The following is a 72,089-nucleotide window of genomic DNA, read 5'->3' as shown; positions in this document are numbered from 1 at the left end:
AATAACAATTCTTTGTGTGAAGTTGCCCACTTTGAATAAAGAATTCTCGCAATTTGTTGCTATATATCTATCAAAATCCAAATCAAGCTTACATATAACTCTGTATATATTCAAGTCGCCATACAAGTCCCCCTCAGGACACTTCTTACTCTCTTTGGAGTTCCACATCAGTTCCACATTATCAGTAGCGACTCATTTTATTTCCCAAAATATACAATGCTGAGCTCTTGAACAAAACGTTCAACAGAACTTTCACTTGCCTTACTGTCATTTGGCTGCAGGCCTCCTAAACACAAGAATGGCTTATTTAAACAAGTTCTTACTCAACTGAATAAAATATAGTACATTTTTGTTATCAACCAAACATCTGGTGTGAATAGTAATAAAAGAGGCTGATTCCATTATTTGATGTTTGAGGGCTGCCATCTTTTAAGCTTCACCCTGTCCTCTTCTCCTTCTGCTGAATATCTTGGCAAATTGATAATAAACTTTGGGTGCTTCCTCCTTTAGTGCCTTGGCAGTTTAAAGTCACACTGGCCTATGCCAGTGTGGGAACTCTCACTTCATTCTCACTTGCTAAACACCACAAAAACTCCAAGCCAGTCTCTTTCCCCTGCTCTTTCAAGCCATGCTCACACTAGCTTTGAAGGCCAGCCCTGCTCTTCAATGAACACCTCATTACATGGGTAATAAACCTTTTCAGATCCTTTTGGTATGTGTGTGAGTGGCATTTTTAACCTTGACATCAGATCAATTTTTGGGTAGAAGCAGGGGATATCTTGTTTCTTCAGAGAGACTACAACAATCTTTTAATCTCATTTTTAGGAAGACAGTGTGATTTGGTGAAGCAACATAGACTTTGGAGTTAGACAAACATGGGTTTTATTTCTGAATCTGCCACTTCTTAGCTAAGTAACCTTTGAGCAAGCTGCTTAACATGTCTCCGACTCAGCTTACAAGCATGAATAAGTATTTCCAAGATCAAAGAATGTAAAGCAGATGTGAAATGAACACTCGTGTAAATAAGGAAGGACTCAAGCAAGATATTCCTATTTATATGTTTGTCACATTCATTTGATGTTTATATCCTGATTCTGCATGCAAAGGTGGCCAAATTCCCAATGCCATGTTAAGTAAGAGATTCCATAGAACTAATAATCTTATCTTCATATGGTTACCAACCTGAAAAAGTTTTCCTTTCTGGCCTTCAAATTACCTATCCTATTCTCTTTCCTTGTTGCCAGGTCTACTTAATCACTTCTATGTTTTCCTTTTAGTCCCCAAATTCAATAAATACCTTTTTTAAAAAAAAGATCTTTTTTAGGGTGCCTGGGTGGCTCAGTTGGTTAAGCGACTGCCTTCGGCTCAGGTCATGATCCTGGAGTCCCGGGATCGAGTCCCACATCGGGCTCCCTGCTCAGCGGGGAGTCTGCTTCTCCCTCTGACCCTCTTCCCTCTCGTGCTTTCTATCTCTCGTTCTCTCTCTCTCTCAAATAAATAAATAAAATCTTTAAAAAAAATAAAAATAAAAATAAAAATAAAAAAAGATCTTTTTTAAAAAGATTTTATTTATTTTTTTGAGCAAAAAAGAGCAAGAGAGAGGAGCAGGCTTCCTGCTAAGCAAGGAGCCCAATGCAGGGCTTGATCCCAGAACACCAGGACCATGACCTAAGCTGAAGTCAGACACTTAACTGACTGAGCCACCCAGGTGCCCCTAAAAAAAAATCTCTTTTTTTTTGTTTTTACATTGTGCTTTTATAAAAGTGCTTAACTCACTTTACTTATATGGTTGGACTACAGCACAACTTACAGAGACTATTATGATTTATACAAGTTAGTCAAGAAGCCATTCTCTAACGGTGGTAAAAGAAAACTCTTTTACTGATGTGATATAGAAAAATGACAAACCATGGGCACATCCCTTTGATAGCATTCAAAAGAAAGAACTTATTGGTTAAGAGATAAGACTATATTTTAATCCCTATACCTCTCCTTATTAGCTAAGACTTAAGGCAATTTACTTAACTCTTTTAAATCTAGGTTTCCTCATCTATAAAATAAGAAATATAATTGTGCCTACATAGGGCTGATTTGAGAATTAAGTGGAATAAAGCACCTAAAGTGTTCAGAACAAAGACTAGCAGATAAGAAAATGTATACAAGTTGTCATTCCTACACAGTGTGAAAATGAAAACTCTCCCGTAAGAGGAATGCTTATGAGCTCTCCCAGGTTTCCTGCTATGATACTGTATTTAAATAAGGTAGGAGGTTGATTCTATATACACACATCTGATTACATCAGAAATACAGGATTGAAGTTATTTTCCTTCTTTAGTTTGGATGGTATACAGCTTTTCCAGGCATACACTGAATACAGGCATTATCCGATATACTAGGAAAATAAGATACTATGGAATACTCAGAGCAGTGGCATTTAAGGATGACTACTATGATTATAACACATAAAATGGGTGTAGTGGTTTTAAGAATGTACATACAAGGGCACCTGGGTGGCTCAGTCATTTAAATGTCTGACTCTTGATTTCGGCTCAGCTTATGATCTCAGAGTGGTAAAATCAAGCCCCCACACTGGGCTCCATGCTGGGTGTGGAGCCTGCTTAAGGTTCTCTCTCTACCTCTGCCCATCCCCACTTGCACTCTCTCTCTCTCTCTCTCTCTAAAAATAATAATAATAAAAATATCCACACAAATACTTTAAAGTGTTTCCCTTCAAAAGGTGACTTTCTTCTTCTTGAGTGTGGGCTGAATTTAGTGACTCACTTCTAATGAATAGAATGCAGGAGAAAAATGCTATGTAACTTCTGAGACTAGCTTATGCAGACAACACAGCTTCAATTTTGGGTTCACTCACTTTTTATTCGACTAGTTACTCTGGGGAAGCCAACTGCCATGTCAGGACAGGCAGATTTCAGAGACACCCCTGTACAAGGAACTGAAAGTCTCTGAAAAATAGCAAGAAAAACACTGAAACCTGAAAACTGCCATGTGAGTGAGGTTGAAAAGTGAACCTCCACCAGTTGAGCCTTCAGATGAGACAACAGCCCTGGCTGACAGCTTTACCACAACCTCATGAGACACCATGTGTCAGAGGCCCTCAACTCCATCAATCCCTGGTTCCTGACCTGTGAAACTGAAAAATAATAAATCTTTGTTGTTTTAATCTGCTTAGATTTAAAGGTAAATTATTATATAGCATTAGATAACTAATACAGATGAACCAGAGGTTGCTGGATTAATTTAAGTGTGAAAAACTAGAAATTAGACCAAACTGAGGCAGTACAAAAATACTTTTTATGAAGATTAGAAATAATCAGCATATATATATGTGCATACATTATATTAGAATGAAATGTATATTATATTCGTTATCAGAAAAAGTTATTAGTAAATAAATTAATTTTAGTGTTTGACTAGATGAATAGAGGTATGGAATTTGGAGCCTAGAAGAAATCACAATTACACAAATTGCTGACCCAACTTGAATTTAAAGAATCATAGCGGCTCTCAGTTTCACATTGAGCTAAATCAGCAGCTCCAATGACATAGGCAGCAACTTCAATAATTTGTACTGAAAAGAATATAATATATGGCAAATTACAACCATGAATTTGTGAACAAATATACCCCATACAATAATAAAATGTTGCTATAGACTCAGGGGACATTTCAAGGACTCACTAATATAAACTTTATCTGCCTATTTTTTTTTAAAGATGTTATTTATTTATTTATTTATTTATTTATTTATTTGGGAGAGAGAGAGAGAGAAACAGCATGAGAGGGGGGAGGGTCAGAAGGAGAATCAGGCTCCCCACTGAGCCAGGAGCCCAATGTGGGACTCAATCCCAGGACTCCAGGATCATGACCTGAGCCGAAGGCAGTCACTTAACCAACTGAGCCACCCAGGCACCCGATCTGCCTATTTTTAAAGGAAAATAATCCTGGATATTTGACAACAAAGGATATTCCATGTGTGAAAGTTATTGAAAATTTGGAGAATAATGGCCATAGTGCAAAAATGTGAGTTCTATTAGAACATGTATGGTAACTTGGCATCATAAAACTATAAAATGAATGATAAAACTTTAAAAGGAGTAACTTCTAATGAGGAAGAGCATCATCAGTTCATAAATTTTATGGTTCCTTCAATTAGGTTGTGGTTGATAGAGCAGGCTAAAGTTTAAAACTAAGGGCTCATGACATCTGTAAACATGAGAAATTGCAACTAATGTTGATTAGACAATCTCCCTTAACATACGCACACATAAAATATACACATTCAAAAACAGCCTCACCATATTTTTGTGAACTGGTTAGTCCTTAACCTAGGAAATTTAATATTTGTTCCTGGACAGAGGTTATTGTAAAAGTTTTCCATATCCTTATAGTTTCATTTTTCTAAGTAGGGATTTAAAGAATCCATGCTCCTGGGGACTTCCAGCATTTACGGGCATAATTCTGTTGCAGATTTTGCCAAATTAACCCTACATTCCACAAAAAAAGAATAAATTAAATGCATTGAAGAAAATACCTATTTATTGACACATGATTGTCCATAATATTTTAATTCACTTTATAAAGCTATTTTCCCATTGTACAATTTTCCATTTGAATATAATTTTCTATAATTTAACTTTTTAATAATTCTACCAGTTAATATGTAATCAAGATGGTTATTTCTTTTTGGTGAAGTTGGAAATAAATGTTACCATTTTTTTCAAGTACTTTTTGGAGCCATTAGAATCAAAAATAAAAATTATTTATGAGACAAATATGGAGAGCTCTATAATATAAAGGAAAGCCTACTTAAGATTCCAGAAAATTTAAAATCACACCATGTATGTTCTTTCTAACTTTTTTAAACTTCTATTCCTCATGAAGAAATACAATAAAATCTATGCAACGAAAAACATTTTTTTACTTGTCTTCTTGGGCCTCAGGGTACATCATTGACTTTGCTGAAAAATTTGAATCACATGTTAATGGAAGAAAAATGTCAAAAGATAATAAGGAATGGTGGCAGCTACTGAACAAAATAAATCAGGTTGAGTCCTTGGAGTATGTAGCACAAAGATAAAGGATCTATGGAAGTTTGAAGAATTTAGGATCTTTTCTTCAGACCTGGGTTTGAGTTCCAGGCTGAGAAGCTAAATACCTATATAATCTTGAATATGACTGTGAAACATTCTGAACCACAATTTCTTCATCTGTTAAGTGGAGATATTAAAAGTACTCACTCCAGTAATTGTTGAGAATATTAAGGAAGATAATATATTTGAGGCACTTAGCACAGAATATAACGATCAGCATATTGCTGGCCACTGTGTGTGTGTGTGCGTGTGTATAAAATTTGTTGGCTATTTAATTATTATCACCATTATTAGTAGCATAATTAATATTCTCACAATCACCAACATTACAAACAGATATTATTGTTTATATTGAATTTATAAGGAAGCTGAGGTGCTGAGAGTTAAGTAAGTTGTTTGTATTTCCACAGCTAGGTAGTGGTAGAACCATGATGTGATTTTAAATTTTCCTGACACAAAACTCATGTTGTTTTAATATACCATAACACGTCACTCTCTCCTTTTAGCGACAGAATAGAATCCATAATTCCTCCATAGTATATAGCCTAGCCAGGTTGACAGTGAGGTTGTCAGAATAGATATAAATTACTCACATAGTTAATCTTTTAAGTAGATAGACTTTAAACTACCCTGAAGAGTGACCAGAAAATTAAGGTAGGATTATATATAATATATATTTCTTTTAAAGTCAAGATGAATAACAAGTGAGATATGCCAATTGTTGCACTGACAAAATAGACAGTATTATGGCAGCTTAAAAAAATCCAGAATATATATTCATAATAGTCTTTTTCACCATCTGCTTCACAAGTGTCAAACTTGGCTTAAGTGTCTCACACGCATAGCTGGTGACAGGCGGCTGTGATCCATCTGCATATATGCCTCATGCCAGTGGCTTGACTGGGACTAATTTGAGGAGCCTGTGCTCTAAAAATATTCATTTTATGGCCAATAAGTATTTATTCACCTGTGTGTGTGTGTGTGTGTGTGTGTGTGTTCAGAATGTCTCATATAAGACAGTGCCATCAGGAGAATAAAAAGAACTAGAATTTGAGCCTTCCTTCTTGCTTCTTGTAGGATACAGCTCTAAATATTATAAGCACAATTTGCTCAGTTCTAAAACAGTAATAATAAACTCCCCATTGGATTGTTGGATAAATGAAATAACACAAATAATTCACTAAGCACTATGTTTTACACATAGTAAATACTCATTAACTACCACTACTATTATTCCTACTACGATTTTTATTATTACAACTGGCACATAATGCAAGGAAAATTCCTTGTGATAGAAAAATACAACAAAATCAATTAGAGGCAAACTAAAAGGTTTATCATAAAAATAATGAAACCAGAAGAAAATAAGAGTATTGTAACTGAAAGTGTATAGCCTTTTAGGTATACACCATAGGAGAAAGCACCAAAAAGTCAATAAAAACCAAGGTGTAAAAGACAAAACTTCTGCCCACCAAGAACTAACAAAAACTAAATTAAAAAATAAATTTTAGTTGATAAAAATTATTTGAAACAATAAAAGAAATTCTTAACACCCTTAATATGTCTTTTCAGCTTTTCAATATCTTTTTAACTAAGTAAAACACTGAAAATTCCATTTGCTAAACAGCAACGTCACATGAAAAGACAATATTCAGAAATATTAAAAATCATTGTTAAACACATGAAAATGTATATCCTCATTAACAAGGATAGTCAAATTAATCCAACAATAATTTATTTTCATTTTAGCAATTAGCTATTGTCAAATGATATTAGTATGGTTCAATATACAGTAGATCAGTTTGTTAACATCTGCGGGTTCTGACTATAAATCTGGTAATATGTATCAAGAAATTTTTAAAAAGTTAGCCTGGGTGGTTCAATTGGTTAAGCATCTGACTCTTGATTTTGGCTCAAGTCATTATCTCAGGGTGTGAGATCAAGCCCCACAATGGTCTCCGTGCTGGGTGTGGAACTTGCTTAATACTCTTTCTCCCTCTCCCACTCTTAAAAAAAAGAAAAAAAAAAAGGTTAGCTTGGTAATTTAACTCCTAGTAATCTATCGTAATTTTATAGCAATTCAGAAAATGTCTGTTTCCAAAATGTTGATCTCAGTATATTTTTACACCACAAATTAGAAACAAGTCAATATCTCTGACTATGACATTTACTTAATAAATCATTTCATATAAATTTACATTGTTCCATATTTACATTGCAAAATAGAATTGTTAATAGTCATGAAAAATTATAAGTGAAAAAATATTGGAATATGAAAGTGCTGGGAAGAATTGTAAGACTAAAAGACCAACTTCCTTCTGCTCAACTCTTACTCACATCCTGTGATTCAGTAGCTCTCTGCAGAAGGGGAAATGACAATGACACAGGCTTCGGCCCTAGGGAGCCACACTCAGATGTTCTCCTCAGGATAAATGGAGAGCAGAGCTCAAGCCTACCTGGGCCCGTCACCAAAACCTCCAGCTCTGGGGCCTGCCAGCCCAGCCTCCACTAGACCCCTCCTGGCTCTCAGCAGCCTGGACTTTGTCAGCTTAGGTGGCATGGCCTCACCTTCTCTAGGACCTGACCCTTGCTGCCAACAACAGGTGCTGGGCACACCTGTGAGGCCAGGCTTGCCCACCACTGCTGTCATTAACAGTGACTGTGGAATTACAGATGATTTTTACTTTCTTACTTCACATTATTTATTTTAGACTCCTTATGAGGATCACAAAAACTGCTTTATAATTAGGTGAAATGGTAGGTGAGGTCTATAAAAGCTATGCAATCAGAATTGGAATGTCATGGGAATTCTGTACATTAAAGATATTTTTGAAAATTGATGTTGATGATTCTTATTTTCCAAGTTCTGATGTCTAAATGAGAAAGACTGTCGGAGCCTAGAGGAATGAGTAGTCAAAAGGCGACAAAACAAGGACAGGTATATATGTCTTCATTTGTCTCCAGTGAGAGTCAATTCATCTCCAGCTTGAACAAGGAGGAAACACTGATGTTCTTACAAAGGGGGAAAATGAAAGGAAATCTTTGACTATTTTTTTCTGAAAACCAACATAATGAATTGTTTGATTCTCATATGTTGCATAACAATTATATGCAGTGACAAATTGTTTCTTGAGATTGGTTCCAGGTGCTGCACCTGATGCATAATAAAGGAACTCAGAGAAAAATGAACAGTTTTCATTTTTTATAAGGATAACGTGAACCAAATGATTAGAACATCTTAAATCCACGGCACTATTTTCCTCTCTCTCCTTTTCTCTGTCTCTCTCTCCTCTCCTGTTCTCTCCAATTAAGGCAATTTAGTCATGACACATTTTCCTTTTTCCAAAAGAAATGTGTATTAAATAACAAAAAAAAACTATTTTAAAGATGTCAGTTTTTAAAAGGCAACAGTAAATGACACTTACTCTTTCAGAAAGAAAATAATTGCTTTAGTTGGAGAAAAGGGGAAAATTCTACATTGAAAGAAGAAAAAGAAAGCTGTGATCCGAAGGGACTTGTATATCAACAGCGATCAAACACCTGCTGTGAAAAATATGATTAGATAGGTAGATATGGATATAGATTAGATACACACACACACACACACACACACTATATAAATATACACACACACATACACACACAAAAATACATATATGTGTGTATGTATATACATATTTCCTTGATATGTGATACATATATAAATATATACATACATGTTTACATACATATATAAAAATATATATTATATTAAATTTTATATTATATCTTCCTTGATAAGTGTTAATAAATAGTAATCAGATGGAAAACTAAAATGCATCATTTTATAATCCCTGGGGAGGACAACAGTATGATATTAAAGACATCTTATCATATGTGTTTGGAGAATTAACAAAACGATAATCATTTCTCATTTCATTGCATCATTCACCCTTCACCGAGATGACAATAAGAAACTATAACATGACTGTTTGCAAACGAAGCAAAAGCTCATTTGGTAAGGTTTAAAGAGTAAGGCAACAACACTAAACCATTACTTTTATACTGGAACTCCGTGTGTGAAACATTCTTGTTTATGCTGTGAAATGCAAGGAAAAGAGGAGAGGAAGAGAAAGAGAGAGAAAGGCAATTTTTTTGTCTCTATTGCCCTTTATTCATTCATTTTTATATTCATCAAGTATTCCTGGGGCTCCTACTACACGCTGGGCACCCTCCCAGGCACTGTGGTCCTTGCATATGAACTAAAGCACGTGGGAGTAATTACACTCCTCCCCCCTGCTTGCTCTTCTTTCGCTGATGGGCACAACTCTTACAAAGTTAACTGCGACAGACTGATAGGGAACGTCACTGCTTTTAAAAATTCTATTTATATCTAAGTTATCCTCAAAGAGGAAGTGTGTTTTTAAAAACTTTGTTCTACTCCATACCACTTAGCCACTGAATGTCCGGTTACTCTATTATTTGGATTCTGTCTAGCACGATGAAAACTTTTTTTGGAGAAAGGAAAGATGAAGTTGTCTTAGCCTGAATAGATGCCCAAAGCACTTTTCCTGGATATAAAAGATTCAGTAATAAAACATTCAAGGAAGTTGGAGTAGTTCTTTCTTTATGTTGCTAAATTTTATCTTTTTCTTTTTTTAAATAAAAACTTTTGGCAGATGAAGGAGGTGCCTGCCAAGTGATTAAAGACAAATGAATAAAAAACTTAAGGATTCTTAAAGAAAAAAAAAATTACTCTGAAATATAAGTGCACCAGACATTTTATCTAAAGTGGAAAGATCTTATCCACTAAGAAACATTGCTATTTGCCTTTGAAAATACTTTTGTTGTTTTATCAAAGCCTACCGATATTTTAGTAAAATATTTGAACCAGGTCTCAAGATAACCAAGCCTCCTTTGTTCATTTTTATATTCATTTACAAATATTATTTTTTAAGTTCTTCTTGTATCTTCATTAATCTTCTAGGCACTGGGAACAGAATAGTAAAAAAATAAATAAGTAAAACTTAAAAGTCCCTACCTTCTATGTGGGAAGGACAAATAATAAACAGTATAATAAACAGTATTTCAAACAGTGGTAAGTGATCATGAAATAGAGTGCTGGCATTTGCTCTTTGATAAAAGATGTTCCGGGAAGATGGCACTGCTAAGGGGACAGGTGAGCGGAGATCTAAAAGAAGTGAGAGAATATGATGTGGGGCTATCTGATAAAGACCATCACGGGTTGAAGAACAGGAGCCTCAAAGCCCTGAACGAGGAGAGTCTTCAGTGTGTTCCTGATATAGCAGGGACCAGTGTGGCTGGAGTAGAAAGAACAAAAAAGAAACTATGCATGATGAAGTCAGACAGAGAGGTATTGAAGGTGGAGTTCAGATCATATAGAGCATTTGATCATTATAGAAACTTAGACTTTTACAGTGAGTGAAATGAGGAATAAATTAGACCGTTTTGGATAGAAGAGTGGCATAACCAGCCTCCTGTGTTAAGAGATTCACTTGGGCTGCTGGGCTGGAAATACACTGTGCCTGTGGAGAGAAGATACTCGTTTGAGAGCCATTAGCTCAGACATGGCATTTAAAGCAATGAGGTAGATTTCATCTTAGCATTTCTAGTTACAAAGCAGGAAGTCCCAAGTGACTATCGCTCTCAGGCTATCAACAAAAACATACTAGAGTTACATACTTGTTGTTTGTTTGTTTGTTTTTACCAATTAACAGCTGAAAATGCATAGAAATCCTAACATTTTGTTTCATTTAGTAAGTCAGAAAGGTGAGAATACATCAATATCTAACAAAACTAAATATCAGTAATATAAACTGTCTACAGACAAATCAATGTACAGATTCAGAAAGCTCAGCTAACCCCAAACAAGAAATGAGAAAAAAAAAGCATACCAGTGTTTTATGTAAGTATGGAATCACTAAGTTGTAACCCTTGAAACTAATACTACACTATATGTTACCTAATGAATTTAAATAAAAACTAAAAAAAAAAAGACATTCCTAGAGACACCATAATCAAACTGCTAAAAGCCAATGATAAAAATAAAAATTCTAAAGTAACAAGAAAAAAATGCACATCGCATAAGGGAACACCAATGCAAACAGGTGTGGAGTTTTTGTCAGAAATCATGGAAGCTAAATGTCACAGAATGCAGAAAAAAATATATGAAAAATTTCATATCTATTAATGATTAAAATTCTAAGCAAGGAAGGAATAGAAGGGAACTTCCACATGCTGAAAAGGAGCATTTACAAAATACATAATGATGAGTATTGAACACTCTCCTTTCTCCAAAAATTTGGAATAAGACAAGATATCTGATGTTACCCGTGCTATTAAAATCATACTAGAGGTCCCAGTCACTGTAACAATGCAAGGAAAAGAAAGAAAAGCCATAACAAAATAGGAAGTTAGGCTTTATTTGCAGATGACATAATCATTTAGATAGAAAATCTTAAGGAATCCATATATTAAAAAAAAAACCCTCCAGAACTAATATGTGAATTTAGTAATGTCATAGGATAAAACTTTAATATATAAAAATTAGTTGTTTTCGTAATATTGACTGCTTTTTTATACAAGAATCAAACAATTATAAAATAAAATTGTAAGCTATTTATTTCACATTGGCTTCATGAGTATAAAATACTTAGGAATAAATTTAACAATTATGAAAAACCTTTTCATTGAACAGAACAGAACTCTGCTGAGAGAAATTGAAGAAGACCCAAATGAAAAGGTATGCCATCATCAATTGTGAAACTTAATATTATTAGGATATCAATTCTCTGCAAATTAATCTATTGATAAAATTCAACACTAATAAAAATTTGAACATTTTTTGTGACATTAACAAACTGATTCTCAAATTTATGTGGAAATTCAATTCAGAATACCAAAGCAATTTTTTTATTTTATTTTTTTTTAAGATTTTATTTATTTATTTGACAGAAAGAGACACAGTGAGAGAGGGAACACAAGCAGGGGGAGTGGGAGAGGGAGAAGCAGGCTCTCCGCTGAGCAGGGAGCCTGATGCGGGGGTCTATCCCAGGACCCCAGGATCATGACCTAAGCTGAAGGCAGACGCTTAACGACTGAGCCACCCAGGTGCCCCACAAAGCAATTTTAAAAGACAAAAGAGAATTGTAGGAATTAAGTTACCCAATTTCAAGACTAGCTTTAAAAAACTGTAGTAATCAATAGAGTATGGAATTAGTGAAATAATAGACATATAGATTGTGGAATAGAAAAAATAATCCAGAAATCAATCCATATATGTATTGCCAATGGATTTTCAATGAAAGTACCAAGGTAATTCAGAAAATAAGACTTTAAGATTTGCATATGTTTTACCTTATTCATATAGATGGTACTGAAACTGGATATTTGTATGGAAAGAAATGAACATCAAAATATTTGCCTTGTGCTATACATAAAACTAATGTAATTATTAACTTAAAATTACCTTAATTATCAGCTGGCTTTAAAATAAGATTATCTTGGGTTATCTGGATTGGTCCAGTGTAATTTCAAGGGTCCTCAAATGTGGAAGACAGAAGCATAAGAGTAACATCAGAGTGATGAATGTAAGCAAGACTTGACTAGTCATTCTTGGCTTTGAACATGGAAAGAAGCCATGAACAAAGGAATGTGGGCAGCCTCCAGAAGCTGGAAAATGTAAGAAAATGAATTCTCTAAAGCCTTCACAAAGGAATAAAAAAAAAACAAAAACCTTCATAGCACTTTGATTTTAGCCAAGTGAGACTCATTTTGGAATCTGACCTCCAAAACTGTATGATAATAAAAAAATGGATCATAAGATTAAATGCAAATGCTAATACCATACAACTTCTAGAAGAAAATGTAAGAGAAAATCTTTTCAACCCTGGGGTAGGGTAGCATTTCTATACAGAAATTTCTTCTCAGTAATCCTGACAAAGTATGTATATTTTTCCAAGTCCAGAAATTAGAGAAAAAAATCAATTGAAAGATTGAAAAAATGTATTATAATTCTGAAAGTATGAAAGCTTGCCAATCAACATAAAGACAAAATGTGAAGGAATCCACTAATATCAAATTGTGGAGAAAAAACAGAAAGCACTAACATATGGCCATAAAATTCAAGGCCAACACCTATATGAACTGAATCAAGAACATGTAGGAGAGAAGCAGTCACTCTGCTCATAGCAGATGCCATGTTTTATATGTGTGTGTTTGGTTCTGTCTATTGCTAACAGGTAAACATTCTTGCACATAAAATAACTTTTAATAAGTTTAAGGGCATAGCATACCTTTTGTAAACCCTGAGTAGTGTTCTAAGAAGTAATGTATTTGGGGAGAATAATGTCTTTAAATTGGCAATTTCTGCAAGTAATTTTGTATGACACTATTAAACTTGCTAGGAGATCCAAATGTTGCATTATTTAAATGCTATATGGTAATATCCACAGGTGGTTTTCAGTGTTTGGATAGTCACTATAGACTTTACTTCTTTCTCACTCCTTTAAATGAAAGTATTGCAAAGTGAAAAAGATATAAATACTATTGTGGAATACTCCAATATGAAATTGGAAACTATTCTAAACTCTAAATCATCAAAAGTAATATAACTTCAATGGCAAAGCCAAATCAAGACAAGCAAACAACAGTTTAATTATTTAAAAAGGAAATAAGTTTGTGTTTTGGGAGACAGTTTTCCATCGGGTTCTCATGTGTAGGCATTAACAACAACTAATTTGTTCCCAGTGGCATTTTCAAGTATTTTTGTACAAGCAAGCAGGCAGGGAAGATAGAAATATCTTCCTCCCCAAAAATTTGTTTTGCTTAGTTTCCCAGGATAATAAAGATAAGGATCTCCCCGCCCCTACCTTGAATAAACTTTGTAACATTCCAAAATAATAAAAATCGGAGGGGGAGAGACGATGGACTCTGAAAAACAAACTGGGGGTTCTAGAGGGGAGGGGGTTGGAGGGATGGATTAGCCTGGTGATGGGTATTAAAGAGGGCACGTTCTGCGTGGAGCACTGGGTGTTATGCACAAACAATGAATCATGGAGCACTACATCAAAAACTAATGATGTAATGTATGGTGATTAACACAATAAAAAACTTAAAGGGAAAAAACTAGTTATCTCCATCAAGAGTTGCATATATCCTTATATTATCAGGGTAATAGAGATGATGTCTCTCTGGAAAGGAAGATGGACAGATCTGCTTACAACCTCCCATATAAGATCAGGCTCCCTAATATCAGTGTTCCTCTCCTGTTACACACTCTATTGTATGCATACTCAGCAGCTAGCTTTTATCACATCACCCTGGAGGAATCAGGCTAAGGAGACTAACCCAACAATGGTACTTTGGCTACTACTATTACTGTGAGTAATAAACTGGATTCTTATGCTTTCTGTCAATATATACTAAACTGTGGCAAGCTAACTGATTAGATTGCAGGCAATGAAACCCTCAGATATTTTACATGTTCTCAAAATATAAAAAAACATGTAACACTCAATTTGAAGATTCTTTGTATTTTTTTTTTTTTGTATTTTAGAATAAAGAAAAGAATTTGAAAGGAGAGTGAGAAAGAATAACCAATGCACTAGGAGTTCTACCAAGAGAGTGGTGTCCCAGAAAGACAAGTTCAACGAGTACACTCTGTAAAATGTTGCTGGCAATCATGTAAAATATGGATGGAGATCTGATCACCAGACGTAGTAGTACAAAGGTGATTAGTGACTTTGGCAAGAACTCTCTCAGTGGAGAGATAGAAATGGAGGACTAACCAGTGTGGGTTCAAGAGGGAGGAGTAGAACATAGATGAGTAACCAAAATGGATATTCTCATTTTAGAGTTGAAAAAACTGAGGGTCAGGAAATTTGAAAGACTTTATCCCAAAAAACTTCAGTAACTAATGATGTTAAGAGAATCTGGTTCTGTCAGATTCTCTTTCCATTATAGCATGCAGCCTACTATATGGAATGTTAGAGCTGTCAGGGTCTTAATTCTCCTGACAGATGAGAATTTAGAAGTCATTTGTGAATTAATAGCACTATTCTGAGTTATGATTGTGATGGACTCTGCATTGGCTAGCTATACTTTTAGGTTAATGAAGATATATTAGATTTAAAATGATGGCTAGGTGATTTACATTTCAATTGACTCTGGGAATTTAGGGTTTATTGCCTGGGGAAAACCTTAATTCTCATATATTATGATTGACTACTCCATTGTTAAGGGGATATAATTTGATTTTAGCTAGGTCTTACAATGCAATTTAGCTTTTTTTCTCCTTAAGTGTCCTTCTTTTTATTTTATTATTTTTATTTTTAATGTAGAGTAGATCTATTTTGGTCCTTGCATAAATTATGTGCCAGAATGGCCATCTCAAACCTCACAGCTGCTCTCCAATTCCAGAGAGTTTTGGTTAATGCAACATCTGCCTTGTCTGTCTTGTGTTTGCCCATGTATTAATACTCAGCTTTGTGCAGCTCACAGAATCTCTCAAGCATATAATAAATAAGTTCCAATGAATTAGAACCTTCTGCTTCAGCTGATATTAGTTTTTGTTGTTGTTTTGTTTTTCTCTTGGCTAGTTTAAAATTTCTTCTATTCTCTCAAAACAGCTCAAATAGTCAAGGATTAAAATTAGTTTTTAAAAGGTTAGTGTTTTGTTTTTTTTTTCCTCCAGGAAACTTCAGCATCCCCTTTCATGTAATAATAACTGTTTAACAAGTTTAAAAGCTTGTTAACTGTTTAACAATAACAAGTTTAAAAACAAAAGATTAGAATATGAGTATGTTGTCACCCCACTAAAAATAATTTTCATTTCATAGTGACCTGGAATACACTATATTGAAGTTATTCTGAAAATCAGAATTAAAATTTTAAATTTTATATTTTGATAAGTATATAGTTTCTCACTACACACTATAAAACAATTAAAAACGAAAAATATAGGGGCTCAATTGTTAAGCGTCTGCCTTCGGCTCAGGTCATGATCCCAAGGTCCTGGGATCGAGCCCCGCATCGGGCTCCCTGCTCCACAGGAAGCCTCTTCTCCCTCTCCCACTCCCTCTCCTTGTGTTCCCTCTCTCACTGTGTCTCTCTCTGTCAAATAAATAAATAAAATCTTTAAAATATATATATATATAAAATATGGTTTTCTCTCAATGGAATTTCTATCCAAAGAGGAAAAAGTAAAAAGAGGAGGAATACATTATTTTCATCTTCTGTAAGACAGATTCTATGTGACCATTATGTTTTTTAAAATTCCAGGGAAAATAAATTAAATATTACAATCAGGATAATTTAGACACTCCAATTTCTGTTTATTTTGGTTTCGTTTCTTTTTTTTTAAGATTTTTTTACTTTATTTATTTATTTGACAGAGAGATAGTGGAGAGCAGGAACACAAGCAGGGGGAGTTGGAGAGGGAGATGCAGGCTTCCCACCAAGCAGGGAGCCCAACGCGGGGCTCGATCCTGGGATCATAATCTGAGCCAAATGCAGACTGAGCCACCCAGGCGTCCCTGGTTTCATTTCTTAATTGTATATACTCCTTCCTGTATATATAATTGTATATACTCCTTTCTGTTCTAAGAGTTCAGGCAAGTACATGGGCCTCCTCAGCAGCAATGATTTCTGCTGCAAGCTAAAAGCCAATAGATAGCCATCCAATCTGGCTTTTGCATTTCAATTCCTCTGTATCTTTGTAGGAGGATGTTGGAATGAAGGGGTGAGAAGATAAGGCATTCAGGAAAAGAGAGAATCCGAAAATTTTCTAGAGCTAGAATTTTATAGATTTCTTGCATTTTTAGTTCCGCAGTTTTGTACCAGTTCTTCTTGGTGAGGAGAAGCTTGCATGAAGCTCACAGGTTGGCTGAATCCTAGGTATGCGGGTCTAGCAAAGATCATGAGATATTAGGTAGTGACAAAACTTCCAATCTCAGCTGATTGGTCTTGAGCAGTAAGAATACCAGCATAGAGATCTTCACCTAAATTTGGAAGTTAGAAGGAAATCCCAATAATAACAGATTGAATTTCACCAGCTAGGATATATGACGATTTGGAGTCTGATATAATCAGACTTAAGAAAGATAAATATTATATTTTTTACATAAAGTATATCTAACATGTCATGTAAAATGTTGATAATTGCTATTAAATTAAAAATCAAATTACATATACTTAAAACTTTTAGGTAATAAATTATTTTATCTCACTTGCTTTTCATATAAACTTCACAATCACATCATATGAATATAGATAATATCATTCTTCATTTTAAAGATTCATAGATTTATACTCAAAATGTTAAGTGGCTTATCTAAGAAGTGAAGGAGTAAAATTTAAATGCTATCCAGTTCCAAAGTGTTCCCACAATATTTGAAAGAGATACTTTTTTTTCAAAGATTTTATTTATTTATTTGCCAGAGAGAGAGAGAGAGCACAAGCAGGAGGGGCAACAGGCAGAGGGAGAAGCAGGCTCCCCACTGAGCAAAGGCACCGACATGGGGACTCAATCCCAGAAGCCTGGGAACATGACCTGAGCCTAAGGCAGATGCGTAACAGAGAGCCACCCAGGTGTCCCTCAAAGAGATACTTTTATTTTAGGGAGTAACCAGAGTTTGTCATGGTCTCATGTGGTAATTCAACTGGAATAATACTGTTGGCTTTCCTTTTCTTTTTTATTTTAATTTTTTTAATTTTTTATTGTTATGTTAATCACCACACATTATATCATTAGTTTTTGATGTAGTGTTCCATGATTCATTCTTGGTGCATAATACCCAGTGCTCCACAAAGAACGTGCCCTCTTTAATACCCATCACCAGGCTAACAGATCCTCCCGCCCCCCCTCCCCTCTAGAACCCTCAGGTTGTTTTTCAGAGTCCATCATTTCTCATGGATTGTCTCCCCCTCCGATTTATCCCCCTTCATTCTTCCCCTCCTGCTATCTTCTTCTTCTTCTTTTTTTCTTAACATATATTGCATTATTTGTTTCACAGGTACAGATCTGTGATTCAACAGTCTTGCACAATTCACAGCGCTCACCATAGCACATACCCTCCCCAATGTCTATCACCCAGCCACCCCATCCCTCCCACCCCCCAACTCCAGCAACCCTCAGTTTGTTTCCTGAGATTAAGAATTCCTCATATCACTGAGGTCATATGATACATGTCTTTCTCTGATTGACTTATTTCACTCAGCATAACACCCTCCAGTTCCATCCACATCGTTGCAAATGGCAAGATCTCATTCCTTTTGATGGCTGCATAATATTCCATTGTGTATATATACCACCTCTTCTTTATCCATTCATCTGTCGATGGACATCTTGGTTCTTTCCACAGTTTAGCTATTGTGGACATTGCTGCTATAAACATCGGGGTGCACATACCCCTTCGGATCCCTACATTTGTATCTTTGGGGTAAATACCCAGTAGTGCAATTGCTGGATCCTATAGTAGCCCTATTTTCAACTGTTTGAGGAACCTCCATAATGTTTTCCAGAGTGGTTGCACCAGCTTGCATTCCCATCAACAGTGTTGGAGGTTTCCCCATTCTCCACATCCCCACCAACATATGTCATTTCCTGACATATTAATGTTAGCCATTCTGACTGGTGTGAGGTGGTATCTCATTGAGGTTTTGATTTGGATTTCCCTGATGCCGAGCGATGTTGAGCACTTTTTCATGTGTCTGTTGGCCATTTGGATGTCTTCTTTGGAAAAATGTCTCTTCATGTCTGCTGCCCATTTCCTGATTGGATCATTTGTTCGTTGCGTGTTGAGTTTGATAACTTCTTTATAGATTTTGGATACTAGCCCTTTATCTGGTATGTCATTTGCAAATATCTTCTCCCATGCTGTCGGTTGTCTTTTGGTTTGGTGGACTGTTTCTTTTGCTGTGCAAAAGCTTTTTATCTTGATGAAATCCCAATAGTTCATTTTTGCCCTTGCTTCCCTTGCCTTTGGCGATGTTTCTAGGAAGAAGTTGCTGCGGCTGAGGCCGAAGAGGTTGCTACCTGTGTTCTCCTTTAGGATTTTGATGGACTCCTGTCTCAAGTTTAGGTCTTTCAACCATTTGGAGTCTATTTTTGTATGTAGTGTGAGGAACTGGTCCAGTTTCATTCTTCTGCATGCGGCTGTCCAATTTTCCCAACACCATTTGTTGAAAAGACTGTCTTTTTTCCATTGGACATTCTTTCCTGCTTTGTCAAAGATGAGTTGACCATAGATTTGAGGGTCCATTTCTGCGCTCCCTATTCTGTTCCATTGATCGATGTGTCTGTTTTTGTGCCAGTACCATACCGTCTTGATAATGACAGCTTTGTAATAGAGCTGGAAGTCCGGAATTGTGATGCCGCCAGCTTTGCTTTTCTTTTTCAATATTCCTCTGGCTATTCGGGGTCTCTTCTGGTTCTATACAAATTTTAGGATTATTTGTTCCATTTCTTTGAAAAAAGTGGATGGCATTTTGATGCGGATTGCATTGAATGTGTAGATTGCTCTAGGTAGCATTGACATCTTCACAATGTTTGTTCTTCCAATCCATGAGCATGGAACATTTTCCATTTATTTGTGTCTTCCTCAATTTCTTTCATAAGAATTTTAAGTTTTCTGAGTACAGATCCTTTGCCTCTTTGGTTAAATTTATTCCTAGGTATCTTATGGTTTTGGGCGCAATTGTAAATGGGATCAACCCCTTAAATTCTCTCTCTTCTGTCTTGTTGTTGGTGTATAGGAATGCCACTGATTTCTGTGCATTGATTTTATATCCTGCCACTTTACTGAATTCGGGTATGAGTTCCAGCAGTTTTGGGGTGGAGTCTTTTGTGTTTTCCACATAAAGTATCATATCATCTGCAAAGAGTGAGAGTTTGACTTCCTCTTTGCTGATTCGGATGTCTTTGATTTCTTTTTGTTGTCTGATTGCTGTGGCTAGGACTTCTAATACTATGTTGATAGCAGTGGTGATAGTGGACATCCCTGCCGCATTCCTGACATTAGGGGGAAAGCTCTCAGTTTTTCCCCATTGAGAATTGATATTCGCTGTAGGTTTTTCATAGATGGCTTTTATGATATTGAGGTATGTACCCTCTACCCCTATACTCTGAAGAGGTTTGATCAAGAAAGGATGCTGTAGGGAGCCTGGGGGGCTCAGTTGGTTAAGCGACGGCCTTCGGCTCAGGTCATGATCCTGGAGTCCCTGGATCAAGTCCTGCATCGGGCTCCCTGCTCGGCAGGGAGTCCACTTCTCCCCTGACCCTCCTCCCCCATGTGCTTTCTCTCTCTCATTTTCTCTCTCTCAAATAAACAAAATCTTTAAAAAAAAAAAAAGAAAGAAAGAAAGAAAGGATGCTGTACTTTGTCAAATGCTTTTTCTGCATCTATTGAGAAGATCATATGATTCTTGTTCTTTCTTTTGTTAATATATTGTATCACATTGATTGATTTGCGGATGTTGAACCAACCTTGCAGCCCAGGGATAAATCCCACTTGGTCATGGTGAATAATCCTTTTAATGTACAGTTGGATCCTACTGGCTAGTATTTTGGTGAGAATTTTTGCATCCATGTTCATCAAGGATATCGGTTTGCAATTCTCCTTTGTGATGGGGTCTTTGTCTGGTTTGGGGATCAAGGTAATGGTGGCCTCATAAAATGAGTTTGGAAGTTTTCCTTCCATTTCTATTTTTTGGAACAGTTTCAGGAGAATAGGTATTAATTCTTCTTTAAATGTCTGATAGAATTCCCCTGGGAAGCCATCTGGCCCTGGGCTTTTGTTGGTTGGGAGATTTTTTATGACTGCTTCAATTTCCTTAGTGGTTATAGGTCTGTTCAGGTTTTCTATTTCTTCCTGGTTCAATTTGGGCAGTTGATACATCTCTAGGAATGCATCCATTACTTCCAGGTTATCTAAATTGCTGGCATAGAGTTGCTCATAATATGTTCCTATAATTGTTTGTATTTCTTTGGTGTTGGTTGTGATCTCTGCTCTTTCATTCATGATTTTGTTGATTTGGGTCATTTCTCTTTTCTTTTTGATGAGTCTGGCCAGGGGTTTATCAATCTTGTTAATTCTTTCAAAGAACCAGCTCGTAGTTTTGTTGATCTGTTCTACTGTTCTTTGGGTTTCTATTTCATTGATTTCTGCTCTGATCTTTATTATTTCTCTTCTCCTGCTGGGTTTAGGCGTTATTTGCTGTTTTATCTCTAGCTCCTTTAGGTGTAGGGTTAGGTTGTGTATTTGAGACCTTTCTTGTTTCTTGAGAAAGGCTTGTATAGCTATATACTTTCCTCCTAGGGCTGGCTTTGCTCTATCCCAAAGATTTTGAACAGTTCTGTTTTCATTTTCATTGGTTTCCATGAATTTTTTTAATTCTTCTTTAATTTCCTGGTTGACCCATTCATTCTTTAGTAGGATGCTCTTTAGCCTCCATGTATTTGAGTTCTTTCTGAGTTTCCTCCTGTGATTGAGATCTAGTTTCAAAGCATTGCCTGAAAATATGCAGGGAATAATCCCAATCTTTTGGTATTGGTTGAGACCTGATTTGTGACCTAGGATGTGATCTATTCTGGAGAATGTTCACTAGAGAAGAATGTGTATTCCATTGCTTTGGGATGGAATGTTCTGAATACGTCCATGAAGTCCATTTGGTCCAGGGTGTCATTTAAAGTCTTTATTTCCTTGTTGATCTTTTGCTTAGATGATCTGTTCATTTCAGTCAGGGAGGTGTTAAAGTCCCCCACTATTATTGTACTGTTGTCAATGTGTTTCTTTGCTTTTGTTATTAATTGCCTTATATAATTGGCTGCTCTCATGTTAGGGGCATAGATATTTACAATTGTTAGATCTTCTTGTTGGATAGACCTTTTAAGTAGGATATAGTCTCCTTCCTCATCTTTTATTACAGTCTTGTTTTAAAATCTAATTTGTGTGATAAAAAGATTGCCACCCCATTCTCCTTTTGGTATCCATTAGCATGGTAAATGGTTTTCCTGCCCCCTCACTTTCAATCTGGGGATATCTTTGGGTCTAAAATGAGTCTCTTGCAGACAGCATATCCATGGGCCTCGTTTTTTAATCCAATCTGATAGCCTATATCTTTTGATTGGGGCATTTAGCCAATTTATATTCAGGGTAACTATTGAAAGATATGAATTTAGTGCCATTGTATTGCCTGTAGGTGACTGTTACTGTATATTGTCTGTGTTCCTTTCTGGGCTATGCTGCTTTTAGGCTCTCTCTTTGCTTAGAGGACCCCTTTCAATATTTCTTGTAGCACTGGTTTCGTGTTTGCAAATTCCTTTCGTTTTTGTTTGTCCTGGAAGCTTTTTATCTCTCCTTCTATTTTCAATGACAGCCTAGATGGATATAGTGTTCTTGGCTGCATATTTTTTTCTTTTAGTGCTCTGAAGATCTCATGCCAGTCCTTTCTGGCCTGCCAGGTCTCTGTGGATAGGTTTGTTGCCAATCTAATGTTTCTACCATTATAGGTTACATATCTCTTCTCCCGAGCTGCTTTCAGGATTTTCTCTTTGTCTCTGAGACTCATAAGTTTTACTATTAGATGTCGGGGTGTTGACCTATTTTTATTGATTTTGAGAGGGGTTCTCTGTGCCTCCTGGATTTTGATGCCTGTTTCCTTCCCCACATTAGGGAAGTTCTCTGTTATAATTTGCTCCAATATACCTTCTGCCCCTCTCTCTCTTTCTTCTTCTTCTGGGATCCCAATTATTCTAATGTTGTTTCGTCTTATCGTGTCGCTTATCTCTCGAATTCTGCCCTCGTGATCCAGTTGTTGTTTATGTCTTTTTTCTCAGCTTCTTTATTTTCCATCATTTGGTCTTCTATACCTCTGTTTCTCTCTTCTGCCTCATTTATCCTAGCAGGTCGAGCCCCCATTTTTTATTGTACCTCATTAATAGTCTTTTCGATTTCGACTTGTTTAGATTTTAGTTCTTTTATTTCTCCAGAAAGGGTTTATCTAATAACTTCCATGCTTTTTTCAAGCCCAGCTAGTATCTTTAAAATCATGATTCTGAACTCTAGGTCTGACATCATACTAATGTCCGTATTGAGTAGGTCCCTGGCAGACGGTACTACCTCTTGTTCTTTTCACTGAGGTGATTTTTTTCATCTTGTCATTTTGTCCAGAGGAGAATAGATGAATGAGAGAACAAAATGCTAACAGGGTAATGATGTCTCCAGAAAATATATTCTAAACAAATCAGAAGAGACCTGAAACTGGGGGAAAAGAAAGGGAAAGAAAGAAAAAAGAAAGAGGAAAAAAAATATAAAAACAAACAAATACAGAACAAAACAAAACAAAAAAAACAGAATATGATCAGGCTGGTGCATAGATCAGTGCCACACACTAGATTTTGGGTGTATTTTGGGCTGTTAAAAGAAAGTGCCTCCTACAATTTTAAAGAAAGGAAGACTTATATATGTACAAAATGAGGGTTGATATGATGAAGGGATGGAATATGACTGTAAAGATGAAAATTATAAAAAATTTTAAAAAAGGAATTGATCAGAAGGTGTTTGAAAAAATAAAGAAAAGGATTTTAAAAAAGGAAAGAAAGAAAGAAAAAAAGGGGGAGAGAATGTGATCAGGTAGGAGACTGGAAAAAAGCCATACTCTAGAGATTTAGGGTATATTTTGATATGTTAGAAGAAACTGTATCTCAAAATTTTAAAGAGAGAACAGCTTATATACATATGCCAAAAATAAAGGTAACTACTATGATACAATATGACTCTAAAAATAAAAAATATTTTTTTTAAAAAAGGGATTGATAAGATGTTCATTGGAAAAGGAAAAAAGAAAAATTCAAAAAAAGAAAAAAACAGTTAAAAAATTAACTTTGAAAGACTAATGAATCATGGTAAAAAAGCCATGAATTCTATGTGCAGTATTCCCCTAGCCCTGGAGTTCTCCCTTTCTCCTTGATCGGTAAACTTGGTCTTGGCTGGCTGTTCGTGCTGATCTTCTGGGGGAGGGGCCTGTTGCCGTGGTTCCCAAATGTCTTTGCAGGAGGCCGAATTGCCCCGCCCTTGCTGGTTCCAGGTTAAGTAATCAGCTCGGGTTTGCTCTCGTGAGCTTTTGTTCCCTGCAAGCTTTCCATACAGCATTGGAGGATGAAAGTGAAAATGGCGGCCTCCTAATCTCCGACCAGGAGGAGCCGAGAACTTGGGCCCCGCTCCTCAGTGTACCCCCAGAGAAAAGCAGTCAGTCACTCCCATCTCCCCGGTCTCCAGCCGCATTCCGTGCTCACCAGCCTGTGACCAAGTGTTTCTATCTCTGGCACCCGATCCCGTGTGGAGTCTCCAAACCCAGCAGATCCCTGCAGTGCGCTCCCATGCCGCTCCTCCCAGGGGAGTGAGGGGAGTCTCCCCAGATCTGCCACTTGATGGGTCCCTGCTGGAAGAGCAGTGGCCCAACTGTCACCAATCACAGTTTATGGCAACCCTGAGCTGAGAGCTCATGCCTCCACTCCATCTCTGCAGCCGGCTTCCCTGCTCCAATACCCGGGAGCTCTGCCACGCTCAGGCACCCCCGGTCTTTCTGCGACCCCCAGCGTCCTATGCCCCAATTAACCACTGGAGCGACGTCCCTCAGAGGAGCCGACTTCTAAAAGTTCCGATTTTGTGCTCCGCGGCTCTATCACTTGCCAGAAGCGGCCGATGGAGGCCCCCTCCCCCGCCATCTATCCTCCCGAATATCACCTCGGATTCACTTCTCCGCACGTCCGACCTTCTAGAAAGTGGTCGCTTCTCTGTTCAGAGAGTAGTTGCTATTCTTTTCTTCGAGCTCCTGTTGAGTTCGGAGGTGTTCAAAATGGTTTGATCCCTATCCAGCTGAATTCCTGGGACCAGACGAAATCCAGGTCTCCTACTCCTCTGCCATCTTGCTCCGCCCCCAATGTTGGCTTTTCTTTGAAGATTTCACCTATCTTCCCCACAGGAGGAGATGGAGGCTTCCCTGTAGGTATCCGTTTTGAGTCAGCCAGCCTATCTATAGAACACATACTTTTTTTTACTCCATGGCTTAAGTTAAAGGAACCAACTGTTCAGAGACCTTGTGGTTTCCTAGTTCTGACTGTGACCAATGGGAAACTTAATTATTGGGTCCAGAGCTAGAAGTTCATGAACAGTGAACCAAGGTTGAATTTTTCAGTAATATTAATAACATTTTTTATCTCTTTCTTTCATGTGCTCATCTCAATTTGTTCCAAATTCATGAAGGTAGAAAAAGATACTCTTTTTTGGTCCCCATCATATTCTACCAACTGTGCTTGAATAGCAACTTTCAAGTTCCTGTACTTAAATTTATTGAGTAGTTCTTCATGTGAACTCTTTTGGCTACAAATGATAGAAATCTTGGTCAATCTAAATTTGGTCACGAGAAAAAGGTTAATCAATCAAATTGCAAGAGAGTCTGGGAGGCAAGCAGGTATTGGGAACACTGAAATCATGGATTTGAATCTTGTGATCACTTATCTCAGCTTATTTTTATGTTGCCTTCACTGTAAACTCTCTCCACATGGTGGGAAACAGGGCCATGATGTTTCTGATGCTTAACTCTGTACTTTGGTCTTTATGGATACTGTAGCTGCAGACAGAGTAGCTGATAATAATAAAGTAACAATAACAACTAGTATTTACACTTTCAGTGTGCTAAGCATTTTAGATACAGTAATTCTTTTTATCCTCACAAATGGCTTACAAGATGTTCTCAACAGCATTACACAGTTCAGAGTAACACAGTCAGTATTGGAAAGCAATTCTGAATGTGCTCAGGGTCGGCTTGCCAACCTACCCTGCTTATATTGCTTCTCCCAATTATCTACTTCCTCTCTTCATTTGATTAAAAATGCAAAACTGACAAAATTTGGGTATTTTTTAATTTTTTCTAAGAATGCTGATTTGTAATATGGCCATCACTGCATGAACAAATAACTATACAATTAAATGTCATCCTTAATTACATCTCTAATTAAAAGATTGACTTTAAAACATACTATTTGGAAAAGAATGTTTTGATCATTTTTTATTTTAAGAAAACTCCATGCTGAGTTTTTCATTTCTCAAAATTCACTTGTTGCAATGTAGGCACAGTTGTTTACTGGATAATTCACTGGCATAAGTTATGAAAGTTTTCTCTCTGAAGCTGGAATCCACATAAAGCAAAATATACAATTATGAATATATTTAATGGAAATGCCACAATGTATCACTTCTGTAATACTTGATATTCTACCATGAAATTGAGGTTGGTATTGCCTTAACATTAGAACTTTGGCATTTCTGATTATAAAAAATGTTAGCAATACTTCTTAATTCTTAGTGAAAGGATATAGTTGAAAGAGAAAGAAGAAAATTTTGTTTTGTATTAGAAGGATCCAAAAAAGAACACATTTATAAAAATAAAGTCAATACTCTCGTGCATATTATTATCTTTGGTAAAGTGAATATATTTTAATAACACAAATCAGGAAATATGAATTGATAGGTATAAATATTCTTAGGGATGACAGAACTTTTGAAATGAGGACTGCCTAAAAACTTAGAATATTTGGTTGCTATGTATGTGGTTATCTATCAAATTTAAATGGAAATATGACTTACATTTTGGTCTTTCCTCTGAATTGGGAGAGAGAGCATTAAAATCTTCCAGACTAATAAGAAGTAAAATGCCTTTTTTAAAATAGGGTTTTCTTCAATCTTAATAGTATCAGGTAAATGTGATTATGAAAAACATTAATCTTAAACACACCTTTTTGTTGGTTTCAGTAACTTTCCAGCTTGTGCCACTGCCTGTTCAAATTAGCATTTCTCTTTTTTCCATCTTTTTTTCATTCCCTTATTCTGTGCCTCCCACACGGGTTCACTGTCATAGAATTATCTTTTCTGTTACAAATAAAAATAAAACAAGCAAGAAAAATGTATAGAAAGGTGATTCCACTTATATAGCCTACTGAATTAAAATTGTCATGCCCAAGTGTGCCTTGAATATTTCCACAACAAAAATCCTTCCATGCCATCATTCCTGAACATCCACATAGAGACTTTAATTCTTGCATGAAGATGAATTTGCAATATCAAGGCTTTAACTTCACATACTGTTCCCCCCCCTAAAAAAAGCGATAAGTTTGTAATTTTTTTGTCCTCACTTTGGCTTTGTATACTTTATTTTATTTTTTCCTTTAAATTATTTTATTGTTAGGTTAATCACCATACATTACATCATTAGTTTTTCATGTAGTGTTCCATGATTCATTGTTTGTGCATAACACCCAGTGCTCCACACAGAACTTGCCCTCTTTAATACCCATCACCAGGCTAACCCATCCCCCCACCCGCCGGCTTTGTATATTTTAGATATGTGATGATGATATATTAAATGTTCTGTGATTTAATCCAGGACATACAATTACAAGGTTGAGTACAGGCAACATCAGTACAAAAGTCTTGTAATTCCCTTTTTACTGCTTCAAACTCTCTATGATGTTAATGTGTCAATTAATTATCCTTTAAGGAATTTCTCCAATTCATTTCCTTCAAGGAAGCTACTCAATGTTGTACTGATTTCAAAAGTAACATTTTCACATGCTTTAAAATGTACTAATTCTGTAAAAACAAAACAAAACAAAAAAACAGGCTTCTACTTTCTCAGTTATGCCAGGGCCATGGTTTGAGGGTTCGATATTTTTCAAGTAGCAATGAAGAGTAGCAGGACTGTCTTAAGCCAATTTGTTTTTTAATATATATCTTTACTATTTAAGGAAGTTTGGGTTTGGGTTTTCTACCCTAGCAGCCAAAGGCATGCCCTCTGATTCTCAAAGTTCACTGGTTATCCTGGTATTTAACTATAAATAGTAATATGCACATTATTTAGGGAAGGCTTTCTGGATCTAAAATGCTGCTCTCCTACTGACATTGTTATGGTCTCACTCTGTTTCGCCAGCTGGTTCATTTCTGAAAACTTTCTTTTCAGATTGTAGAAGAAATTTTCCTCCTTCAGTTAAATAATAATAACTTCATCACAATTCTGGACTTTAAGCTCTATTACAAAGCTGTAATCATCAAGACAGTATGGTACTGGCACAAAAACAGACACATAGATCAATGGAACAGAATAGAGAGCCCGGAAATGGACCCTCAACTCTATGGTCAACTAATCTTTGACAAAGCAGGAAAGAATGTCCAGTGGAAAAAAAGACAGTCTCTTCAACAAATGGTGTTGGGAAAATTGGACAGCCACATGCAGAAGAATGAAACTGGACCATTTCCTCACACCACACACAAAAATAGACTCCAAATGGTTGAAAGACCTAAATCTGAGACAGGAGTCCATCAAAATCCTAAAGGAGAGCACAGGTAGCAACCTCTTCGACCTCAGCTGCAGCAACTTCTTCCTAGAAACATCACCAAAAGCAAGGGAAGCAAGGGCAAAAATGAACTATTGGGACGTCATCAAGATAAAAAGCTTTTGCACAGCAAAGGAAACAGTCCACAAAACCAAAAGACAACCAACAGAATGGGAGAAAATATTTGCAAATGACATATCAGATAAAGGGCTAATATCCAAAATCTATAAAGAACTTATCAGATTCAACAGCCAAAGAACAAATGATCCAGTCAAGAAATGGGCAGCAGACATGAAGAGACATTTTCCCAAAGGAGACATCCAAATGGCCAACAGACACATGAAAAAGTGCTCAACATCGCTCGGCATCAGGGAAAGCCAAAACAAAACCTCACTGAGATACCACCTCACACCAGTCATAATGGCTAAAATTAACAAGTCAGGAAACAACAGATGTTGACGGGGATGCAGAGAAAAGGGGTACCCTCCTACACTGTTGATGGGAATGCAAGCTGGTGCAACCGCTCTGGAAAACAGTATGGAGGTTCCTCAAAAAGTTCAAAACAGAGCTACCATATGACCCAGCAATTGCACTACTGGATATTTACCCCAAAGATACAAATGTAGGGATCCAAAGGGGTATGTGCACTCTGATGTTTATAGCAGCAATGTCCACAATAGCCAAACTGTGGAAAGAGCCAAGATATCCATCGACAGATGAATGGATAAAGAAGAGGTGGTGTATATATACTATGGAATATTATACAGCCATCAAAAGGAATGAAATCTTGCCATTTGCAATGATGTGGTTGGAACTAGAGGGTATTATGCTGAGCGAAATAAGTCAATCAGAGAAAGACATGTATCATATGATCTCACTGATAGGAGGAATTCTTAATCTCAGGAAACAAACTGAGGTTTGCTGGAGTGGTGGGTGTGGGAGGGATGGGGTGGCTGGGTGATAGACATTGGGGAGGGTATGTGCTATGGTGAGCGCTGTGAATTGTGCAAGACTGTTGAATCACAGATCTGTACCTCTGAAACAAATCATACATTATATGTTTAAAAAAAAAAAAAGAAGAGGATAGTAGGAAGGGAAAAATGAAGTGGGAAAATCAGAGGAGGAGATGAACCATGAGAGACTACAGACTCTGAGAAACAAACTGAGGGTTCTAGAGGGGAGGGGGTGGGGGGATGGGTTAGCCTGGTGATGGGTATTAAAGAGGGCACGTTCTGCGTGGAGCACTGGGAGTTACACGCAAACAATGAATCGTGGAACACTACATCAAAAACTAATGATGTAATGTATGGTGATTAACATAACATAATAAAAAAATATAAATAAATAAATAAATAATAATAATTGCAGATGTAATTGAAATCAGGGTAGGTAATGAAAAGCAGGGTAGATAATGTAATGCCAAGGTTAATGAAAGGTGTTTGCATATGGTAAGAGAGTAGAACATACTTTTCAGACATCAGTTTGAATTCGGTGGGCCAAAGTCAGCCCTTTTAAAATGAAAGAATAGGGAGCCTGGGTGGCTCAGTTGGTTAAGCAACTGCCTTCGGCTCAGGTCATGATCCTGGAGTTCCGGGATCGAGTCCCGCATCGGGCTCCCTGCTCAGCAGGGAGTCTGCTCCTCCCTCTGACTCCCCCCTCTCGTGCTCTCTCTATCTATCTCATTCTCTCTCTCAAAATAAATAAATAAAATCTTTAAAAAAATAAAATAAAATAAATTAAAATGAAAGAATAGAATAGAAGAGTAGAGTAGAGTAGAATAGAATAGGAATAGATCAGAACACATCCCATAAATGTAGTAAGGGTAAGGACTGTTTTGTATTTGTGTGTGTGTGTGTGTGTGTGTGTGTGTGTGTGTGTGTGAGTGATGAGGTTGGTGGGGAGTAGGGAGGGAGAGAGAATAGTCTAGGTAACAATATAAAATATGTCTCTTACTGTGGGTACTTTCAAATTTTGAAACATACTGAAGCAGGTAGCATCTGCTCCATTTAGAAACATTCAAGTTTAAAACAAATAAATACTGCTTTAGCCACAGAAAATACACATACAGGTGGAACTCAGTCTAGATACAGCCAGTATGTGAATCCAAGTTGAATTTTTCATGTACAATACGAATTTATTAATTAAAGATGATCAAGAATGGGTATTTTGGAATTGAATTATTTACATTGAATTTACCAGTGCTTATTAAATCTCCAGTACATCCTAAACTTATTGAGGCTTTTATAGGTATTACTAGGTCATCTCTATTTACTTGTTTCCATTTCTCATTTCTCCCTTAATAGTTCAGATGCATTTATGTAGTTGTATATTCAAAATCTTGTCACTAAGTAACAAATTGATAATGCCATATAAAAAATGCTATCTTGTGATATGTGAAACATCAGAATTTTTTAAACTACTTTAAAAGCAAGGTAACCATAAAATAATGCATTAAGTTATGTTAAGATATGTTCAATGCAAGATTATGTCCCAAAACTTTCTGATCTCCTGAATTCTTTCCTCTCAGGGAATACATTGTTTTCTTACCCACAGGTAAAATAAATATCTTCTTTTTCCTTTGAAGAAAAACAACATGCATTCAAAATATTTATCTGAAATATCTTTCGTCCATGTAAAAAACTCTAAATTTCCAAATTAAACTTCCATAAGTGTTATAACTGATGACTGTTACTCGAGATAACACTTTAAATCAAATATTCAGAAAATCTGAAAAAATAAAGATCAATTCACTATTGAAAATTCTAAAATACAATCTCTAAATCTTCTCCCTTACTAAAGGAGAAGATAATTTGTAATCTAGAAAGGAAATAACCTATTTTAACTTTTGTTTATTATAAAACTTAAAGTATTATTAAAAAAAACAATGAACTTGAGAAATAGAACTGCATATCAAAGTATTTCCTCCTCATGATAATTAAAATTTTGCCTTCTCACTTAGTAGGGCCAATCCCTCATTTTAATAATTCACAAAATATACTGTTCCATTCTTATAATGTACACAAACACTTTAATAAATTCTAAATTCAGGAGAATAAGAATAAGATCGGAGGATTAATTTAGAAGCCAAGAGCATGAAGACCAGTTCCACATTTTACAAGCAATCATCTGAACTACTTTGGCCACTCACCATGGTATAAAAGCCCACGTTTCCCATGCTACTTGGTCCACAAAGTCTTCCTTTGCAACTCTGAAGCAATCAAAGGCCAATATTTTTATGAAACGGATCCTGCCACCATCATTTTGGGCTTCATTTGGGACCCATCCACAGCAGTCTGGGCCATCTTCTGGATATTTGGGGGAAAGTTTTGGTGGATGTTTTCTTGGACTGGTGGCTTTCTTTTCCTTCAACTCTTCTGTTTTTCTCAATTTCATTCTTTGATGCTAGGGGTTCCTTGAATGATGAAGTTATTTTGCTAATCTCTCATTGACAATTATTCTGTTCCATCTGACTGAGGCATGCTTTCATGGGATTTTGTTTCTTTAGAGCATGTGAGAAGACTCCTTTCCCATACTGCTTCTTCTGGCTCTAACTTCTGCTATAGCCCACTCCTTCCACCCATCATTTTTTTCTTTTCACTCTCCTTTGTGTCCTTCTCTTCCTCCTCCACAGCTTCCTCTTCCTCCACATCAGGCTCATCTTTCAATCTCATTAGAGTCAGAGTGAGTTCTGGGTGTTTGGGGCAGGGGGATAATTTCCCTACAGTTCCAGTTTTTAATTTGGATTTGTTTCCTTTTTTCATGGCACCAAAGAGAATCAATGTAAGCTTTTTAGCTTTTCTTTTTTTTCCCTACATTTCTAATGTGATTTCCAGTCTTCTTTAGTTCTGGTATCTCTGTGGGATTTACAGGTTTTATCAACACTTAAGTCTGTCCTTGTTTCCTCAGTTCCAAGTTCTCAAGTGGTTTCTTCCATGACACACCATCTAATGCACTCTTTGATTTTGTTTCTGACATGAAAGCATCTGAAACATCTGGAGATGGTGACTCTGATAGAGCTTTGCTTGAGGCTTTTAGCCTCTCAGAGATTTCAGAGAGTTCCCTTTCACTATCATTTAATTGGGCAACAAATGATTAAAAGGTCTCTGGCTTCTTGTCAATTTTTCAGCCTTCTTCATTTGCTTCAGAGGCTTCTTCTCAACCAGATCAGTCAGATCGAAGAATCTGTCATTATCATTACCATAAAAATCTTTGTCTTCCCAGTCTTTGGCTTTCTTTCTCCAAGAATCTGCCTCCTGACTCAGCAATCTCTAAGTATATAGGATCCGACAAGCTTCCAGTGAACACTATCATTACCTCCTTTCTCTTTTTTGAGCCAATGACTTCAGCCATCAGTTGTTTTTTGGTGGAATCAAATTTTACCCTGCAGAGAGAGAACACCCTTTGTTGCTGCTTGACCAGTTTCTTCAATTGCCTCACTACTCACTTGGATCCTGTTTCTGTCTTCCTCTGGTCCCTGCAGAATAAAGAGCTGGTGCCACTTCCAAAGCTAAGAACATGCTCCCTGTGGACCAGATAATAGGTGTGCTGTGTCATTTGGATTTGTTTGAGAAAAACACCATCCCTAGGTGCTTCCTAGAACATAGAGATAGAAGACAGGTCCCTGGCGATAGTATTGCATTTCAATGAAGTGTGCTCCGGAAAACATGTTACAGCTAGGCAGTAGACTGAAAAGGCAGCAACTCATCCCTTTGGGTGCCATGGATGGTGCTGCTCTTCAATGTCCATAAGCTGCAGGGGCCAGTGACCAGGCCTCCAGGGAAAGAGCTACTGTGGATTGGGGGACATGGCTGCTCTTCCTGTGGGACCCTGGGAATGGGGTCCAGCAGTGCCATGGGCTTTTCCTTCTTCACTTCCTTAGGGTTTGAGGGACTAGTAGCCAGGCTTTCCCCATGTCGTAAGTCAGCAGGGCTGACTTCATGAAGTCACTGTAGAGTGCTTTCACACTGGGGACTCTGACGAGGAGGAGGGAATTACAATTGATTTTTGATTCACTGGTTCTCTTAAACACAATGGAAACAATAACAGAGAAATCTACATTCATGTTTCAAGAAAAGATTTGAATAAGGCATGTATGTTGGGCTTTACTATGGAGTATGAAGCTATGAGGCAGAACTATGATTATATATTCCATATTCATATTTTTATACAGGTGAGGTCAATCACATTTCATACAAAATGTGACCTTAAAAAGGGAAACGACAGTTTTAACTTGATACATGAAAGCAAAAGGTGCAACCCATCCATTTACATTGTTGGTGGAAGGAGATGAGTTCTGTCCCCAGCCCACATATCAGAAACTAAAAACAGGAAGCCATATCTTAAGTAAAAATGTTTTGAGTTTACATGATTTATTATTTTCTGGGTGGGGGAAAGCTAACTCTGGGGTCTTAAGTGACAGCATTAAGCATAAACTCACTCTGGTGGCTATTCCAAAACATAATTTTAAATTGTTAGCCAGATCCTGACAATTCATGAGAAATCACAAACAGAAATGCTAAGCAGATTTATTTACCCTGGGCTTGGTCAAAATCTTGTTCACACTTCCCCTTGCTCACTAACACTCTTTTACACTTACCTCAAAGTGAGGTAAACTTGTCACATTCAAAGGTCAGAGCACCTTAGCCTCCAGAACAGCCGATGGGTGAAGGACGGACCCTCATATGAGGTCCCTGGATGATTGACAGCAGGTTGCTATGGGGTTGCTGTATGCCGGTGAGTGTGTACATGGCCACGTGTGTGCTGGGATGGCTTTAGGGAGTTGGGGGATCTCTTCCCATCCTCCCCTACCCAATTCTGAGGTCGCAGGACTCAGCTAGAAGGCCAGTAATCCTATCTCTGCTCAACAATATCCTATTAGTTTCAGGTATATATTATAGCAATTTGATCTTTATAAACATAATAAAATGATCCCCATAAGTTTAGTTATCATCTATCAATACAAAGTCATTACAATATTATTGACTGTATTTTCTATGCTGTGCATCATATCCCCATGACTTATTTCATAGCTAAAAGTTTGTACCTCTTATCCTCTTTACTTATTTTGCCTACTCTCCACTCCTCCCCACTCTGGTAATCACCACTTTGTCTCCTTTATCTATGAATCTGTTTCTGTTTTGTTTTGTTTGTTCATTTGTTTTGTTTTTTTTTTTAGATTCTGTATATAAGGGAAATCATATGGTATGTATTTCATTTAGCACAATACCTTCTAGGTCCATTGTAGTTGTTGCAAATGGCAAGATTTTATTCTTTCTTATGGCTGAGTCCATTGTGTGTGTGTGTGTGTGTGTGTGTATATATAATATCACATCTTTTTTTAAAAAGAATTTACTTATTTGAGAGAGTGAAAGAGAGAGAGAGCAAGTGTGTGTGTGTGTGTGTGTGTGTGTGTGTGTGTGTACAAGCAGGGGGGAGGAGCAGACAGAGAAGAAGAAGCAAACTCCCTGCTGAGCAGGAAGACGGATGCAGGACTCGATCCCAGGACCCTGGGATCATGACCTGAGCCGAAGTCAGTCACTTAACCGACTGAGCCACCCAGGCACCCCATATCACATTTTTTTTAATCTTTATCTATTGATGGACATAGATTGTTTCCATATCTTGGCTATTGTAAATAATGCTAGCATGAACGTAAAGTTGGAAACATGTATTTTCAAATTGGTGTTTTTACTTACTTTGGGTCAATACCCAGAATTGAAATTTCTGAATCTTATGGCAGTTCTATTTTAAGGAACCTCCATACTATTTCCATAGTGGCTGCACAAATTTTCGTTCCCACCAACAGTGTATGTGGGTTCACTTTACTCCACATCCCACCAACACTTGTTATTTCTTGTCTTTTTGATAATAGCCAATCTAAAAGGTTTGAGATGATATCTCATTGTGGGTTTTGATTTGCATTTTCCTGATGATTAGTGATGTTGAGCTATTGTTGATAATAGTGCTATAAACATTGGGGTGCATGTGCCCCTTTGAATCACCATTTTTGTATCAGCATATTTGGATAAATACCTAGTAGTGCAACTGCTGGGTTATAAAGTAGTTCTATTTTTAACTTCTTGGGGAACCTCCATACTATTTTCCAGAGTAGCTACACCAGTTTGCATCCCCCACAAACATGCAAAAGTGTTCCCCTTTCTCCACATCCTCACCAACATCTGTTGTTTCCTGAGTTGTTAATTTTAACCATTCTGATTTGTATTTCCTTGATGATGAGAGATGTTGAGCAACTTTTCATGTGTCTGTTAGTAATCTGGATGTCTTCTTTGGAAAAATGTCTATTTATGTCTTCTGCCCATTTCTTAACTGGAGTATTTGCTTTTTGGGTGTTGAGTTAAATAAGTTATAGATTTTGGATACTAGCTCTTTATCTGATATGTCATTTGCAAATATCTTCTCCCATTCCATTGGTTGCCTTTTAGTTTTGTTGATTATTTCCTTTGCTGTGCGGAAGTTTTTATCTTGATGAGTACCCAATAATTCATTTTTGCTTTTGTTTCCCTTGCCTCCAGAGATATGTCTGATAAGAAGTTGCTGCGGCCGAGGTCAAAGAGGTTGCTGCCTGTTTCTCCTCTAGGATTTTGATGGTTTTCTGTCTTACATTTAGGTCTTTCATCTATTTTGAATTTCTTCTTGTATATGGTGTGAAAAAGTGGTTCAGTTTCATTCTTCTGCATGTTGACGTCCAGTTTTCCCAACACCATTTGTTGAAGAAACTATCTCTTTTCCTTTGGATATTCTTTCCTGTTTGTCAAAGATTAGTTGACCATACAGTTGTGAGTCCATTTCTGGGTTCTCTATTCTGTTCCACTGATCTATGTGTTTGTTTTTGTGCCACTAACATACTGTCTTAATCACTACAGCTTTGTAATACAGCTTGAAGTCTGGAATTGTGATGCTTCCTGCTTTTTTCTTTTTCAAGATTGCTTTAGCTATCTTTTCTGGTTCCATATAAATTTGAGGATTGTTTGTTCTACCTTTGTGAAAGATGGTGGTGTTATATTGATAGGGATGGCATTGAATGTGTAGATTGCTTTGGGTAGTATAGATATTTTAACAATATTTGTTCTTCCAATCCATGAATATGCAATGTTTTTCTATTTCTTTGTGTCTTCTTCAATTTCTTTCACAAGTGTTCTATTGTTTTCAGAATACAGATCTTTTACCTCTTTGGTTAGGTTTTTTTCCTAGGTATCTTATGGTTTTTGGTGCAATTATAAATGGGGTCGATTTCTTGATTTCTCTTTCTACTGCTTCATTATTGGCATATAGAAATGAAACAGGTTTCTGTACATTCATTTTGTATCCTATAACTTTATTGCATTCATGTATCAGTTCCAGCAATTTTATGGTGGAGTATTTTGGGTTCTCTGCATAGAATATCATGTCATCTGCAAATAGTGAAAGTTTGACTTCTTCCTTGTCATTTTGGATGCCTTTTATTTCTTTTTGTTTGATTGCTAAATTAGTCTTCTGGTACTATGTTGAACAACAATGGTGAGAGTAGACATCCCTGTCATGTTCCTGACCTGAGGGTAAAAGCTCTCAGTTTATCCCCATTGAGGATGATATTATCTGTGGGTCTTTCATATATGGCATTTCTGATGTTAGGGTATGTTCCTTCTACCCCTACTTTCTTGAGGATTTTTATCAAGAAAGGATGCTGTATTTTGTCAAATGCTTTTTCTGCATCTATTGAGAGGATCATATGGTTCTTATCCTTTCTTTTATTAACATGATGTATCACATTGATTGATTTGCAGATACTGAAGCACACTTGCCGCTCAGGAATAAATCCCATTTGGTCGTGGTGAATACTTCTCTTAAGGTACTGTTGGATCGATTAGCTAGTATCTTGTTGAGAATTTTTGCATCCATGTTCATCAGAGATATTGGTCTGTAATTCTCCTTTTTAGTGGGGTCTTTGGTTTTAGAATCAAGGTAATCCTGGCCTCACAGAATGAGTTTGGAAGTTTTCCTTCCATTTCTATTTTGTGGAACAGCTTCAGAAGAATAGGTATTAATTCTTTAAATGTTTGGTAGAATTCCCCCAGAAAGTCTCTGGTCCTGGACTCTTGCTTGTTGGGAGATTTTTGATTACTGATTCAATTTCTTTGCTGGTTATGGGTCTGTTCAAATTTTCTATTTCTTCCTGTTTCAGTTTTGGTACTTTATATATTTCTAGAAATTTATCTATTTCTTCCAGATTGCCCAATTTGTTGGAATAGAATTGCTCATAATATTCTCTTATAATTGTTTGTATTTCTGCAGTGTTGGTTTTGACCTTCATGATTTTATTTATTTGGGTCCTTTCTCTTTTCTTATTGATAAGTCTGGCTAGGGCCTTATCAATTTTGTTAATTTTTTCAAAGAATTAGATCCTAATTTATTGATCTGTTCTACTGTTTTTTTTTTATTTCTATATCATTTTATTTTGACTCTAATCTTAATTATTTCTCTTCTGCTAGTTTTAGGCTTTATTTGCTGTTCTCTTTATAGCTCCTTTAGGTGTAAAGTTAGGTTGTGTACTTGAGACTTTTCTTGCTTCTTTAGGAAGACCTGTATTGCTATATACTTCCTTCTCATGACCATCTTTGCTGCATCCCAAAGGTTTTGGACTATGATGTTTTCATTCTTATCTGTTTCCATGTATTTTTTTATTTCTTCTTTAATTTCCTGGTTAACCCATTCATTCTTTAGTAGAATGTTCTATAACCTCATGTATTTGTGGTCTTTCCAAATTTTTTCTTATGGTTGACTTCAAGTTTCATAGTGTTGTGGACTGAAAATATTCATGGTATGATCTCCATCTTTCTGTACTGGTTGAGGCTTGATTTGTGTCCCAGTATGTGATCTGTTATGGAGAATGTTCCATGTGCACTCAAAAAGAATGTATATTCTGCTGTTTGGGGATGAAATGCTCTGAATATATCTGTTAAGTACATCTGATCCAGTGTGTCATCCTTAGCCATTGTTTTCTTGTTGATCTTCTGCTTAGATGATCTGTCCATTGCTGTGAGTGGGCTGTTAAAGTCCCCTATTATTATTGTATTATTATTAATGAGTTTATTTAAGTTTTTCATTAATTATTATATATTTGGCTGCTCCCAAGTTGGGGGGATAAATATTTACAATTGTTAGATCTTATTGGATAGACCCCTCTATTATGGTATAGTGACCTTCTTCATCTCTTATTACAGTCTTTGGTTTAAAATCTAGTTTGTCTGTTGTAAGTATGACTACTCCAGCTTTCTTTTGGTGTCTATTAGCATGATAGATGGTTTTCTATCCTTTCACTTTCAATTTGAAGGTGTCTCTGGGTCTAAAATGAGTCTCTTACAAATAGCATACTGAGGGGTCTTATTTTGGGTTTTTTGTTTGTTTGTTTTTAAGTAGGCTTCACACCCAGAATGGAGTCCAATGTGCAGCCTGAACTCACGACCCTGAGATCAAGACCTGAGCTGAGATCAAGAGTTGGATGTTTAACTGACTGAGCCACAGAGGCATCCCTGGGTCTTGTTTTTTTATCCATTCTGATACCCTATGTCTTTTGATTGAAGCATTGAGTCCATTTATATTCAGAGTAATTGAAAGATAAAGATATGAATTTAGTGCCAGTGTATTACCTATAAATTTGCTGTCCCTTGTGGATGGTCTCTATCTCTTTCCAGTCTTTGTTAATTTTCGTCTCTCTTTCCCACTCAAAAGGTCCCCTTCAGTACTTCTTGCAGAGCTGGTTTAGGGTTCACTAACTCCTTTAGTGTTTGCTTTCCTTGGAAACTCTTTATCTTTCCTTTTATTCTGAATGACAGTTTTACTGGATGAAATATTCTTGGCTGCATATTTTTCCCATTTAGTACATTGAATATATCATGCCACTTTTTTCTGGCCTGCCAAGTTTCTGTGGACAGTTTTGCTGCTTACCTTATGTGTCTACCCTTGTAGGTTAAGGACTTTTTGCCCCCAGCTGCTCTCAGAATTCTCTCTTTATCTTTGTATTTTGCAAGTTTCACTATGATATGTCTCGATGTTGACCTGTTTTTGTTGATTTTGAGGGGAGTTCTCTGTGCCTCTTGGACTTGAATGCTTCTTTCCTTCCCCAGATTAAGTAAATTCTTAGCGGTAATTTGTTCAAATTTCTGCCCTCTACCCCCCAATTTTCTTCTGGGACTCCCATGATATGGATATTATTGCATTTTGTGGAATTGCTGAGCTCCCTAAGTCTTTATTTGTGATGTAATAATTTTTTCCCTTCCTCTTTTCAGCTTCATTATTTTCCATAATTTTATCTTCTATATCACCTACTCAATCCTGTTTCTTCCGTACTTGCTCTGATTACATCCAGTCAGTTTTGCATCTCAGTTATAGTATTTTTTTTTATTTTGGCCTAATTTTTAGGTCTTTTATCTCTGCAGCCAGGGTTTCTCTGGCATCTTCTATGCTTCTTTCAAGCCCAGCTAGTTTTCTTATGACTGTTGCTCTAAATTCTTGTTCAGATATATTGCTTATATCTGTTTTGAGCAAATCCCTGGCTGTGATTTCTTCTTGATCTTTCTTTTGGGGAGAATTTCCCCATCTTGTCATTATGTCTAGGTTTCTGTCTTTTGCATATTATGAAAGCTTATTACGTTTCCTGATCTTGAGAGCAATACTATATTAAGAAGGGGTCATACACTGTCCAGGGCCTGGTGCTTCAGGAAGTGTTTCTGGTCTATGCTGTGTGCACTCTGCTATTGTGTTTTTTAGCAGCTCTTTCCCACAGGTCAGTCTTCTACAGAGTTCCTCCTTACTTGCAGTGGGGAGTGTTTGGACCTTTAACTAGGCATGCTTTGATTTGTTTGTTAAGATAAGCCTGGTACATGAGAGGGGGGGTGCTTGTTTGATCTTCTGAGGGAGAGGACAGATGTGCTGGCTCATAGTCAGACCTAACTTTGCAAAGATGCCCCTGCCAGGTGCAGGGGGTGGGGGGTAGGGTGGGGTTGGTGTAGGCGATTCCAGCCTCCACTGGAGGAACTGTGTTTCTCTCTGAAATCCAACCATGCTGAGGGGTGGCGGGGGAGGGGAGTGGAAGATGGTGTCACTCTGACCTTTCGTCCCTAGGGAGGAGAACTCATAGCGTATGATTGTTCACTCACAGTCTCAACCTGTCTGTGCCCGGCCATTGGCATACCTGGTGCCGCAGTTCTCCTGTGTTTTATCTCTGGCACACAACTGGTATTCAAAACTCCAAATCTCAAAGGGCCCAGCAAGGTGCAGACCCACTCCCTCCCCCTCCTCAGGGGAGAGACTTGCAGCACACCCCTCACTGTTCTGTCCCAGAAAAGCAGTTGCACAGTACACACACAGTGGCTGGAGTCCACTGTGATGCAGAGTGAAAAGCTCTGCCCTCTGCATGCACCTGTCCCCTGCTTCTGAACAACTGCTCAATGACTCACAGTGGGCCTTTCATCCTTAGAGAGGCAAATACCCTCCAAACATACTTCAGCAGGGGGAGCCATCTCTCCCAGTGCTACCCAGGGGATCCTTTCACTGCAACATATTGTGGAACCCTATGCTGCTCTCTCTCCCACTCTCTCCTTCTTTCCCTGACTTCACTCTGTGAAAATGGCTCCTTCCCCTCCATAGCACTGTGGATTTTCTCTCCCCCAATTCAGAGCTCTAAACCTCTTTTTTGCCACAGTCTCTCCTCCCAATTGTGCAGATTGTTTTCTTAATCCTCAGATCAATTTCCTTTGTTCAAAATGGCATGATGTTGATCTAGTTGGTTTGAGAGATGAGGCAAGCTCAGGGTCCCCTTACTACTCCACCATCTTAACTCTTCTTATCTCTGTTTTATTTTTAATATATCTTTGGATCTTATCTTATTTTTTTGATCCAAGATTGCCAATATGTTCAGTCTATAGAAGTAAATTATCCTGATTTTTTTATCTGTATGACACCAAATTATTTTGGCTGAAATTCTTACTATGTTGACTGATAGTGTCAAGTAATGAGAGGTCATGTCAAATGAGAGGTAAGTTTTATTGCTGACCATGTTGTATGGTTGTGTGGGCCAGGTGGGCTTCTACAAGGATTCAGGAAGATTCACAAACATACACCATTCTTCCTGGGCATGTTTCATAGTGTTTCATCCAGTTCAGCTGGAGGGAGTGGTGGCAAACTAGGTTGTAAGCAAACTTATTTTTATATTCGGTCTAATCCTCCTCATGCAAATTATATATGAGGAAGAAACATAGCACAAACTAAGTGATATATGCATGCTAAAGTGTTATCACTTCTTCGTTTGTGCATAAGTACATGGAAAGTGATATAGAAGATAGAATGGGAAAAAAGAATAAATGCTTTTTTATTTATGGAAAATAGTGTCTCTTCAAGTAAAAAGAGTCCAATTCAGTAAATGATCTGAGTCAATTTATTTTAATAACAAGTCAATAGATGATAGATAGATAACATTATCTAAGCACCAGCATTATGGTAAGAATACATTCTTTTATTACTTTGATCAGATTTAAATTCACATCAGGAACAAATTATAATTGTTCTAAATTGAAATTTCATTATTGACTAGTATAAATCAATTTATTGTACATTTAACAGATGGCATGCCTAATAAGGAACTGTTAATTCTTTTCTTTGATATAGCTTTTTTCTTAAGTAATTTTTTATAATTAGTACTAAATTATAGTAATGAAATGTCTTACTTTTCAAGAAAATACTGAATAATGTATTGACTAATAGCATACGTTGAGTTAATTATATAGTGTAATTTGAGAGTAATATTTAAATTCATGTTGTTTTGACTTTGACAGTGAAATACATCATGTACAAAAAATACCTGGTATTTTTTACAGAGAAATGCATTTATATTTCAAAAGCAGAAATAGAAAAATTCCAAATATATTATGGAAAAGGTCTATATTTCTGCTAATTTAATGTGTTCGGGACATAGGAAACTAATTAGGTAAACACTTCAACCATTTAATCTAGCTAATGTTATTAAGTATTATACAACTTAAAAGTATATCCTACGTTGAGAAGTTAATAAAAATAATAATCATTCTGATTCAGTAGTCACAAAGTTATAAGGCTGCCCAGAAAATTCTACTCTAGATTTATATTAGTGTTGGTAGACAGAAATAAGTTGCCTTTACCAGATCCTATTATTTCAGTCTATGGATTTAAGGACTTTATATTATCATAGCTTTATCTGCAAAACCTAAAAGGAGAATTACAATATGACAATTTGAAATAATTAGAGAACAAGAACTATCAGTATTATTGAGAATAACATAGCACATATGTAACCACACTCTAATTGTAATTAGCAAACCAAAGGCATTTAGGTTAAGTGGAGGAACACTGTGGATGGAGTCAGCTGATGTTGGCATAAAGGACTGCAGGCATTGAACTGGACTCAGTGGTTATATAAGATTCACAGAAAAAATGTGGCTGCTCTGGGAAAGAAGCACAGCCTAGAGTAGCACTACCTAAGAGAAATAATTTAATGTCAGCCACAAATGCAAACCACACAAGTAATTTCACATTTTTTAGTGGTCACACAAGAGAAGTTAAAATAAACAAATGAAATTAAACTTCCTAATACATTTTATGTAACCCAGTATATTCAAAATACTATGATTTGAACTTGTAAATTATTGAGATATTTTACATTTTTTATAGTAAGTCTCTGAAATCCAGTATATAATTTACAATTACAGCACATCTCAATTTGGGCTAACAGCATTTCAAGTGTTTCATATCCATAGGTGGTTGGTGGGTACAGAAAGTTCAGCCTCAGACTCTCTCCTGGGGCCTGGCTACCTATGCATTCTCTTCAGTGTTTTGAATGAAGAATTCCTTAGGAGATTCATATATTCTATTCATGAGAAAATGAGAAAAGCAAAAAATACCCTGATAGTTTAGAACAATGTATAAATATTACAAAAGCCTAATGCAAAGGGCACCTTTTGGTCCCTATCTTATTGGACCTTTCTTCTGCATTTGCCACCATAGATCACTTTCTCCTTCTTAAAACTACACACTGATAGTTCTCTCCTATTTCACTGACTAGTGCACATTTTGAGTCTTAGTTGGACCCCCTTTCTCTGCTCCTCAGTTTTGGTGTTTTACAGACTCTTTTTTGACCCCCATTTTGTTCTCACCCTACAACTTCTCCCAGGAATACCTCAAGCTCTTATATATGCTGGTATTACTCAAATGTTATCTCTGGCCTTACATTTTTTCTTAACCTTTATTTCCAAATGCCTGTTGGATATGTCCACCTGGCTATTTTACAAGCACACAAACCCCTCATCCTTCCTTCTACACCTGCTCTTCTAGTCCATAGTTCATATGGTGTCATCACCATCCACTGAATTAGAAACTGATGGTGAACCTTGACACTCCCCACTCCCTCACTAATCAGCAAATCCTGTTGATTTCACCAACTTAATATATATCAATACTTCCGTCCCTCCCTCAAAAAACATGCGCAATTCACTTAGCTATTATCTATTTCTCAAAATGAGGCAAAATCTTCATCAATTCCCTATTCTACTAATCATATGCCCTCAAACCGATCTTCCCAAAGCAACCATGGAAAATGAAACACTGACCATCTTTACTCTTGCTTAAAACACGTCAGTGGTTGCCATGAGTTAAAGAATGAGGTCCAGACTCTCTGGTCCAACATATCCTCTTACTGTCTTGCTCTTTAACTCTATTCTTATACCACTTTCTGAACTGAACTTCACACCCTACCAATACAAGACTCTGTGTAGCTCTCCACAAACATCAAGCTGCGTGAGTTGTGCTTACATGATTCTTTTTTTTTCTTCCCTTTCTTTATTCCCAGACTCATCATCACAAGCCCACATATGTTTTACATCATTTCCTTAAAGGGCTGTAAAATTGATCACCATCAAAAACTGTTTCAGGCTAGGTTAGGTACTCTTGTCGCTATCCAAACATACCTTTATCACAGTATTAAGCATGTCTATTAAATTATCTTTCAGATGTCTCCACCACCAAGTGGTATTCATATTTGTATCTTTGATACCCAGCACAATGTTTTTTATAAGGATTTGATGAACTCACTGAAATCAGGTTAAAAACACTATTTGTATGTGCACTTACATAGACAAACATCGGCACACATGATGTACACTCAAGCAAAGTAGACATTAGTTCCTTTAAAAGCAGCAATGTAAAGAAATTGAAACATTTTAGTAAATTAAAAAATTGAGTATGTGTGAACAGTGAATACAGCTCCCTCAAAACATGAATTGTGTTCAGGTTGCCTTTTTTGAAGAATATGTGAGTTTCAACTTGAACTTTCCTTGTCAACACCTTAGGGGCTGTTTAGTTGTTGGTGAACAGAGGGAAGGAAGGTTACAGAGATTAGTGTTGAAATTGCCTCATATGATCCATGGCACCAATTCACTTCACCAATCCTCAGTTTTCTCATCAGCAACATGAGGAAATTAGGCCTACGAGAGTCCTCCTGAACCTTAGACTCTATAATTCAATACTGTGTCTACATAGGGATGGAGAGAGGAGGAAAACAGGGAGAGGAAATAAAACAAAACTTGCTTACAACCCAATTCATTCTACTTGAACCTATTAAAACACATACACATCATTTTAATTAGAACTATTTCATTAATTTTAATTTTTCCAAATATATGAGTATTTATGCTATATTACAGAAATAGTTATGAGGAAATGTGAGAATGTTTTATTCTTCTCAAGTCCAATAGGCATTACATGATAACAATGTCCATAAACGTTAATGATCTTAGTTTCATTTTTCTTTTCCCAAGATAGAGTAGTTGCATTACGACAATACTGAATCTGGTAGGGATTTAATTCCTTATGCAGTTGTGCCCAGGAAATCAATGGGATAAAGCTGAGATGTCAGTGCACTTTAATTTGGTCAGTCATGTCACATAGATGTGTTAAAATCGTTGTATTCTGGGGGGCACCTGAGTGGCTCCGTCGGTTAGAGGGTCATGATCCCAGGGTCCTGGGATCGAGTCCTGCATCGGGCTCCCTGCTCTGCAGGAAGCCTGCTTCTCCCTCTCCCACTCCCCCTGCTCATGTTCCCTCTCTCGCTGTGTCTCTCTGTCAAATAAATAAATAAAATCTTTAAAAAAAATCTTTGTATATTTCTATAGGAAGTTCTGAATACCATTTAAAATATACAAACTCAATATGGCCTTCAGGGGTACTTAGCACCTTATTGTGTACACTGTTGATGAGCAATAATAAATGATTGTTTAGTAGCTGAATTATTAGCACAATAGTGAAAATGTGCTCTGTAGAGCACAATGGTACAGTTTTAAGAGCATTGTCAATGACCAGGAATACACTGCAAAGCAAGGTTATGGACTTTTCCCCGGGCGGATGCGCCTGCGCTCAGCTGCCTGGGCGGGCTGGAAGGCGCGGGTTGAAAAGTCTTGTTCCAAGTTTGGAGAGCGAGAGAAGAGCGCCCCAGACCTCGGTACCCGCAAGCGGGGAGGAGGCAGGAGGGAAGGACGCAGCGTTTGGGGAGCACCCAGGCTGTAAGATGGAGCTCACGCTTCGAGAGCTAGAAGGGTGTGACGCACCTGGGCGAGGCAGGAACGCCTGCGGTTGGGCTGCTGTTGGCTAGCGAGGGGAGTCCAAGGCGGCGGCGAGGGGCGAACGATCCGACGCAAGATGGCGAGTAAAGAGATGTTTGAAGATACTGTGGAGGAGCGTGTCATCAATGAAGAATATAAAATCTGGATGAAGAATACACCGTTTCTCTATGACCTGGTTATGACCCATGCTCTTCAGTGGCCGAGTCTTACCGTTCAGTGGCTTCCTGAAGTGACTAAACCAGAAGGAAAGGATTATGCCCTTCATTGGCTGGTGTTGGGGACTCACACATCTGATGAGCAGAATCATCTCGTGGTTGCTCGAGTCCGAACGATGATGCAGTTTGATGCTTCCCACTGTGACAGTGAGAAGGGTGAATTTGGTGGCTTTGGTTCTGTAACAGGAAAAATTGAATGTGAAATTAAAATTAACCATGAAGGAGAAGTAAATCGTGCTTGTTACATGCCTCAGAATCCTCACATCATTGCTACAAAAACACCATCTTCTGATGTGCTGGTTTTTGGCTATACAAAGCACCCTGCTAAACCAGACCCAAGTGGAGAATGTAATCCTGATCTTAGGTGAAGAGGCCACCAAAAGGAAGGCTATGGCCTTTCCTGGAATTCAAATTTGAGTGGACATCTCCTAAGTGCATCGGACGATCATACTGTCTGTCTGTGGGATATAAATGCAGGACCAAAGGAAGGCAAGATTGTGGATGCTAAAGCTATCTTCACTGGCCACTCGGCTGTTGTAGAGGACGTGGCCTGGCATCTGCTACACGAGTCCTTATTTGGATCCGTTGCTGATGATCAGAAACTTATGATATGGGACACCAGGTCCAATACCACCTCCAAGCCAAGCCACCTGGTGGATGCGCACACTGCCGAGGTCAACTGCTTGTCATTCAACCCCTACAGCGAGTTCATTCTTGCAACTGGCTCTGCAGATAAGACTGTAGCTTTATGGGATCTGCGTAATTTAAAGTTAAAACTCCATACCTTTGAATCTCATAAAGATGAAATTTTCCAGGTCCACTGGTCTCCACATAACGAAACTATTCTGGCTTCAAGTGGTACTGATCGCCACCTGAATGTGTGGGATTTAAGCAAAATTGGAGAAGAATAGTCAGCAGAAGATGCAGAAGATGGGCCTCCAGAACTCCTGTTTATTCATGGAGGACACACTGCCAAGATATCAGATTTTAGTTGGAACCCCAATGAGTCTTGGGTCATCTGCTCGGTGTCTGAGGATAACATCATGCAGATATGGCAAATGGCTGAAAATATTTACAATGATGAAGAGTCAGATGTCACAACATCGGAACTGGAGGGGCAAGGATCTTAAAACCCAAAGTACAAGAAATGTTTCTATTGAATGTATGTAATGCTACACGAATGCTTGGTTTATCAAGTGCCAAAAAGGCATTGTATAGTAGGAAATGTAAGTGGGATGGCATAGGGCGTTCTTTACCTTCTGATTCTAGCACTTTCAAGTGAGCTATTGCGTACTGTATCATATTGTAGCTTTTAAGGAAGAAAGGAATGTTGAGAGAGAACATCTCGGTTGTTTTAAAATACAAGTAGCAGGGTACTACCTTTGATTCAACTATTTTAAGTCCTTGTTTTCTCAAACTAAGTGCTTGCTGTTCCCAAATATGCAAGAATAACTTTTACACTTTTTCCCTCCAACACTTGTTGATTGGCTTTGCAGAAATAAAGTTTTAAAATAAAAAAAAAGCAAGGTTATGAAAAGAACAGAGTGTGATCTCTGTCATATAGGGAACTTTGCAGAGGAACATTAGTTTTACTTCTATATAAAGAGCAAATGCTTGTTGAAAAGATGAAGACAGTACAGTACAGATAAAATAAAAATAGAACCTCACCCTTCTTTCTATCCAGTCTCCAAAATAACTTCTCTTATAATAGCATGGTGTATAACGGTCGGGGTATTTTCTATGCCATTGTAATGGGATATCAAGGAACTTTTCCTGTTTTTCTGGAGTTGTCAGTGGCTAGAGCTGAGGGCAAAGGGTACATTTAACAATTAGAGCAGATGTCTTAACCTCTCTGATCCTTAGTTTCCTCATGTTGAGAATGGAAATGATAATCGATTTCCTTCCTAATTCAGAGTTATTTTTCCTTTAATTGAAGAAACATAAACAAAAATAGTCTATAATTATAAATCATTACACAAATAAGGTGCTATTCTGATTCCTAAGGAATGAAAATAAATTTTGGATCCTACAATGCCAAAAAAGCAAGTAAGAAGCCCTGAAACCTATGAAAACCTACCTGGTTAAAAAATGTTAATGAAGTTGAATGTAAATTTTGTGATAAAATCAATGTCTGCTCAGTAAAATGCCTGCTCATCTGAAGAGTGGTCACTAAATAAAAACAAATTTTAACATTTCATAAACTGTTCATGAAATTGCCAAACAACATGTTATATGACCATTAAAACTAATTATGATAGTTTTTTCTCCTGTTCCCAAAAAATGTATATTAAGTGAACTTCAGAATACAATAATATTCTGTACATTACCATCGCAGCATAAAAGGCCTGTACAGACACAGAAAACAATGTGCTTAAAATAAAATAATTGTAATCAGCTTATAGAACTGGAACTTTTTCAAAATTTTACATATTTTGTGTCTTTTCATTTTGTTTTAATATAGGGGAATACAGGAGATAGAAGAAATCAATGGTCCAGCATTTACTATATTACTATGAGATAAACTAGAAGATAAAATCCCTACACATACTGATAGAAGAAATTTATCTCAATGGTCCTTGTTGTGGACTGAAGGTTTGTCTTCCCTCCCTTCCCCAATTTATATGTTGAAACACTAACACCTAACCTGATGGTCTTAAGAGGTGGGGCCTTTGGGAGGTGATGGGAATTAGATGAGATCATAAGGGTGGAACCCTTAGAATTGGACCGGTGCCCTTAGAAGAGTCCAGAGAAAGTTTACATTCACTGCTCTGCTCTCTGCGCCTTGGGATGCAAGAAGTCAGCAGTGTGCAACCTGGAAGAGGGCTCTCTCCAGACGGCACCCTAATTACAGACTTTCAGCCTCCAGAACTGTGAACAATAAATTTCTGTTGTTTAAAAGGTAGCTAGTGCATGGTATTTTGTTACAACCCAAGTTGACAAAGAGGATCCTATGATAACAAATCTCTAAATAACATAATGCGAATGAATGGAGGAAAATTTTCTTTCCCTAGTGGCTTTGGAGACCCAGGCCTGCCCCCACAGAGAGACTCATCTGGCAGAGAAGTCAAGATTTGGACCTCAACAATCTCCATCCAGTGTAGGGTGAATTCAGATGCAGGTGACTACACAGGTGCCATGGGGACTTGGGGGAGGGACTACCTGGGGTGGGAGGCGGGGAAAAATCTTCCAGCGTGAGGAAAGGGGCAATTTCCCTGGCAAAGAATACTGTCTTCAAGGAATGGGGAATTTTACTACAGACTTCATTCATCACGTTTGTAAAGCTGTACCAGCTGTAAGGAGTGGGGTCTTGTGGGGTAGGGGGTCATGGGGAAGAGACATAGCCTGGTGAAAGTTGAGGCTGAAGAGATCAGAAAAGCCCAGAGCAGGGCATCTGGAAATTTCAGGATTATCCTATAGAAAATAAGGAGCCACAGGATGTTTGGAACAGGGAGTCACCCAAGCAGCCAAAGAGAAGAGGCAGATGAGTGTCACAGCAATGGGTGAACGACACTAGGGATTGAAGAGCATCACTTCCAGCCCACTTCCTTTGCATCTAGGGAAACTGAGGCTCAGAGAGCTCTGAGAAGAGACTTGTCCGTGGCGGTCATTTGGCTTCTGAGGTTGAATATGGGGGGTGGAGGCAACCAACGTAGGGCCTGCTTTAATTCTCTGAGGACAAGCACATAGTCATGTGGGTGTTGCTGTGTCTGCGGACACCCAAGGTCTAGCACTGGGGTAGGAAGAGAGAAATGAGAGGCAGCAGCAGTGGGTTTTTTTAAACTAATCCCCGTCACCTCATCCCTTGCTCCCACCCTCTCTGGCCCCTAATTTCCTGCTACCTAGGGGAGACCCTACACCTCCCCCGGCCTCACACAGCGGATTCACTGCCAAGGCACAGGACACGTAGCAGGGATGGTGAAAGCAGATTTCTGCTCTCGTGATCCCCGCACTTGTGCTTCTTTCGGACCTGTGACTGTTCATACTACTGCAGCGGTCCGGGGCCCATCTCCACGGACATCTCCCCACAACCCCATCTCCTCCGGGCCACAGGTAGGGTCAGCTGGTCCCAAAGGGAACAAAGGAGAAGTGATGTCCGCAGAGCCCAGGGGCGGGGGTGTGGGTGGTCAAGGCCCCACGCGGCGCCTCCTGCTGGCTGCAGTTGTCCCCGCCAGGGGTGGTGCAGCCTCTGCAAACACCTCCCCATCTCGCCCCCCTACCCCTCCCACCCTCCTGCAGTAAGCGCTGCCCACCGGTTATTTGTATGGTATTTTTTATCAAACGTTCAAAATAACGAGACCATATGCAGAGCTACGTTATATTTTCATACATTTCAGTTTTATAAATATGAATGCTTCTGTGTAGATGCCCAAAGCTGCCATTTCAAGTGGAAACAAATATTCTCAAAATATGCGAGAAACTGAAAATTTTATTATTCATAAATAGCCAACATTGACAGAAGAGTGAATAAAATAGCCTCAAAATATTTTTAAAAGCATGTTTTTTTCCCCAGATACTTTTACTCTGTGAAACTGACCTGGAACTCTGATCTCTATAATCTGTCTAGGTTTTAAATACATTAATGCTTAGTCTTTAGAGTAGGAAAAAAAAAAAAATCACTGTGAATGATAACTCCAAAATCAGCCTGTGACCCATTACATCTCAGTGGATTTGGCGGCCTGATCTTTTCTCATTCTGATGTAACCCCAGCATCCTGCTTCATTTAATTCTTTAAACTTTAATTAAAAAACAGCAGGAAAAGCCAAGAAGATAAAGCAGATGAAAATCCCTTTATAGCCCATAGTATAGTGAATAACAGTTTGAGAGAATGAGGGAAATTTTACTCAAATATGAATATGATCCATGAAAATTTATTTCTTGTGGGCTATCATTTTGCAGAGTGGAGATGGGCCCCGGACTGCTGTATCAATCCAATATCTGTCTAATGTACTAGAAATATCAGAATCAAGCTATCTGATGTCTGTATCAGATAGACCATGCTGTTCTACCTAGTTCTTTTTTCTCCTTCTACAGTATTTAAGCTTGTTGTTAAATTTAATCAATTGTGGGGTATCAGATTCATAACTTGTAATGCATTCTGACCTGGCTGATGTGGCCATTTCAATAACATAACAAATGTGAGAACTTAGCTGTATGTTTGTTGAAGGCCAAATTAACCTTCTAGCAATCTTCTCTGTTAGCAAAGTGATCTGTTTGTAACATAATTATAACCTAAATTGGGAAGAAGATGTTAATAAAAATGAGGCAAGTGTCTAGCCCGTGCCCTGAATATAAGCTGCACTCAATAAAAGCTTTCTCCATAAATAGTTGAGTGCATAAATAGTTGAGTGCATAAATAAAAAAGTATTTGGAGACATGGAAAAGATAGTAAAATAATGATTTTTTTTTTGTACTGGACATACCTCTGGAAAATCTGAATAAAAATTCTTTAATAATATCCATCTTTTCCATGGTACATCTGGTGTGTTTGAAACCCGATTTCTTTATTTGGGAGAGAATAATTAAATGTGGAGGTTTGCATATTTGATTAGATTAGCTGATTTTCCTGAGCTGAGTGCAATTATAGATTATCATAAAGAGGTCATATGATAGTGTCTTGCAGGGTGAATTTTTAGAATAAGCAAGTGTGCCCTAAAAGTTTGCAAACCAGGGGCAGAAAAAGTAGAAAGGGTCAAACAATGAACCACGCATGTACAAATGTATTTGCCCAGGACTCTGCTTTTTCCACAAGGGAGTACAACAGCTGTCTATGTTTTCTTTTCCTCATGTTGGATTATAATGTTGCATTATCATTCTCCCAGTCATCACATCACAGAACCTAGAGCCCATCTTATAGCTTCCATGAAATGCTTTTTGACTGCTTCTGTTTGTCTTTCCAAAAAATTTTGGCTGAAATTTTTATACCCCTAAGCCCATAGTTCTTTAAAGAGAAATAGTGACCCTCTCTAGCTCATGTTTTTCCTTCTCGCTCAAAATCATGTAAATTCAGATGATTGTGATTCACTCTGGAGTCCAAATACCTTTCAAGTACAGTTCCTCAGGGGATGATTCTCTGTGACCAGTCTGTCTGGGCTCCACCTCACTCATGTTCGGGCCAGTGGTTGATCTTGATTTCCGACCTCCCGTTAGATTGAGCTGCATCTCACCATTCAGAAAAGATTTCTTCTACATTCTGCTTGTTCTGTGCAGGCTATTCTAATCCACTTCCCTTCTGTGTTCTTTGCCAGGCTCTGACATCACGTATTTCCTTCACTTGCCCATTGCTTTATAATCCCCAGTGGTGGCACATTCACTTGGGTTTTACCCAGACCTCATATCTCTGCTAAGCTTATCTTGCTGTTCCTCAGGACCCTCTTCTCCATTATGATTTCTGTTACAGCCTCCTAAAATGAAACCATGAGGTTTAGTAGCTCTTCTTTTCCTTCTCAGATACTAGTTAAATATTGGTCTTCTATAGTAACTAGTGTCAGTATCAATAGGGCAAGACGAGTGATGTAGTAATAACTAGTAATAACTAGCACTGTACCTTTAATCACCTGAATACCCCCACCCACAACTACATGAGAATTATTTAAATACCAAATAAGCTTATTTTCAAATATATAATCTTTTGATTAATACAATAAAATGCATAAGTGATGAAATTCAAAGTAACTTGTGCTGTTACTTACTTCTTTCATCAATGTACAGTAATAGTACTAGCAGGTCCACATGTGTTTTCTGTATTGATATAGGTCATTAAATATTCTCCAAGTGTGGCCACAGACTGTCCTATTAGTTGTCATTATTAGGTCACTTACTGCTGATGATTCTGCCCTGTAGCCAGCACTGATACCAAGGGTGGCAATTGACCCAAATGTCCAAATTTGAAGTCTTCCTGGGATTTCTTAAACTGGAGCCAATGAGTGCGAAGCATTTCCTTCCTGGTGGTTTGAACTTCTAAGACCATGAGACATAATAGTTCTTTGTTCCTTCTCATAGAACAGAAGATAATCTGGAGTAAGAGAGAAGCAGGGATGGGAAATAACATGAGTTCTGGAAATCTGTCTCCCCACAGATACCCAAGAATAATAGTGAATATTTATGATCCTCCAGTTTTATCCTTTCAAGTTTCCAGTGTGCCTAAGTATTTAGAGTGTTGTCCTTATCACTTGGTCCAAAGAGACAACCAATAAAATAATTCATTGAATTGGTGCAGTGCATGTTGTATGTGTATTCAACTGTTCTTCTCCAAGACTCAAAAGTGGCAAGGAGCAGAGATAATGTGGAAGTATGTCTTCTATTTGACCAGAGCATATAAAGATAACAGAGAAAAAAATATTAAAACTTAGAACAAGTCATCCCGACATGAATAAAGAGATATCATGAGATCTCATTCAGCTCATAGGAGTTGCAGAATTTGTTGTGAATTGTCAGAAATCCTTTGGTGGTAAAACGATCTCACAATGTCTGGGGGAGTCTCATTTATATGTTAGGCACACTCTTGTTCCCTGCAGTTGGGCTCAGAGAACAGCCTAGTCTAATACACAGATAATACATACTCCACCAATCACCACATCTTTTTCATCTTTTTCACTCCAGACACGCTCCTTATCCCTTTCATATTTTTATCAAAGTCATAAATTGAGTTGATGTCCTTACATAGAGATTTCACTCTAGGGGCACCTGGGTGCCTCAGTCTGTTACGCGTCTGCCTTTGGCTCAAGTCATGATCTCAGGGTCCTGGGATCGAGCCCTGCATCAAACTCCCTGCTCAGTGGGGAGCCAGTTTCTCCCTCTGTCTCTCCCCCAACTCGTGTGCTCTCTCTCAAATAAAATAAATAATGTTTTGTTTTGTTTTGTTTTTAAAAAAGGGAATTCCACTCTACTCATTGGAGTTAAAAGGTTAAGAGTCATCAGTTTAAGAAGTTGTTAGAAAAGGACCTAGGGGCTGCTATTGGAATTAGAAATGATAGAGCTACAGGGGTATGTTGCTTTTCTAGAGTTCAATCTATACTAGCAGATACTGTTACGCAAATAGCAAGATTTCTTTGTCAAACACAGGGAGGTGATGAGTGATAGGCAAGAATCGAGATTGGCTCTTCTGTAAGCTCGAACTGAGAAGTGAAAGAGAAGCACTGTTGCTGTCAAAGCAGTGAGATTGGGGTTGGAGATGAATTAGACAAGGAGCCCTCATGCTCATTGGTATGACTAGTAGACAATGAAGTAGTTGTGTGATGTCTAACTTTTCACAGGTGACAAAGCAGGAGGTAAAGAATCAATATTCATCAGAATACAGATGGTCATTGAAACAACAAGACTGCAAGAGATTGCTTGGGAGAGCCCAAGTGGAAATGTCCAAGATTAGAAGGTTGGTTCTTGGTAGCTCCTTATTTAAACATAAATATAAACAAAACATTCCTGGGGTGCCTGGGTGGGTCAGTCAGTTAAGCTCAGGTCATGACCCTGAGGTCCTGGGATAGAATCCCACATTGGGCTCCCTGCTCAGTGGGAAGTCTCCTCTCTCCCCCTCTTCCTGCTCATCCTCATGCTCTCTCTCTCTCTCTTTCCTTCTCTCTCTCTCTCTCTCTCTCTCACATGGACACTCTCAAATAAATAAGTAAAATCTTTAGAAAAAATAAAAACAAATAAAACATCCCTGGAGTGCCTGGGTGTCTCAGATAGTTAAGCATCTGCCTTTGGCTCAGGTCATGATCCCTCTCCCTCTACTGTTCCCCTTGCTTGTGCTCTCTCTCTCTGTCAAATAAATAAATAAATAAAATATTTAAAAAAAAAATCCTTTGTAGGTTTGATAGAAGAACTACTTACTTAATTATTAGTAAGTGTGCTATTTATAAAGTTTATTACTAAAAAACCATGACGTTTAGTTGTGCTATGACTTACATACCTCTTTCCTTTTTGTCTTGAACCAGATGAACTCTAACTACTCATCTTAGATAAAATAATGAATCAGATTAAGATTGTTTCACCGGCTTCACCAGTTACTTCCAGTGCTTACTTTCCATTCATTGATACCCTCATTTTGCTTTCTTTCTGCCCAGAGGGACTCTAGTGAAAATAATAAGCTCTAGGAGCAGTTGATACTTTTGGTCTCATAGGCTTCTCCGTGCCCTTTAAGTGATACTGCACAGAAAAGTGTAGAGTTCCCTGAGCATAAAGCCAGTTCCACCAACATCCTTTCTAGCTTATTTTATTTAAAGATATTCTTTGGATCCTTCTCTGTTTGGACAGATGTCTTTAGGTTTCAGGTATGAATAAAAGAAAGCTTTCACATGACATAGTAGGCTAAATAATGACACCCAGAGCTCCCAGAGCCTAATACCCGGAAGTTTGTGAGTGTTACCTTACCTAAAAAGTATGATTTCAAATGTGATTGTATTACACATCTTGAGATGGGGAAATTATCTTGGATTATTATGGACCCTAAATGCTATATTGCGAGTGTCCTTTTAAGACCAAGTCAGAGGGAGATTTGACACATATACAGAAGACAAGGTGATGTAAAGATGAACCATACAGAGATTTGAAGGTGCTGCACTTGAAGATCAGAATTATCATGGAATGCAGGCAGCCACTAGATACTAAGACAACAGGATTCTCCCCTACTGCCTCCAAAGGAAGCACAGTCTTGCCAACACCTTGATTTTGACCCAGTGATACTGACTCTGGACCTCTGGTCTCCAGACCTGTGATAGAATAAATTTCTGTTGTTTTAAGCCACCTGGATTATGCTATTTTGTTATAGCAGCCATAAGAAACTAATACACATTGAACAAAACCTGCCTTTCTTGTGCTTCTTTTGTCTCTTTGCCAATCATTTACATTTAATTGCTCCTCTTTCTGTACAATATTCCACATATAATTATGTACATTTTATTTCAATTTCAAGCAGTCTCCATTTCAAATTCAGCTCTGTACTCTGTTAAGTCCAAAATGTCATCATGAAGGAAAAAAAAAAAAGAAAAAAAGAAAAGAAAGAAAACACGAGGAGCCTATTTTACCAAGCAGTTGCAAGCCACATTAGAAACTTAAACAACAAGTTGTTATGTCATTTCTAGGAATAAAATAATTTTTTCCATTTTCTTTATTTTTTCGTATGATTTATGTGAAACAGAGTTAGGTCTTCTATAGAAGGAAAATTATTTGCTCCCAAGTTTTCAGTTATTATTCTATAATGTATGACTTATCCCAGGGGGACTTGGTTTTTGTTCATATATTTTGACAGCAAGGGTGTCAGTGATGGCAGATAACCCTGTGTCAAGGTCAGTGATGTTTGCCAAAGATTTTATTCTCTGCCCCTTCCCACCACACACATTCTCTGGCACCTTTTTCATTAAGCAAGCCATGTCATGACTTCTGGCCAGTGAAATATGGGTAGAAGTAACACATGTGAATTCTTGTTGGAGGCAGTAAAATTTCCAAATGCTATTGTTCAAGGACTCTCCTTTTCTGCAGCAGTGACAAAGGGACCTGTGGTACACAAGTGTAGTTGCAACATAGAGCCTGGGTCAGTTTGAGTGTGGGTCCTGCTAACCCCCATAGGACCCATACTGTCAGAAAGAATAAATTTTTGTTGTGTTAAACCACTGAGATTTTGCAGTGCCTTTTGAAGCATTCCTAACTAGTTATGGTAAGTGCAGAGGGTTTCTTTCTTGCTTCTACATTTCTGAGAATAATATAGGTCTTCTTTGACTTACACTAGGGTTACATCCCAATAAACCCTATTGAAAATATTATAAGTCCAAACTATATTTAACACCTAACCTACTGAACATCATTAGCCTACAGTGGGCAAAATCATCTAACATAAAGCCTATTTTATAATAAAGTGTCAAATATCTCATGTAATTTATTGAATACTGTATTGAAAGTGAAAAACAGAATGTTGTAGATGTATCGGTTGTTTACCCTCACAATCATGTAACTGATTGGGAATCTCCAGCATCACAAGAGAACATTGTACCACATATCCTTAGCCTGGGAAAAGATCAAAATTCAAAGTACAGTTTCTATGGAATTCACACTGATTTCACATCATCCTAAAGTTGAAAAATCATAGGTTGAGCCATCATAAATCAGAGACACTCTCTAGTTTCAAATAAAGAACTGCTAAAGAATTTAACATAATTATAATTTCTTGGTAACTTTCCATGGAAAGAAATTCAGATTCAGAAGAAAACACCCCATTAGCCCAACTTAAAGTCTGAAATGAGAAATAATCAATTTTAAGAATGGAAGTGCATCATTTACATGCAATAGTATATATAATTCTTTATAAATACATTTTAATTGTGACTGAAAAACACATACTCATCATTCTTTTTCTTCTCTTCCACAAATTTAGACTATCAATCTCTTGCCAAAAGCAATATCTTAAAAATATTTTTATGGAACTATAATATAAAAGAGTTTTTTCCTTTAACCAAATACTTTGATAAAATTCAAAAATTCTCAGAATTTTATTTCCTTCAATAGAGAAAGCCTTAGAAGTTTGATAAGAGTTTCAGTTTAAAAATATTTTAATTATGGTATTATAAAATAGCACACTTTATAATAAAAGCATACATGATCATGGTTAGTAATATATGCTTTGTGAAACAATTTTTAGGTCATGATATTTTAGAGACAAAAAGCTAACATAACTAAAATATTTGATCAATTAACTTAGATAAAACAATGAATTTGTTAGAAAATCTGCACTTACTAAATAGAGAAGTTGACTTTTTTATGCAAAGAAAGGCATTCACTAGCTTGTCATGTCTTCTGAAAAACAGATAATCTGTAATTTCTTGTTCCAGGAACTCCTCATTAGAGATGTTCTCATTGGAGTTTTCTACCAGATGTGAAAGCTCACAGAATTCTCCGGAGAGGTTTATCATAATCAAAACTAGAGCCATTTGGAGAATGTGTCATTATTCAAATCTTTAATAGTAAATACAAAATGCACACAATTGAAACAGAAAATAACAAGCAGAGGTCCCTCAGGAACCAGACTGCAGGGATCTCTGCTGGAATAGAAAAATTTAATGATCCATGGAAATAGAACAATAATCAAATTTGTAGATATAGGAAGACATTAATATAATTATAACCAGAGGTACTTAGAAGAGCGTGGAGCATGGTTCTGTGGAGAATGGTCAACTCTGTAGATAAGCAAGTAAAATCATTATTTTGGAACTGATAAAAATTCTTCCCCTGTCTTATCTGAAAACCATATTTATCTAAGGTTTATTTCTATTAAAATTTGTCTGGAAGCCTGATGCATGAATTCTTTTGTGACTGATTTGCACCAATTCCCCATCAAGTGTATTATAATGAGTATATTTAACAGTATTTCAAAGTTGACATTTATTTATTTTAAATAATCCTTAATTTATTCAAGGGCCAAAATGAAAAATCGAAAGGAGTGTCGAAAGATAAAATAGCTTATGCAAATGAAACAAATTGAGGTGAAAACAAGGTATTCCCTTGATACCCTTCATCTTGTACTTAAAAGTAACAAATCTAAAGTCATTTAGTGAAACACATTTCCAGCTCAACAAAATTCATACATAATTTTCACTTCCATATGAAGCGTCTTATATTCAGTCAGTTTAATTATCTACAACTCTTTAATGGCATTTTTTAATCCTTTGTGGTTCACTGAAAAACTTGGTAAAATATAACAAAGTGGTGTGTTCATTAAAATGTCAGAAATATTTTCAAGTCCAAATAGCACAGCATATTTTTCCTAAGTGTGGTAATAATGCAATAACTATACCAGGAGGGTGTAATTAACAACCATTTAAAAAAACAGTTGTGTTAAATTATTCAGGATCTTCATGCATAGCATATTAATTAAGAAACAAAATTATTTTTAAGTTCATCCATAGGGAAAAAAAAAGGAATAATGAAAATAAACTTAATGAAATATACAAGTTTGCAGAACTTATTTAATATGTTTTACACATAACATAGCTGAAATTATTTTGTCAGGGCACTTCAAATAGCATTAACATTGACAAAATATTACAGTTTACACAGAATTTCAAAAAGTGTAGCAATGATTGTATTCTACTTGGATCTTCACACGAGCTGTTGTGAAAACAGAAACTGAGAGCCCCATTATGTTGCTGTATTCTGTTTAATCTGTTTTAACTTACAGTAGAGGTATGGCCAAGTTCTTGGATGATAGCATGTAACTCTGTTACTAGGCCCTGCTCAAGTTTTGTGACAAGAGCTCTCAGAACCACTCTCAACACTTATGTGTGAGTCATTTCAATGATCAACATTCCTCAGCAGCTACTGCTGTGGGTTTGTACAGGGGAAGATGTTATTTTGTAGCACATGGACACCTTGCTAAAGCTGTCCCTCCTGCCTCTACCTGCAAAAAGAACACTGGGCTTGTTGCCTCTCTTGTTTACCCTGCCATAGGCATTACCTTATCATTAGGAGAACTTAATTCCCCTAAGTAAAATACATATCTTTCAGTCTACCTTAGATAGTTGGATTTTGAAATGATTACATTTGGAAATGATGAATTTAAGGACACCAAAGGGTTTCACATGAACTAAACACTAAATGGAAAGGAAGAGATGGTCAAAGTAAAAGTTTTTAAAAAGAAAGATGTAACTATATATTGTTTATAAGAAATGGATTAAAGACACTACCAAACTGAAAAAAAAGCAAAAGATGTAAACAAGAACAAGAAATGCGGATATGGCTATATTAAGGTAGACTTCAAAGTAAAAAAAAATTAAGAGGGACATTTTGTAATAACGAAATCGTCAATTTACCAAGAAGATACACTTCTAAGTGCTTATACACCCCCCGAGCTTTAAATGCATTAAGCAAAATTTGGCAGAATTCGAGGGAGAAGTAGACAAATCAATAACCAAAGTTTAAGATTTTAAAACCTCTTTCAGTGACTGATAGCACAAGTCAAAAAGGGGTGCCTGAGTGGCTCAGGTGGTTAACTGTTTGCCTTCAGTTCAGGTCATGATGGGATTGAGCCCTGCATGGAGCCCTGCATCAGACTCCCTGCTCAGAGGGGAGCCTACTTCTCCCTCTCCCTCTGCCTGCCACTACCCCTGCTTGTACTCTCTCCCAAATAAATAAATAAAATCTTAAAAAAACAACACATCAAGAAAAATAAAACAAATATATAAGACATTTGAAAACTATAGTCAACTAACATTATCTAACTGAAATGTACAGAAAACTGCATCCAACAGTCAAAGAGTACACCTTTTTTTCCCCCCATTGCACAGGGAAAGTTCACTAAAATAGATTTTATGCTGGGCTATAACACATGTCTCAATATATTTCAAGGGTTTCAAATCACATGGAACATACTTGCTGACAAAATAATATTAGAATTAATAACATCAAGATATCTAGCAGACAAAAAATTAAAAACACCTCAAAAGAACCGTTAGCAAAGAAAAGAAAGTCAAAAGGAAAAATATAAATATTTTAGAAGGATAATAACAAAATACAACACAAAAAAATATTTGGGAAGTACAGCTAAAGTTTAAGGATTAGGAAAAGAGAGAGGCATAAAATCAATGACCTAAGATTTTACCTTAAGAAGTTAGAAAAAGGACAGACCACAAAGTTTTGAAACTATTCCTCAATCACAAGAGGAAAGTCAGAAAAAACTCAAGTACATGGAGCCTAAGAGCATCCTACTAAAGAATGAATGGGTCAACTAGGAAATTAAAGAAGAATTAAAAAAATTTATGGAAACCAATGAAAATGAAAACACAACTGTTCAAAATCTTTGGGATACAGCAAAGGCAGTACTGAGAGGAAAGTATATAGCAATACAAGCCTTTCTCAAGAGACAAGAAAGACCTCAAAGACACAATCTAACCCTACACCTAAAAGAGCTAGAGAAAAAACACCAAATAAAGCCTAAACCCAGCAGGAGAGGAGAAATAATAAAGATCAGAGCAGAAATCAATGAAGTAGAAACCAAAAGAACAGTAGAACAGATCAACAAAACTAGGAGCTGGTTCTTTGAAAGAATTAACAAGATTGATAAACCCCTGGCCAGACTTAACAAAAAGAAAAGAGAAAAGACCCAAATCAACAAAATCATGAATGAAAGAGGAGAGATTACAACCAACACCAAAGAAATAGAAACAATTATAAGAACATATTATGAGAACTCTATGCCAGCAAATGAGATAACCTGGAAGAAATAGGTGCATTCCTAAAGATGTATCAACTACCAAAATTGAACCAGGAAGAAATAGAAAATCTGAACAGACCTATAACCACTAAGGAAATTGAAGCAAAAATCTCCCAACAAACAAAAGCCCAGGGCCAGATGGCTTCCCAGGGGAATTCTATCAGACATTTAAAGAAGAATTAATACCTATTCTCCTGAAACTGTTCCAAAAAATAGAAATGGAAGGAAAACTTCCAAACTCATTTTATGAGGCCACCATTACCTTGATCCCCAAACCAGACAAAGACCCCATCAAAAAGGAGAATTACAAACCAATATCCTTGATGAACATGGATGCAAAAATTCTCACCAAAATACTAACCAGTAGGATCCAACAGTACATTAAAAGGATTATTCACCATGACCAAGTGGGATTTATCCCTGGGCTGCAAGGTTGGTTCAACATCCGAAAATCAATCAACGTGATACGATACATTAACAAAAGAAAGAACAAGAATCATATATTCCTCTCAATAGATGCAGAAAAAGCATTTGACAAAGTACAGCATCCTTTCTTGATCAAAACTCTTCAGAGTATAGGGATAGAGGGTACATACCTCAATATCATAAAAGCCATCTGTGAAAAACCTACAACGAATATCATTCTCAATGGGGAAAAGCTGAGAGCTTTTCCCCTAAGGTCAGGAACGCGGCAGGGATGTCCACTCTCACCACTGCTATTCAACATAGTATTAGAAGTCCTAGCCACAGCAATCAGACAACAAAAAGAAATCAAAGGCATCCAAATCGGCAAAGAGGAAGTCAAACTCTCACTCTTTGCAGATGATATGATACTGTATGTGGAAAACCCAAAAGACTCCACCCCAAAACTGCTGGAACTCATACCCGAATTCAGTAAAGTGGCAGGATATAAAATCAATGCACAGAAATCAGTGGCATTCCTATACACCAACAACAAGACAGAAGAGAGAGAATTTAAGGGGTCGATCCCATTTACAATTGCGCCCAAAACCATAAGATACCTAGGAATAAATTTAACCAAAGAGGCAAAGGATCTGTACTCAGAAAACTATAAAATACTCATGAAAGAAATTGAAGACACAAAGAAATTGAAAAAAGTTCCATACTCATGGATTGGAAGAACAAATAATGTGAAGTTGTCAATGCTACCTAGAGCAATCTACACATTCAATGCAATCCCCATCAAAATAACACCCACTTTTTTCAAAGAAATGGAACAAATAATCCTAAAATTTGTATGGAACCAGAAGAGACCCCGAATAGCCAGAAGAATCTTGAAAAAGAAAAGCAAAGCTGGCGGCATCAGAATTCCGGACTTCCAGCTCTATTACAAAGCTGTCATCATCAAGACAGTATGGTACTGGCACAAAAACAGACACATCGATCAATGGAACAGAATAGAGAGCCCAGAAATGGACCCTCAACTCTATGGTCAACTCATCTTTGACAAAGCAGGAAAGAATGTCCAATGGAAAAAGACAGTCTCTTCAACAAATGGTGTTGGGCAAATTGGACAGCCACATGCAGAAGAATGAAACTGGACCATGTCTTTACACCACACACAAAAATAGACTCCAAATGGTTGAAAGACCTAAACGTGAGACAGGAGTCCATCAAAATCCTAAAGGAGAACACAGGTAGCAACCTCTTCGACCTCAGCCACAGCAACTTCTTCCTAGAAACATCACCAAAGGCAAGGGAAGCAAGGGCAAAAATGAACTACTGGGATTTCATCAAGATAAAATCTTTTGCACAGCAAAAGAAACAGTCCACCAAACCAAAAGACAACTGACAGAATGGGAGAAAATATTTGCAAATGACATAGCAGATAAAGGGCTAGTATCCAAAATCTACAAAGAACTTATCAAACTCAACACCCAAAGAACAAATAATCCAATCAAGAAATGGGCAGAAGACATGAATAGATATTTTTCCAAAGAAGACATCCAAATGGCCAACAGACACATGAAAAAGTGCTCAACATCACTCGGCATCAGGGAAATCCAAATCAAAACCTCAATGAGATACCACCTCACACCAGTCAGAATGGCTAAAATTAACAAGTTAGGAAACGGCAGATGTTGGCAGGGATGCGGAGAAAGGGGAACCCTCCTACACTGTTGGTGGGAATGCAAGCTGGTGCAACCACTCTGGAAAACAGTATGGAGGTTCCTCACACAGTTGAAAATAGAGCTACCCTATGATCCAGCAATTGCACTACTGGGTATTTACCACAAAGATACAAATGTAGGGATCCCAAGGGGTACGTGCACCCCGATGTTTATAGCAGCAATGTCCACAATAGCCAAACTGTGGAAAGAGCCAAGATGTCCATCAACAGATGAATGGATAAAGAAGAGGTGGTGTATATATATATATATATATATATATATATATATATATATATACAATGGAATATTATGCAGCCATGAAAAAGAATGAGATCTTGCCATTTGCAACGACGTGGGTGGAACTGGAGGGTGTTATGCTGAGTGAAACAAGTGAATCAGAGAAAGATATGTATCATATGACCTCACTGATATGAGGATTCTTAATCTCAGGAAACAAACTGAGGATTGCTGGAGTGGTGGGGGGTGGGAGGGATTGGGTGGCTGGGTGATAGACATTGGGGAGGGTATGTGCTATGGTGAGCACTGTGAATTGTACAAGACTGATGAATCATGGATCTGTACTTCTGAAACAAATAATGCAATATATGTTAAGAAAAAAAAAGAAGAAGAAGATAGCAGGAGGGGAAGAATGAAGGGGAATAAGTCGGAGGGGGAGACGAACCATGAGAGACGATGGACTCTGAAAAACAAACTAAGGTTTCAGAGGAGAAGGGGTGGGGGGATGGGTTAGCCTGGTGATGGGTATTAAAGAGGGCACGTTCTGCATGGAGCACTGGGTGTTATGCACAAAAAATCATGGAACACTACATCAAAAACTAATGATGTAATGTATGATGATTAACATAACAATAAAAAATTATTTAAAAAAAGAAGGAAAAGTAATGGTAATGTTACAGTGTAGTTTGTAGAAAGAAACTTTTTTTCTTTAAGATTTAATTTATTTGACAGAGAGACACAGCGAGATAGGAAACACAAGCAGGGGGAGTGGGAGAGGGAGAAGCAGGCTTCCCGCTGAGCAGGGAGCCCAACATGGGACTCATCCCAAGACCCTGGGATCATGACCTGAGCCGAAGGCAGATGCTTAACAACTGAGCCACCCAGGCGCCCCTATAGAAAGAAACTTTTGATTGCTAAGGAGCTACTGCCTCACAAACTCAGCCTCACAAACTCTGGAGTTATGTAGGGTCATATGATAAAACTTGACGTTAACATTTCTACATGCCTGCCAGCTTCCAAGCATGGGAATGGTGAGCCGCCTGGAACTTGTAATGCCAAGTCACACTGGCTGTTTTACGTATCACAGTCCTGCTAGGTAATCCCACTCTTCAGTTGAAATCTTTGAAGCTCAGAGAAATTACCTTATTTCCCCAAACCCCGGTATCTACCAGGGGTTCTGAATTCTCAATTCCTTAAATAAATTGTCTCAAAGTTTAATTCACATTTCAGAAAAACTTAATGAATCAGTTAAGTGGTTAGAATGATTCTTAATTTTGTCTCACAGAGAAAGAGGATTTTAGAATTCAAAAGTTCGGTACTCAATGTGTCTATCCAATCTCATTTTATAGATGTTGACATTGATTGACTGGCTTAGAGGGGTTGTTAATAAATATTTGTTGATTGCATTAATGCAGTCATATTGAATAGCACTGCACAGAGAGTTTAAATTTTGCCACTAATTATCTATGTGATCTCTGATTTCAATTTCTCCAGTTATAATTAGTTCAAATTTACTGGCTTCAAATACTCTTTTCAAATGTCTATGATTTTCTAAATGTAAATGACTTGCCTGAGGTCATGTATCCAACAGGAGATAGAGCTGATACTGGAACCTGCTGTTGAAACGAGTTTTCTCCTAAAATAGTTATTGTTTATACCAATTGCATTTTTAAATTACAGAATCTCTGCTTAAGAGATCTGTTTTAAGTAGGGCACATGATATGATGAGCACTGCGTGTTACACGCAACTGATAAATTATGGAATGCTACATCTGAAACTAATGATGTATTATATATTGGCTAAATGAATTCAAATAAAAAATTTAAAAGAGAGAGAGATCTGTTTTATTGTATTGGCTACTATTGATTTATCAAATCAATTTCAGTAATAAGAGCCTGCAGTGTCATCTTTAGATTAAATGCCACATATAGTACTCCAACTGGTCCATACTGCCTAAGAGAAGCCTACATTGACTATGCTTTTACTGTGTGCCAGGCAATACTCTAAGAGCTTCACTCTAACTCACTGAATCCACATGATAACCCTGCGAGGTAGGTTCTATTAGTATCTCCATTATATAGGAAGAAACCTTAGGCTTATGCATACACTACTCGTAACTTGCCCTGTTATCTAAGTTAAATGGCTAGTAAATGGCAAGGTGAGAATTTCTCTTATCATAGTGCCTTTAGTTGTCTGTGTTAGAATCAGGGTAAAAATAATATCTGTTTTCCTTAGCAGGAAAGAAAATATAGGTCATATTAGAAGAGTTTTCAAAATACAGGATTTGACATATATGAAACAGCTAAAAAACTAACAATAAGTAGGTTACTTATATCAGATTGAAGCCTGGAGGCCTGAATGCAGGTTTTTGTTTAGTGATAGCAATTGAAGATTTCCCATATTTCTGCTATACTTGTAATTGCAAATAGATGTGGGGAGGGAACAAGTCTAGATTAACACAAAACTATTTTTTTCTCCTTCCCATCCCCAAAATAGAGAAGACATTTTTCAAGAATGAGAAGAAATGAAGCTTTTAGGCTTAATGAAATCAAATGTATTCAGAAATCAAATGTAATGCATTGTTTTAACCATCCATGAAACTAGTGATTCTTTCCTCAATCGCACCTGACACTCTTTTCAAAACATCACCAAATGCTGACATGCCATCATTTGACAGAGATTGCTTGTCAAAAACAAAATGTATTCTTAGAGTGTCTTTCACTAATAACAGTACTCACAGCTGTGAGAACAAGAAAAAATCTCCTACCCCACCCCCCTTCCTCCTTTATTATCCATCCTTTTGGGAAATGTCAACTTGCAGAAATCTTTCATATGTAGAAGATGATTCTATCAAAACATAAACATCCCTGAAGTCATAACCTGACTCTGCCCACTGAAATATCAGTAAGTTAAGGATGAGTTGTGGAGTTCACGGTGCTAGTACAAGTCTATTTATATTTTCAAAAGCCTACTAGCTAGGCTCTTTTCAATTTGCAATATTTTTGTTCACAGAGGACTTTGCAAGCTCCACTTTGAAACAAGACATTAAATCATATGGGGATTATTGCATAAATAATGAATGAACAGAGAAAAATGGGGTCATTTAATTTTCTTTTAAAGGAATGGACTCTGGATTAATCTTAGAAAGTTCTTTGGGGAGTAAAATTCATTACTCTGTCATATCATGTTCAGAGCCTTTCTATTTATGATTTTACAAAGAACTTAGAGTGCAATTTTATAACCTGTATGCATTTAGGTATGCATTCATGCTTTAAGTGTAATTAAGTAAATTTAATATAATCAACAACATACACTTCAAGAACACTAGACTTTTAAAGACAGAATTTTACTGAATAAATAAATATATTTATTGTTATAAATAAAATTATATTACAAAGCAATTATCTTATATTGCATTTAACTATAAAAGTTTTTATCTCAGAAAATACTTTATTTTTTAAGTGTTTTGTAGTGAGATGTCAGTGCAATTACCTGAAAATTTATGTCTATTCAAGCTCTGTCATCATCAAGACAGTATGGTACTGGCACAAAAACAGACACACAGATCAATGGAACAGAATAGAGAGCGCAGAAATGGACCCTCAATTCTATGGCCAACTCATCTTTGACAAAGCAGGAAAGAATGTCTAGTGGAAAAAAAAACAGTCTCTTCAACAAATGGTGTTGGGAAAATTGGACAGCCACATGCAGAAGAATGAAACTGGACCATTTCCTCACACCACACACAAAACTAGACTCAAAATGGTTGAAAGACCTAAATGTGAGACAGGAGTCCATCAAAATCCTAAAGAGGAACACAGGCAGCAACCTCTTCGACCTCTGCTGCAGCAACTTCTTCCTAGAAACATCACCAAAGGCAAGGGAAGCAAGGGCAAAAATGAACTACTGGGACTTCATCAAGATAAAAAGCTTTTGCACAGCAAAGGAAACAGTCCACAAAACCAAAAGACAACCGACAGAATGGGGGAAGATACTTGCAAATGACATATCAGATAAAGGGCTAGTATCCGAAATCTATAAAGAACTTATTAAATTCAGCACCCAAAGAACAAATGATCCAATCAAGAAATGGGCAGAAGACACGAACAGACATTTTTCGAAAGAAGACATCTAAATGGCCAACAGACACATGAAAAAGTGTTCAACACCTCTCGGCATCAGGGAAATCCAAATCAAAACCTCAATGAGATACCACCTCACACCGGTCCAAATGGCTAAAATTAACAAGTCAGGAAATGACAGATGTTGGTGGGGATGTGGAGAAAGGGGAAACCTCCTACACTGTTGGTGGGAATGCAAGCTGGTGCAGCCACTCTGGAAAACAGTATGGAGGTTCCTCAAAAAGTTGAAAACAGAGCTACCATATGACCCAGCAATTGCACTACTGGGTATTTACCCCAAAGATACAAATGTAGGGATCCGAAGGGGTATGTGCACCCCGATGTTTATAGCAGCAATGTTCACAATAGCCAAACTATGGAAAGAGCCAAGATGTGCATCAACAGATGAATGGATAAAGAAGATGTGGTATATATATGTATACACACACACACACACACTCACACACACACAGACACACACAATGGAATATTATGCAGCCATCAAAAGGAATGAAATCTTGCCATTTGCAATGATGCGGATGGAACTGGAGGGTATTATGCTGAGCAAAATAAGTCAATCAGAGAAAGACATGTATCATATGATCTCACTGATATGAGGAATTCTTAATCTCAGGAAACAAACCAAGAGTAGCTGGAGTGGTGGGGGGGTGGGAGGGATGGGGTGGCTGGGTGATAGACATTGGGGAGGGTATGTGCTATGGTGAGCACTGTGAATTGTGTAAGACTGATGAATCGCAGACCTGTACCTCTGAAACAAATAATACATTATATGTTAAAAAAAAGAAGAAGAAGAAGATAAGAAGGGGAAAATGAAGGGGGGGAAATCAGAGGGGGAGATGAACCATGAGAGACTATGGACTCTGAGAAACAAACTGAAGGTTCTAGAGGGGAGGGGGGTGGGAGATGGGTTAGCCTGGTGATGGGTATTAAAGAGGGCACGTACTGAATGGAGCACTGGGTGTTATACGCAAACAATGAATAGTGGAACATTACATTAAAAACTAATGATGTAATGTATGGTGATTAACATAACATAATAAAATAAAAAAAATTTATGTCTAAATGTGACAAACTCACACAAACATTCATAGACACAAGAGTTCAAATCAACACTATTTATAATATTGAAGCAGGAAATAAGCCAAATCAATTAAATAACAATGATTTCCATACAGCAAAAAGAAACATAGCCACTAAACTGATGCTATGGATCTATATTTATTGAATAGTCATTTTTTATGACATACTACAGAATATTTAAATCAAATTTATGCATTTATTTGTTATGTGGATATATAGATTTCCAATTCCAGATTTATGTCCATGATCTTATCACTTTTTACATCCTGTATTAGTCAGGGTTCAACCAGAAGCACAACTGGTAGAAGGTGTATCTGTATATATATACACATATACTTATATATACACATATATACACACACGTGTGTGTGTGTATACATGTGCATGTGATAAGAGAGAGAGAGATGCCAAGGAAGTATGGAAGTAGTTTCCATGATTGTGGGGACTGGGCAAGCATGTCTGAAATCTATGGTGCAGGCTATCTGGAAAGGGAGACAACAAGCAGGCTGGAATTCATGTGCTTAGCCAAAGTTGCTGTCCACAAGGGAATTTTTCCTTCATCTACAAGGAAAATTCAAACCTGACTTTTAATACTTTCCAACTGATTAAGTCAAATCTATCCAAATTATCCAGCATAACCTCCCTACTTACAGTCTACTGATAGGAACTTTAATTACATCTGCAAAATCCCATCATAGTAGCCCTAGACTGATGATCAACTGAATAACTGAGCACTGTAAATAAGCCAAATTGACATCTCAAAAAAGCCTTCACAACTATCGGGGCGCCTGGTGGCTCAGTCATTAAGCGTCTGCCTTCAGCTCAGGTCATGATCCCAGGGTCCTGGGATCAAGCCCCACATCAGGCTCCCTGCTCAGCGGGAAGCCTGCTTCTCCCTCTCCCACTCCTCCTGCTTGTGTTCCCTCTCTCTCTCTGCCAAAATAAACAAATAGAATCTTAAAAGAAAAAAACAACTCTCAAGCAACTACTGGATCATTATAATAACCTTCTAACTGGGCTACTTGTTTCTGCCCTTGGCCTCATTGACTCTGATCTTAACAGAGTAGCCATAGTAATCAGGTAATAAAGGACAGATTATTACATTGCACTGCACAAAACGCTCCAACAGCTTTCCGCTTAGAGTGAAACTGAAAATCTTCACTATTACAAACAATTGTTGTGACCTCTTATTCCTTCTCTGACCATATTCCTTAGGTCTAACTATCCCATTCCTACCATGCCCATTCACTCTGTCTCAGCCACCCTGACTCCTCACTATTTTGTGAAAACAGCACAATGCCTACAATGTTCTTTCCCCATGTGGACAGGTATTGGATGAATTTTTTACAGGTGCATCATTAGACTTGTTATAGTGGAGGAAGAAGTCAATCAAAATAGGGCAATAAAAGTTACTCAAATTTAAGAACACAAAGAAGGAAAAGTGTGTGTATGTTGGGGGGAGAAACAGAATGGAGCAGCCAAGAATGTAGAAAATAGATTATCCAGCACACAAGATAAGAGAAAACAAACGGTGTACAAGAAACATTCAACACAATAATGCCAAATAATTTTCCAAACACATCATATTCAAATTACAAAAAAAAAAAAGATAAACAAGAAAAATTTCTTGGAAGTCAACAAGAGAATAAAAACATATTATATGGGAAGAAACAAAGATAAAAATTAGAGCAAATTCCTTATCTGAAAATACACAAGCCTGATGACAATCGAGAAATTTTTCAAGTGTTGGGAAAAACAAAAAGGTCAACTCAAAATTCTATGTCCTGTAAAAATATCTTTCAAAAAAATCATATCTAAATAAGAAAGTGTGTGTGCAAGCAAAACTAAGATAATTCATTAAAATATTTTTTAGTATTGTCAGGGAAGCATCTGTTAAATGCTGCTGCCATATATATGCCTAATAAGCATTCCTCAACCTCTCTTATTTCCTCCTTATGCTTTTCTTTTCCTCCACTTTAATCAACAGTGTGGTTGGAAAAAATTGGAGAGGAAATATTTAAGTGCTTGACTTAGCCAAGAATCTAGGTCACTTCTAATTGTTGTAAAGCAAGAAAATTGGGGTTGAAAACCCAGTCACCACACACTTCACTAATCATGCAAAATATGCAAATCTGTCCTCCATTAGGCACTGTGATGGAGAAAATATAGTGTTTTTTGGTAGCTTTTCTTTAAAGAGAATCCAGAAAATAATTGACATTTTAAAAAATTATATAAATAGTAGGTGAAATATTTTAACTAGGTCTTTCTTTAGTAGTTCATGCAATTATGAATAGAATCTTTTATTTCATGCTTATATTATAATAACTAATATTACCGCTGCCATTTTTAAATAAATTTAAAGAAAAAATTGTCCACACATAATTCTTTCTCATATACTTTTTTTTCCTGTAATTTTTTTTCTGTCTAAAAACAACAAATGGCAGAACCCCCCTCTTCAATTCACTGGAGTATTAAAGAAGCTCTCTCTGTTTCTCAGTGGAAAGCAGAGATTCACAACAGAGTGTGGTAATTCTTTCATTAATGTGTAAGCTATGCCTCTTCTTTTTCCATTAAGAGATACTTTTGGCATGAAACAGAATGGGATTTGGCTATATCAAAGCAAGATAAAAGGAGCAGCAAGCACATACCTGTGCTTATCACTGTTTACCTAAAGAAATCTTGGCAGAAAAAATATACCAGGGTAGATCATCGTATATGCATAAGGAAATGACGAAACTCTGGAAAAGGTAAAAATAAAGGTAAATATAAAAAACTTCTTATTTTAGCTGTTTTAAAAGATAATGACTATCTAATACAAATATAGTATCAATGTTTTACAGGTTTATAGCATAAGAAAAAGAAAATTTAATAAAATGATAGCAAAAAAGATTAGAAGAAAGATTTGGAAGTGTATTGTAAGAATTTTACACTGCACATAAAGTCATTT

General features: G+C 37.2%; 2 pseudogenes; one reads left to right on the top strand and one right to left on the bottom strand.

Annotated features, from left to right (window-relative positions):
* Nucleotides 1–32,057: 32,057 nt before the first annotated feature.
* Nucleotides 32,058–34,247, bottom strand: LOC114210440 (kanadaptin pseudogene; annotated as a pseudogene).
* An 11,874-nt stretch (nucleotides 34,248–46,121) lies between these two features.
* Nucleotides 46,122–47,879, top strand: LOC114210459 (histone-binding protein RBBP7 pseudogene; annotated as a pseudogene).
* The last annotated feature ends 24,210 nt before the right edge of the window (nucleotides 47,880–72,089 follow it).

This window comes from Eumetopias jubatus, unplaced genomic scaffold (assembly GCF_037043125.1).
Source record: "Eumetopias jubatus isolate StellerSeaLion01/CBP00866 unplaced genomic scaffold, mEumJub1_p1.0 scaffold_12, whole genome shotgun sequence".
In the NCBI taxonomy this organism is placed as follows: Eukaryota; Metazoa; Chordata; class Mammalia; order Carnivora; family Otariidae; genus Eumetopias; species Eumetopias jubatus.
The sequence above is the reverse complement of the archived record's forward strand: the minus strand, read 5'-3'. Positions and strand labels throughout refer to the sequence as shown.